Genomic DNA, 72089 nt, shown 5'->3' on the forward strand with positions numbered 1-72089 from the left:
ACTATTTGATACTGTCAGCATTGTAATATGGACCAACCATGGAATATTGTCAGCATTGTAAGATGGACTAACTATGGAATATTGTCAGCATTGTAATATGATCCAACCATGTGATACTCTTAACATTGTAATATGGTCCAACGATGGAATGCTGTCAGCATTGTAAGATGGACTAACTATGGAATGTTGTCAGCATTGTAATATGGACCCACTACAGTCCGTTTGGTATAAATGAGAACGATGAATGATTAAATAACTCGAAATAGGGAGAAGTGCACAAAACATAAATAAGACACATGGCCCTGAAACCTCTGTAACATTGTTCTATTTTCACTCTTTACCCCGAGGGGTGACAAACGGCTGGTGGAACAGCGCCGCCACATGTGCAACTCTACCTGTCTGGACGGTCGGCGCTGTTCCCACCAACCGTTTGTCACCCCTGTTCCCACCAACCGTTTGTCACCCCTCGGTTTTGGACATTGACCTTTTGCACTTCATTTGTGAAGGCATTGATATATGTACCATGCCAGCAAAAGCAATAATTCATGCAAAACGTGAATAAAGGTGTTACACATGTTTGACACAGTGTCTCTACTCTGTGCAAGGTCTAAATCTTTACTGTTAAGTGTCAATTTTATTTACATACCGCAGACGTGTTACTACAGCTGGGAACTGTCACTTATACTGCATTGTAATGGATAAAGTACTTATTACTTTAACTCCCAGAAATGAATACCGATAATCTCTAGTCCAGTGCATTGCTGAGTGTTTGAACCTAGTCCTTCTGTCAAAGGAATGTTTTTATGATCGATTCCGTCTTTGGCGTAGTTTAACTTTTTTTCAGTGAAACTTTATCACCTTTAAGCTTTGTAATGTCTGTGTTGAGAAGTGTGTTGATCTTGATGCATGTGGGTTTACATATTATGGTGTACACCCTTGGCGTGACATATGGTGGTCAACTGCAGAGACAATAAATTGTAAAGAAAATCAACTTTGAAACGTCTATTCGAGGATCTGATGCTGTACAAACTTTAGCAAGGTCTACAGGTTTTATTCCACATCAAAATGATTGATATTGGATTGTATCGAGCAAGGATTGGTCTGTTTGTTCAACCCAGAGGTACACGACAGGTGAGCCACGTCAACACCCATTACACTCGATTCACACCGAAAGTATGGCTTATTAAGATAGCGGATTCTTCAGGCGGGGTTGAGGCTTACCGTCCGGCGAATGCGATCAGCAATGAGTTGGCGGAAGCGATTCTACAGTGATAAAGAAAATCATCTTGGCATGAAACCAATAAAGCCGTCGAAACTCGAGACAAAGTACTGGAAACAAGCTCCTTACCGACCAGTAAGGTCCTTCTGGCGGAGATCATCCTCGTTTCTCCGGCCACGTGCAGCCTCGCTTCTGGTGCTCATTCTGCTTCTTCTGTACATCCTGTCAGTCCGTCCTCACATCTTTTATTGGCAGAAGCCAAGCCGGAGCATGTTTTCGCGATGTGGAGAATTTTACACTTTAAGAAGGGCCATGCATACATGGCCAGGCTGGGCACGTCGGAAGTGGAGTTGGAGTTCAACCACAACCGATAAAGCAGTAGACAAAGGACTTGGCAGTTAAAGTATTTTATGTCATTCTGTTGATTCTAACTGAGCGGACGATTACTTTGGAATCTCCAGACAGGTACTTCTGAAATCAGAGTTAGGGTGCGATCTCAAAGCGGGCATTCAGTTTGGAGATGTTGGGGTAAAGCCAGATTTTGTTCTTTGACATTATATCCCAAATGGTTTTGCATAACTTGTTCCATTTTGTATTCAAACCACCCTCATATGTTTTGGGAAAACAATAAATCAACCCTTACGCATTCTACTTTTTTGTTACGAAGGCTGACCGGCGAGCTTCTCAAGAAAAGTATTAACCAGAAGTATTACATTTGGAGTGATCAGTCCACTGTCGCGTATACAGTCTTCAGGAAGAAAGCGATTGATCATTGATCTCTCAGGTTAACAAGTTTGTTTTCATGTCTAGCGTGAAGTACGAGGATTAACTTCTGGACATTCTTAATATATGTGATCAAGGGTGATTGGTTAATCAAATTTGACATAAGCATTCTGCATACCACCACATCGATATATTCTACCCTCATGCTGAGGATTATCTTGGATTTGCATGGCGTGATACTGGTGGTGATATATGCTGTTTACAAATTCTTAGTTTTACCGTTTGGTCTGACTTCAGCTCCTTACGTATTCACTAAGGTTACACGTCAGCTAGTGAAGAAGTGGCGTGCTGATGGACACAAAATTGTTACGTTTTTGGACGATGGAATTATGTCCGGTGCTTCAGAGGATTTAGCTTTATCACAAGGTGCAGTCATTAAAACCGATCTCGTATCCTCAGGGTTTGTCCCCAAAGTAGAAGTCACTCTGGCATCCATCTCAATCCATTGAATGGTTAGGGTTTGGACTGGACACTACGTGTTTAACTATGAGCATTCCTCGGAGGAAGATAGATAAGTTGGAAACATACTATCTTGCATATATTAAGGCAACATCCTAGACGTATTGCTGTGAGATCCGTTGCGAGGTGTGGTGGGTCAGGTAGTATCTATGAAACCAGTTATCGGACCAGTAGCTCAGCTAATGACTAGGTCGTTGAGTATCGATGTAGCCAAAACGTGGTCTTGGGAGAATAAGATCTCTTTATCTCCTGGAAGTGTTGCCCAGCTGAAATTTTGGCTGAACAAAATAGATATATATGTGTCTAGATCTCTTATTGAGACGAGCTTGGTTAAGAGATTGTTTACTCAGACGCCAGTGACAGTGGTTTTGGTGGATTCAGTGTTGACGTTGATTGTGTAATTTTCCATGGGCAGTGGAATCAGGAAGAAGCAAGACAGAGTTCTACTTGGAAGGGAACTGAAGGCGGTGTATATGGTGCTCGCGAGTTTGGTTTCTTCTCTCGATCGCCGTAAGGTTAAATGGTTTACAGACAATCAAAATGTCGTCAGCATTGTAGACAAAGGCAGTATGAAGTCTCACTTGCAGTCCATAGCTATGGAGATCTTTGACGTATGTCTTAAGCATAATATAGAGAGTATTCAGTGGCTTCCCTCGTAATGGTAATTTGCAGGCAGATTACCTCAGTCGACTTGTGGACTATGATGACTGGGGTATATAGCAAGCGTTGTGTTCGGGAGTATTGACAAGTTATGGGGTCCACATCATGTGGATAGGTTTGCATCTTACTATAATGCTAAGCTGGAACAGTTTAACTCCCGCTTCAGTAACCCAGGATGTGCTGCTGTAGATGCATTCTGAGTCACATGGAGAGAGACCATGGAGTTGGATAGTACCCCCGATTTGTCTTATACCTCGAGTTTTGAAACACATGGCGGAATGTCATGCAGTGGGAACTTTAGTCGTTCCAGAGTGGAAATCAGCTTGTTTTTGGCCTTTACTTTGGAAAAATGCTGTCTTCATGCCTGAGGTTAAAGTCTTACGTGTATCCTACCTACGTTGAAAGAATCATATGTACCCAGCAGGATTAAGGGAGGATTATTTGGTGAACAAGATTTGCATTTTAATATGATTGCACTTTGTTGATTGATTTTCGTTGATTCTGTATAATTGTGTTTTGCAGATGCATTTCATTTTGATGCTTACCAGAGTGAGCTATCGTCTTTTGCCTGATAGGGGTGGCTGAACTTGCTGCTGGGTTACCACGGACCTGTTGTGTCAGTCCAGAGCTCAGTCAACTGTGAGCAAGAGTACCGTTATGGTTATGCTATCGGCATGGAAAAGGTGGGCGAAGAGTAGTAGCATGCGGTGTTACAAAGTATGTGGGACAGTATGAGCTGAGGAGAAGCAAACAAACCTATGTCTTATACTAGGTTGCGAGACATATTTTTGGAGGCTTTGACACCGTATGTTAGTGACATTAAACGGTAGTTTGCACAGTCTTCGTAGTGGACGCGCTACTGCTGCAGCTAATAACGGTATACCAGATCGTATGTTCAACGCCATGGTCGATGGCGCAGTGAAAAGAGCTAAGGACGGTTATGTTAAAGATAAACTGGAAAACAGGATCAAGGTGTCTCTGTCGCTCGGTCTCTGACTTTCTTTGTAATCTCGCCGTGCACACCTACCAGCGTGTCCCAATGTTGATCATGAATGTGTTTTGTTGTTACTGGAGTGTAACAGTGTTTTGTAGGGAGAAATTATATTTCCTACGTTTGAAGGATGAATTAGTAGGAAATTGTTTTCTCCCTAGCGGTGTGTAACGAGTTACTTGCCCGTGGGGTGGCGCTGTTAAGGATATATAAGGGTTACTTAATTTGAATTGGTCATTCTCGCTGAAAGTACACCACGGCCGCTTTATGATGGACTCCTAACGTAAAGCTTACTGTAAAGATATATATATAGATTTATTTTTTTTATATTTCCCAGTAGTTATGTATTCATAATGAAACTATGTTCATGTGTTTGCAGGTGTTGGTTACTGTCAGAGACATATTAGGTGTGCATGTTATATGGCTGCATCCCGGCTGGAGAGCCATGATAATACTCACAAGTTTGTATATTGGAATGAACTGATTTGTACATTGATGTAGTGTAGAATTGTTTGGCTGAGGAGCCGTTATAATACCTCTATTCATAATTTGAAATGACGGAGTTACAATATATTTGTATATATGTTAGGCTGAAGAGCCGTTATAATACTTCTATTCATATACTGAAATGGAGGAATTACATTATATGTGTCTGTCTATTCGTTGGCCGAAGAGCCGTCGTAATACTTCTATTCATATATTGAAATGAAGCAAATACAATGTTTATATATATTGTTAGGCTGAAGAGCCGTTCTAATACTTCTATTCATGCATCTAAGCGTATGGTGTTTTATATATGTTGCTGGCTGAAGAGCCTTTATAATAACTGACGTCGAGATATAATGACCGATATATTCATCTCTATTTGTATATCCTTTTGAGGCTGAAGAGCCATTATAATACAGTTACTTTAAAGATTGGTGTTTTACTGTTGGTTGAAGAGTCATTATACTGCTGTAACAGAGAGGAGTATTTATTAAACACGGACTCTATTTATAAGTAATGGTGATGTTATCACATTGCCCTGTTTATTTATATTATCAAAATATGAATGTTTTGTAAGGTTTATTCCAACACATGTAAGGTACCTTATATCTAAGGTGAACATAGTCTGCTGCAGACCCTCCAGTACAGGTTGCTGTTGCATACGTTGAGGGAACACGGTTCCAGAGTTTTTTTCTTCATGAAGGTTTATCTCTGGTTTTACGTGTCGGGCTTCAGCAACGGACTGCTAAGTTTAACATGTATTGTACCTAGTATGGGTGAAATATTGTCAGTGTAAACTGAATTTGAATGTGACACGGAAATAAACTCGGCCGTGCACACCTAGCAGCGTGTCCCAATGTTGATCATGAATGTGTTTTGTTGTTACTGAGTGTAACAGTGTTTTGTAGGAGAACGGATATGCCACTTCGTACATCTGTTTGTACCATATTTCTGACATTGCATCTGTTCCTATGTGTCTCCGCATCCAAATGTGGAGAAATTCTGCTCACACAATCATCAGGTAGTGTTTTTTTCAATGAGTTTGTCATCTGTAGACAAATTGTGTGACGTCACAACAGTAAACAATCTCTCATCAAAGTGTCTTGATCCTCTTAGATATTCAAGTTTTAGTACTGCTACTACATACGAAGATCAACAATTCCCAAGCGTTTTGCTGACTTCTGACATGTTATATGACTTGCCCCATCGACGAAATTTGAATAAGATAAACATACGTAGTGTGGTTTCATGTGACGTCACCATGTCTCGCTGCGACCCAGGAATGTCTTACAACATGAATCACGTGCGCTGGCTTGGGGTCGGGCCGAGTGTGTGCTGTGAGTGAGCTATCATCAGGGGCGATATCAAAAGTCATTTCCAAAATAATTATGTGTTCCAATGACGTTGAAATGGGAATCCTGAGTCCGCTGTCCATCTGGGAAGATCTCCGAATTCCTATTCATCAGTGTCAGAACTCCGCAAAGAGATGACCTCCAGTTCCCAGATAAAGGTTACGTCGGCCTCAGTTCCCAGATAGTTGATTTAAAGTTAGAATTCGCGCAGTCTAATATGAATACGACAAACTGGAGTCCGACTGTGAAATAGGCTGCAGAAGAGGTAAGCGATCAATTTGAGATTAGAATTAGAGGAGGGTTATAATACAGTAACCTGACGCTTCATCAAACTGAAACAGGCTGAGCGCGTCAAACGCTCAAGCGGATAAAGGAACTTATTACGATAAATTGAAGCTTTTAGCCAGCGTAAAGAAACCTCAATCTTATGCCAGGCGCCGCCGGAGCAGGCAGGAGAAGTGAAAACCAAAAAGCCTGCAAAGCGCTGTTTTATCAGTCAATACAAAATAGGCATGTAACCTTCAAATGATCGCGGTCAAAGTGACGTGATGGGTATTGCGTCGTCTTTACAAAAAGCGAGATGGTATGAACAGGCCGCGTGGCAATGGCAGCAAGAGCGATAATCTACATCCGACGATAAAAGGTCCCGCGCGTTACAAAAGCTAAGGGCAATACTCAAGGGCCGGTGGATTTACAGATGGCGGTGACCAGCTTCGCGAAACGTCAAGCATCAAAAGCAAATCCAGAAGTCCTTACAAGAAGAACCTGAGCTTGTCAGTTCTTTGAGAAGTGGTTACCAAAACGCCGCATTCCACGGCGCCGCCATACATCCCGCGTATGAAGAGTGGGAAATTTCTCTCGCCAGGGGAGAGTGGTATCAGGGGAGCTAGAAGCTGGAACCAGCCAAAGCCCGGACCACATTTTCACAGGGATCTTTTACACAGCCTGACAGATAATTTTTGTCTTTTCTACACTTAGTTGGAACATAAATGGAACAGTGTATGATCTAGAGACGACTAACCTTGATAGGAAACCTAAAGAGTACAAGACTTCACAAAGGAGTTTAGAGCAGCTAAACAACGTGCTAGAAAGCACTGAGAAGATTTAGATGTAATAGCTCTGATAGCAAACCGAGTCTTATACTGTAAATAACAAAATAAATATAAAGGCCATTTGTAGAAATTCAAAAGGAATAAAACCAATGCAAAAGAAACAACCTTAGAAAATTAAACGACTCTTTACATAGCCCATCCGCTTGCCATGGAGCGCAGGTCCGCTCACTCAGACAAAAAAATCAGGCCCCAGTAATCAGATATCAAAATTTTAAAGATCAGTCTTTTAAGAATAAACAATGAATCGCCAAGATTTGTAAGGAATGGCCCCGATAACTCTAACAGATGACTCCACCCTATACTCGATGGCGCGTAGACAGACAGTGAAATTTTTGAATAAATTCTAAATAATGAATCATACAAATCTTAGTACTGATGTCTTCGGTTATTCTCGATCTGGTTCTTGTGGAAATAATGGAAATGTTTCCAGAGTTCACAAATTTATCCATTTCTTACAGTAGAAATGTTTTTTAACAAAATATTCAGTGATGGCTGCTTTCCCAGAAGTCTGGTCACGCTCAATTGTTAATGCCCAAAGTTCATAAAGGGAAGATGTAAATAGCCCAGACGAAACTACAGAGGGGTATAAATCATTAATAGAGTATTTTTGAATTATAGCTTTTACATCTATTTTCTCAATAGTAGACTTACACTTTAATGGAACTGAACATGCGTCAGAATTCCCAGATAGTCAAGCATGAGGTTCAAGAAGCCTTATTCCACGCATCAGACCATAATTTTCACCATAAATGCAATTATTCAGAAATGTGAATCTAAAATTGTATGTTGCATTTGTTGATTTTAAAAGGTGTTCGACTCAGTCGATAGTTCAGAAACCTATTGTTTTGTGTTAAAATGCTGGCCTAGTAGAGGCAAAGTATTACGCCATATTACGTCGGTGGCGATGTCAGGTCGTGATTCGAGATTGGTTTGTCGGTTTAGACATTTCATTAGGTCGGTTTGGAACAAGGATGTATTTGAAGCCTTTCATGTTCTCTTTCTTCATAAACGAGTTATATAATGATATTTCGCTGCAAGGTAAACATGGTGTCCAGTTATTTCCTGACATTATTGAAATATTTATGTTACTTTTTGAAGACGATGTAATTCTAGTATCTACCTCAATTATTGGGTTACAAAACCAACTAAACATACTAGAAAGACACCGGTATTCTTCAGAATGGCATTGAAGACGAATTACATTTTCTTGTTGAATGTCCAGCCTATGATAAAATCCGCTCTGATTATCTTCGTAACTGTATTACAATAAGAAGTATTCGAATTCCCAACAATTTTGCCTGGACAGGGCAAGTCGCTAAAACGTACCGGTTGGCAGTTATTTTTGTTTTCAGTTTGTGGCCATGTTTTTCAGCACTTTTCTGAGTAGTTTGCTCCCAAAATGTGCAAAATGTGCTATATAAATAGCCTATACTACTACTAATAATAATATTTTTGTACTGTCTATAACATGGTTTAAACATATTTATTTCCAAAAGAGGAACCGGATTGGTAAACAAGCAGTATGGTGCTTATATGAATACCGCTCCGGAATACAGATATATTATAGATATAATAATCGTACGGAGAAAAACATGATATTAACAAACGATAAACAATAGCTTTCTGGAAATGTAACAATCATAAACTGTAACATGGCCGCTTTTAACGTTAGAACCATTAGTGTCGGAAAATACTTAATAGTAAGTGCAATTTCGTTTATATATTACAACTCAAATCTGCCTGACAGTACAATGAAAGAATGGATAGATTCTAATAATTCAAGATTACCTTTAGTAGATCCATGAGAGTGGCCGTATAGTATTGATTTGATGTCATATCCTTTAGTATAGAAGTGCATTTTATGTCTTATGTCAGTGTAATTAACGCACGAAAAGAAATAGTGAATTGGATCTTCGTAACAGTAGCCACAAGAACAAGAGGGATTTGAAGATATAAATCGTTGATATTTATGTGCGTTTAAATCGCTGCAACCGAGCCTGAGGCGTGAATGGATAATCTGACAGAATCTTGTTCCAAAGCTTAAATTGAAGTAATTTTGACTATTATTATTATTTGACCCATTAATCTGTTTCTTAAAACTACCCAAAGTAGCCGTTTCTCTATAATCGGTAGACAAACAATTCCACAATCTTACTGTATCTGGGAGAAATGACTTAGCATAACTTGCACTTTTACTATCGATAGTTTGGAGCTTCAAACGGTCTCGGAAAATGTAGCTTGTTGTGTCAGATACCTTAGGAGGGACGAGATCGCTCAGATATTTTGGAGTAAAATTATTAACCATCTTATAGAAAAACGTTAGTTTTTTGGATGTATCTTCGAGTACATAGTGGTTGGAAGTTTGTCTCATCATAAATTTTGTTGTGACTCGTGCCGCGAACAGCACCGCAAATAGTTCTAAGTGCATCAAGATTAAGTTTTTCCAGTGTTAGTGCTTGCTGTTTGGTACAATTGTCCCAGATGTGACAACAATAGTCGAAAATAGGTAAGATATATTGTTTGTACATTGTTTGTAAAGTTCTACGTGAGAGACGATATTTAAAACCTCTAAGACAGTTTACCATGGGTGCAACCTTTTTAGCGATACAGTTAACATGATCAGTCCAGGAACAATCGTGCTGTAAAGTAAGTCCCAAATGTTTATGGCTATTAACGTCATTAATATTACCATCCTTCATTGTTAAGTTTCGTTTTGGGCTGGGCTGAACTTTACGAGAGAATTGTATAGAATCTGTTTTATTAGGATTAAATGTAACTTGCCATTTGTCAGCCCAATCAGAAATTTTACGTAGATCATTATTAAGAGACAGAGCAGTTTCATCAGGATCATTTATTATAGCATAAAGTGATGTGTCATCTGCGAAGAGACGGATATTGCTGTTTATTCCTTCAACGATGTCGTTGATATAAACTATAAACAATAATGGTCCTAAGACAGAGCCTTGGGGAACCCTGGCTAAGATTGATCTTTGATCAGACGCGTAACCATTAATAACAACTCGCTGAACTCTATTGTCTAGATAACTCTCAAACCATTTCAACAAGTTACCCCCGATACCATAACGTCTTAGCTTATGTATAATACCTTTATGCCAGACCTTGTCAAAAGCCTTACTTACGTCACAAAATACAGCCCTAATTTCCTTACCGCTATCTAATGCACCCGCTATAAAGTCATACAGGTACGTTAGTTGATTAACCGTTGAATCGCCTGGCATGAAACCGGATTGTAAGTTTGTAAGCATTTCATTATCCCTAAAATGATTAAATACATGTTTAAAAATGCATTTTTCGAAAATCTTTGCTACACAACTTGTTAGTGCGACAGGTCGATAGTTAGAGCATTCATTTGTACTGCCTTTTTTGTGTATAGGAACAACTGATGCCTCCTTCCAGATATCAGGAAACACTGTATTCTTTAATGATAGATTAAAAACTTCAGATAAGGGAACTGCTAATTGTCTAGCATTCATTTTCAGAAATTTATTGCCAATACCATCTGGGCCTGTTGCTTTAATGATATCAACAGAGGAGAGAATATCATGGATTTCTTGCGGACTGAGTGTTAAGTCACATAATGGGTTATCTACCACCTAAACGAATTTCAGGAATATCCCTATTAGGAGCAGCTACTCATGCCTGATCTGCAAAGAAATCATTCATAATGTTTGCTATATCAGCACTATCATCATATAGTTTATCGTTTTGGATTATCGAAGGAAAAGTATTTTATATAATTCTTTAACTAAACGCCACCATGTTTTTGTACCATGTTCATTATTTATTTGTTCATCAATTTTATTCATGTACATCTTCTTTGCATTTCTTACCGCGGATATAACTTTATTTCTACTCAATCTAAAAAGTGCCCAGTCAGATGATGAGTTACGCCTTTTGCGATTTTATGATGGCGATTGCGGCGTTACGAATCAATTTACGTACCTCACTATTCATCCAGGGGCGTCCTGGGCCTTATCGTAACGATTCTTATTTGGAATATAACTATCGCATAATTTAAGAATTGCACCAGTCAAATCGCTTGCGATTCGGTTAATATTTTCAGAGGCAAAGATAGCATGCCAATCAAGAGTATATAAGGCATTTTTAATACCGTCAAAATCAGCTAGAGTATAATTATATATTTTTCTCTTGTAATTAATCGATTTTGCAATCGACTCATTAATGGTGACATATACAGGGCAATGATCCGATTTTGGTGCAGCGCCGCTCACTTCTGAAACAACAAAAATACAGATCAATTAATGTACTAGAACTGGGTGTAATCCTTGTAGGTTCAGTTATAAGTACTACGATTGTGTCCATATCAAGAACAACAGCGTTATTGATAGAATCTTCGATTAAATCCCAGTAAGCTTCTGTTTTGTCTGCCCGATAGAACGTTCCTATTAAGTAATTCCGTTTTTTACATCTTACTTTTATCCACATCGCCTCAAGCCCGGCTAAAGTTAAATTCTCCATATATTCAAAACTCATTTTACTTTTAACGTACACTGCAACACCCCCGCCCCCTGCTCTGTCTATCATTTCTGAGAGGTGAATGGAAACCCGGAATTAAAATATCATTACTACTTATACCATCATGTAACCATGTCTTATACCATCATGTAACCATGTCTCAGTAAGACACATATGACGTCGTAGGTTCCGAACTCTGCCTCAAGTATGTCAATTTTATCTTTAAGGCTACGCACATTTAAGTGTATTATGTTTATCATCGCAAATCAAGAGAATAAGAGACGCTACCAAGGTGACTTTGGCATTGTATAGGCAAAGAAGTAGTAAGAATAGATAGGAAATATTTTAAGCTTGTTGGCAGATTTGTTTTGAATATGACAAAACAAAAGAACCAACCACTTGTCTGTACTGTACAATATCAATCATTGTCGAATAAGTTAATCATTAATAGCTTGCAGGGTTCTCTTGTGAGAAAATAGAACTGATCTCAATTTCCGACATACAACTGAAAAGCAGTTTAATTGTGTATTTAAAGCTATTGATTTGTTAAGAGAAAAGGCAAACATATCTGTTTGCTAAGAAGTATATAACTTGAAGAATGTATCTCTTACAGAAATCCAAGTAGATACTAAGGTAAGAAAATCTAAATAAACGAAAAATAAAATCAGGTTACAGGTGGAATCTTTCATCTGTAACAGAAAAAGGAACAGTGGAAAATAGAACAACAAAGAACATCATCTGTTTACTGAACCTGTATGGTGACCGGTCTAAATCTCAGCTATGCATGCAGCTCAGGATGCACGAGCGTCTGTTAGGTAAGACAAAAGTGGAGGACGGATTATACCTGACAAAATATTTTTTAGAGAGAGATAGCGGTATGAGATAAGTATGCAAGGGATATTAAACAACTGTTGAAGTAAGTTACTCTTTATGAATTATGACAGCTACGCATAGAAGTAGTATAACTGGATTGAATACAGAATGACAAATTAATCCTTGGAAAGATTCATAACATTTACTCAACATAGGTTGGACTTGTGTTCACTTTGTCAGGGCGTACATACTGCCTCAAGTGCATACATACATACACACACTGACGTATATACATGATGCATACACATACATGCACACCTTCTATCTAACTGTCGCCTGAAACAAAATAAAACATGAAACGGACTCATGCTGAGCATAGATCATGTCAACGTTGCAAGCCGCTTTAAAAGCAACAATACTTATATACTACTCACACTTTGCTAAGGATCACAAAGATTCACAACTTAGTTGGCACTTAAACGTAGATATATAATTTGAAATTGTATCCATTTTAAAAAAAGAAGCTGGATGAATAATGATATGAAGAAAAGGAAGTGTTTTATTTTTGTAGCACACTCCAGTTAAAACCTTCTTGTGAAAATTCAGCACCCTTCCATGAAACGGACTCACTACATTTATATACCCAACATAGCGTCAGGAGGAATCCAAACATAGAGTCTCAATGAAACGCTTTTGGTTTATGTTCAGTCCGACTATCAAAGCGACGTATTATAAACAAAGATGATCTTCAAAGTGAAGTTATCTTTCCACATTCCCTACAAGGTCTCTTCAGCACAGAGTCTTCGGTCCGACTTGGCCCGGGCTATCAAAATTACCTTAAACATCACAGATGTATCCTCAAATGCATTTTGATCCATAGGATTTGTGTTATATCTACCTAAATACCACTTTCTAACGTCATAATACATCACTTAAGATAACAGGGTCCGTTAAAATGAGAGCTCCTTTTTCTCCATATTTCCCAACATCCTTTCACAGGGTCTCAAAGTGAACGTCTCTTTCCCACATTCCCACAGGCTCCACATCACAGGTGTTGGCCAGGGTTGTCAAACAAAACTTAAACATAGATCTATCTTCAATTGTGTTGATATTTAAAGAATAGTATTACATCTACCTAAATACCACTTTTACATAGTCTGAATGTGTAGTAATTTTAAGCGCACATGGTGCTGTAGGTAAAAGCACAGTGTTCTGTCTGACATAGCATGGCCAAGGGCTAACTAAATCAATAGCCAGTTTCGCCTGTCGTTTCACGGACAAGTATGTAATTACTGGGGCACTTAAAACATGAGAAAGTAATAACATGGGACAAGTTACCTGATTACGGTGTGGTGTATTATATTATAGTATATGATTAAAGGGTACAGAAAACAACATGAAAAGCATGCGGTTTTCCTTTACCAACAAGAGCATACCAATTGTAAACTGATCCATTTTAGGCTGGTTGTGATGACTGTGGACATTTCGTCCAGAAACAGTTATTCAAGTGATATTTGACAAATGGAAGAGAATGCCTAAAGTCAACTATATACTGCACAGCCAACCAGATGTTTTTGATGATGAACACCCGAAGAAAATAAAGATCCTGAACTTCTGGCCCAACTTGTAACAACGGAGAGGGCGGTGGGGATGAATCCTGAGTGGTTAAAAGCGTTAGCTCCGTCACGCCGAAGACCAGGTTCCAGATCCACACAGGTACAGTGATGAAAGCCCGGTACTAGTGTCCCGCCATGATGTTGGCTGGAATAATTGCTAAAGCGAGCGGTAAACCAAACTCCAGTCCAGTCGAGGTGGGCGGTTACTTAATAGTGATACTCCTTTAGATGATCCAGTCATATCCATGTGAAGCGAGGAGCAGCATTGGCAAGAGGAAAAAGCATACGGCAACCGGTATATAATGAAATACCGACAGCAATTCTCAAAATGACAGTAATGAGTACATGTATACTCTTATTAGCATAAGATATTCAACTACTGCTTTCAGCATGGGTTAACACCCACCACAGTGTGGAGACAAGGAATAATTAAGCCCATAATCAACTTGGAAGTACTGACCTACATGTACCATCAGCCTATAGAGTCATTACATATTTAATTGTGATTATTAAACCGTTCTAAATGGATGAAGAAAATAACTTGCTGGTTGATGAACAGGAGATGGGATTTAGAATAAGTCTTGATCATAAGTTGTTAATAACAGAAGAAGTGTCAGGAAGCAAAAGTACATTTTCCTGTTTTATTGGCTTGAGGGAAAGCCTTTGACAATATCAACCTTGAGATGTTTATGGTTTAAAACTTAGCAGAAAGGCTGGAGTGGCAGATTTGATGTATAAAATGGTGGTGATTTAAGGGTCATGTATAGAAGAAATGTTCGAGTGTTCAGTGTGGGTAAGAACGAATTACACGCTGGCATCCATCATTTCAACATAAATAATGTGTAGTGTTAAACAAGAACTAGCTTCCTGTCTGCCAACCCTCTTTTGCTATTGCCGCTGGAAGTGACGTGGCGAAGATATTAATGCTGGTATATGGAGTAGACACCAACAACCTATCGCTTAAGCGTTAGCCGCGGATGACGGCTGCGTTACTTGGCTCCAAGAATTGAAGAAGTTCCCTACAATAGATGCTGGATAAAATGCATGAAAGTTGGGGCCAAAAATAAAAGATTGCAGATCGAGAGATTCAGGAAAAAAGTAAAGTTCTTCGTTTTCAGAGGAAATAGAAATGTTAATATCACGCCTAGTTCCAAGTTTTCAAAATGTCGACCTCTGGACATTCATGAAACAGATAAATACAAATATGTGGGAAGTTAGTTTAATGACTATTTGGACATGAAAGTTACTGTTAAAGAATTTGCCACGTCTGCTAGCAGGGCCCTGTCATGCATCCAGTCTAAGTGTATGTTACATTTAAGGAAGATAGATCACCAGAGATATATCTTTGATGCTCAATCTCGAGATAGAAAAGAAAAGTGTTAGCTAAATTCCGATGCGGCACTCAACCTCTCACCATAGAAACCGGATGCTATAAAGCAGACCTGTAACCCCACTGGACGAGCGCCACTGTCCGTTCTGTGATGTGATCGAGGACGAAACACATTTTCTTTACGACCATATCAGATATGAACTTTTGAAAGATAATCATATCAGGTTTTGCCATTTGGCAGAAGGATCTAGAAAGTTAGCTTGACACCCTCTATATTTATTACAATTGCGCGTTAGGCGAGGGCACCCTCCTGAGTGTCGAAAGAAAAATGATCGTTTGAACACGAAATATGACATCCTCATCAGCAGACACACTTTGTTTTGTTGTCAGGTCTTAGATATATAGTGATTTTAGGTCTTCATTCACAGTTTAGGCTTTAATGCTTCGGTAATTTTTCAGTTATCGTCGAAATATCAATCTGTACATTTTATATGGAGTTATTCACGTTTAGCAAACAAACTGTCCATTGCGTTGTGATTTTACTCGTCCAGGAGTGAGTTTGGGCAAGTCTGTCGTACGAGGTTATTGCAACCTTCAAGAACCTGTGACGTTTCTTCTTATTACAATGAACAACTCTCTCGAGCTTATAATATTTTGCATATCCTCCATTAGCAATATTCCAGCAACATCACGGCGGGGACACCAGAAATGGGCTTCACACATTGTACCCGTGTGGGGATTCGAACCCGGGTCTTCGGCGTGACGAGCCAACGCTTTAACCACTAGGCTACCCCACCGCCCCTTTAAATAATAAAAACAAGCATAAATTGAGGGAATGAATATGTGACTGTCACCCTGGGACGTTCAATAAATATTTTTGTCTAACTTAAGTTTAAAACAAAAATAAACTTAGAAATTGATGCTTATTATTGGGGAGATGTATCAGTGCAGCTGATATTCAATCATAGTGGGCGTATAAACAAAGGAAAAAGGTTGAAAGAGTTTACCATTGAATAAAAGTCGGGTAATCTTAACCTTTATAAAACAACAAACTGTTACTTATAAACATAGTCTGTCTCACAGTCCCTGAACCACATTATTTTCCCTACCCAAGCCCTCTCTGCAGTGTTAAAGCCCTAAAAGAGCAAGTCTAGATTTCCTCAGGTTCTGGTCTCCCTGAGGCTCCTTTTCAATTTAAAGGGGCTGGTTTGTTACTATCAAAATTATAAATATTCAGAGACTAAGCATTAGTTTACTTATAAACACACAGTTGTGTTTTACTGCAAAAAGAAATCGATGAAGCTTTACTGTTGCCTAGTAATGTAATTTCTTCTCAGCACCTAAGCCCCGTATTGGCTGCTTCATTATCAGAATAGGTATTCCGCCCAGAACTTTCTGTAGCACTTAGGTATGTGGAAGTTTCGGCATGTAGAACGTAGGGCGGGAGCCCTAGGGAACCGAACTTCATATCCCGCCTAATTCCTGCGGCGTTTGATTACATGGCACATTAATTAATACACACAACAAACCTTTCAATGAGAATCTGAACCTTATAGGTATCAACTAACTTTAAGTGTAATCTCTATCGGAAGTTATTTTGAAATAATTATAATTAGATCATATGACAAATATGAATAATGTTGTGGTAATAACAATAATTTTGACTTCTTATGCTCACACCCCTGTGAATATCCTGGAAACAATCATAATCATAGAAATATTCATCACATAATTTAATTTGTAAATTAATATCGTGCAAACTTCGCTGCTGAGTTGTTTTTTTCTAAATAAAGAACAATAAAAGGTTGCAGTAGTTGTGCTAGTACAAAAATGTACAACTGTAATTTTTGTCATCAAAAGTAGTTTTGTTTAGATTTGTTTATTTTTTATTTCTGGGTATTAGCTCTGTTTTTTTAACATTTTATAGTTTCTGCTTCCAATGACATGAAAATCAACAAATTTTCATTTTAGAGATGACTTTATGGATGATCAACTTCTTTATTTACATTTTAAATTGTCATCTTTTCTAAAGTTTCAATTTAACAGATATGTCTTGTGAGTAATTTATTCTTTTATGCTAAATTCATGATCATAAATTGCGCGTTTCAAACGTGAAGCTTAAAAGCGTAAGTATTTTAGGCGACATTTAATATTGGTGGAACTACTTGTTGCTATGGGTACCGCGTCGTGATTCACTAAAACATTCAAACTATGCCTTGTGTTCATGAAAAATGTAAAATATACTGTATACATATGTTTAGGGAGGACGACATGCATAGTATTAACTTGCTTGCATGATGTTTCAAACTACGCCAATCATAGCTCCGGGTTTTGTTTGCACTATTTCTTACCGCGGATTGTTCGTAGTCCGTAGCAGCGCATGTAAACAACTATACATGGTCACGGGAGCACTGTCAGAAGTCGACGGAAAACTAAACCAGCAAAATGTCTAGACCAGCAGGGACGCTTATCACCACCCACAATGCCAACTACATATCTCCCAGATTTATGCCCGGGTAATGTTTACTATAGATCGTGTGTGTGAAATTGCTGTGTTAAATTAGTTCACATTGCTACCAGCCTACCAGTGACGTTTTGGCATCATGCCCATGGCACTGGTCAAGAATGTATTCCTTCAAAGACTAGATCTAATTCATTTAAATTTTATATGTAGGTATTGTCTAACCTGAGAATTAGTGTTTTTGTTTTTTCTGTGAGATGTGACGATTCGGTAATGGGTATAGTCACCGTTCATATCCCGTGATTTTAGATGAACTTCAGATGCATAGATTACCTCCCCTTTTGTACATTAGACATCTCAGATTTAACATGACAGTGTTTCTATTGCCACACTATGGGAATTGATTACACAATGCCATTTAGAAAGTGGTCGAATGCAACATATGCTATATTTGGGATTACACTTTCTCAGTAAAGTACAAATTCTAGTACTTGTTTGGGTTGAGTCCATCCAGCAGGGATTCGAACCCACACCCTCATAGTCAGGCACCAAATCGGCAGCACACAAAGTCAGCCGCCTAACCCGCTCAGCCACCGCAATTTCCACAAACATGGCGATGTGGTGCCTGAATCTGAGGGTGTGGGTTCGGAATCTTGGATGGGACTCAACTCAAAAAAGTACTAGAATTTGTACATTACTAAGAAAGTGTAATCCCAAATATAACATATGTTGCATTTGACCACTTTCTAAATGGCATTGTGTAATCATAGCTTTCGGCCGTGGGAGCCGTGCCAATTTACACTTATCAGAGTGGTACACAAAGTCCGCAGTCTAGACTACCAGTTGTCCATCTTCCATTTTTGCGGTGGCTGAGCGGGTTAGGTGGCTGACTTTGTGTGCTGGAGATTTGGTGCTTGACTCTGAGGATGTGGGTTCGAATCCCGGATGGGACTCAACCCCAAAAGTACTAGAATTTGTACTTTACTAAGAAAGCGTAATTCCAAATAAAACGTATGTTGCAGTAGTTAACTTTGTCATGATGAGAATTTTTTTTTACACACATGAAATATGTAAGAGTCAGTAATTACTTCATCAGTTTAGCATTATACAAGAATTAAAGTTTCCTTTGAAACACCGATATATGATTTGTGGTCACTGTCATTCTTCGTTGAACAATATTGTATTGGGGTAGTACCCCAGGTGTGTTTGTCATTAACAGATTTTGTTAAATTTTAGTAAAACAACTTAGATGGATGTATTTTCCTGATTAAGTGTATTTTGTGGGTGGAAAGAAGTGACGAATACTAGAAGTTAGATTTGGTTTAGTGAATAACATATTCGATTAACCATTTAATGTTGTTGCAGGTATCGAGGTCACTGCCCCACCACCAAGTTTGACTATGGTGAGACCTATGGCAATGCAACAGCTAAATACTTCCAGGACTACAGGTACGAGTGTCACATGTCTTACTGTTTCACTGTAGACAAACAATACTAAACACTCTCATAATTAACTGTTCGATCCATACCTCATCTATTTAGTCTCTAAAAGATTCTTCATAACATCATGAAAGTAAAACATCTGGAAAATTCTGACAGGTTTATATGTTGTAGTGATTTGGATAGGGGTCTGCATTGTGTCTTAATTTGAAGGCAGATCATATTAACAATATATAAACAATTATATATTACGCAACTTGCAACTTTGTGTCACAATAACTGGTTTATTTAGCTTATTTGTTTAATGCAACCATGTTGTACTTGTAGGTCTGAGGTGTTAAGGAGCTCAGCTGACCCCTACTGCAGAGGAGGGCAGTTCCCCACGTACTACACACACAACCCTGACCTAGTGATTGGGAACCGCAGTCGCAACCAAGACAGATGGCTTACAGCACCCAAATATCAGCTGTCAAACATTGACCATGACAGGCGTGAAGAGCTGTACAAGTTTGACCAGGTATGGAGAATGACCAATTAGTATGGATAACATAAAATCTATCACAGACTTGCCAACTATGAAAAAACCTATGTCACTTTAATGATAGCATAGATTTATGATAATATGGATAGACCAGGTCCTTTTATAGAGGAAGGTCGGTCACGGGTTTGATTCCCAGCTGCGTAACACAAAATGGCCTTAAAAGATGGTACATATGTTGTTGATTTGCCTGGTGCTCAACACAAAGTCGGTTCAACTCAAAGTCGGTGTAAAGTGTCCAAGTCAGGTTACCATGTTGAACCTCGGCATGGTGTTTCACTGAGCTAGCACTATGGAACCAGGACTAGGCCAGACTAGTACAAGTAGCCAAGTATGCATGCATGTCACTATAAAAAGCAATAAACTAGGACAGTTCAGCGTCAAACTCTTTATCATCTCACCATAGCTGAAACCCATGTAGGACAATGGATTTGTGTGGTTGTTAAAGCAGTAACTCCTGATACTGAGGATCCATGTTTAATCCCCATCACCTGCAACATGTGAAGACAATTACTGGTGGAATAACACCTAAAGTGGCAGAAAACCCAAATCTCACTCTCACCTGTGCAAATAAAACATGCAAATATAATAGCATCTTATTTTGTATATACCTGAAAAGTAAACCTGAAAACATAAATAACTGTGCTATCAATATGCATTATTTTACAGAATTTATGACCATGATATGATGTTTATTTTTTATTGTTGTTAATTTTACTGATGATATTATTGGTATTTGTTATTGTTTCACAAATTCTGCCTGCAGCTGGCTCAGTCTCACCGTGAACACTACACAGACAAGTCCGGGACCAGGAAGAGTGTGGACTACTTCAAGCTGCCTGTCAGTGCTGAGGACCAGTTTAAGAAAAATGCAATGTTGTAAGTATGGGTGTACATTGTAGTCGCTGCTTGTCATCTATAGCTGTCACCTGTCATGTGCTTGTCGCTTACCTTCATGTACTCCTCCATTCCTTCTGTGTACTAATCATTTGAAAAAGACATGATGATTTGATCTATTTATGAAATAAAAAAGCACCAGGATTTTGAACATTATGTAGTTTGAGTCCAGAAAATAACGTTTTATCAAAATTTATGTAAATTAGAATTGTAATCATACAAATGTTTCGATTCAAATATAATCATGCTAAAACTTGTTTTAAATACGTTCTCTGTGACACAAATTGTTGCAGATTTTTTAATGTAACATATCATTATGCTGAATTTTTTACTTCTGTCTTTCAAACATGAATATATTACTGTCATGTGAAGAGTGTTTGCTGATATAACAGTGCTGTAGAACTAAAATTATTCAAATTATGGATCACTGTACATGGGGACAAAACTGTACAAAATCAACATCACTTGCAATATTGATGTACGCATGTGTGCTGCAAATCAACAGTAGGACAGGTTGTTGTGCTTGCATCTTTCATTGATTCTAGAATCAGTTATGTGTCTTTTTAGTGCTATATTCTTGCATGCCATTCCCACAAACCTGCTGCTATACATCCTCTGATTGTCTTGGTAGTGGTTTTCACTGTGCTTGATGACATGTTCGCAGAGTTCAGTTGTTGGTATTTGCCAGATGTTTCATTCAAGCCTGTTTCGTAAGGATTACTTTGAACTTCAGTTTAAGAAATGCCATCTTTAACTTGCATGTCTGAAATATCTGGCAGAGACTTTATAAGCTTTGTGATGAGCACCTGATACTAATCTGGCTTTTTAGATAAATCTTCTTATTCATTTAGTTACGACTATTCTGTTCAGAACTGAAGGAATTTAGACGTTCTTAGATATGTACACATCAACTTTTGTACTATATTTTCCTATAATTTTATGTCTCGATAGAAAAAATGTTCTCACTTTTTTCTTTGCTAATTATACTCTTAGGTTTTTTTCATTACAATGGTTCATTTCTTTGTCATCTTGTATTAATTCAGTCATCTCAAAATGGATTTAGAGACATTTGTCAGTTTTCCCACAAAGATATCACAGAGCAAAACTAGTATTAGTATGAAGAAATGGACCAAGTACTGTAACATCCTTTGCTGTAGTCCTGGTGCTCTGATGAAGCTGGGTGTATTCTCCCTTGTAGAGTCTCAAATAGTGCATGTCTTCTAGAAATTTGAATCTGTATGTACACCCATACAATATGTAATCAGCAAAATAATAATCTTGTGAATACAAATCCAGTTTCTTAAATGAAAATCTTTATCTAAAAGAACAGACAATAAAGTTATCTAAATATCAATTACAGCTAATTTGATACTAACCATATAAAGCATTTGTTGGCACTTGAGTGACTTGCAGTGTTCACGATATGGTGATGTCATCAGTTTGTGTGTGTGGTGATAAGTTCCCAGTGTGCACTGCCATGCTGACTGCTTCTCGCTAATGGAACATCTTGAGAGCACTTCAGGTAAGGTTACATTCTATTGATGATTTGTTATCCATTGCCTTACCATTGTGTCAGGCATTCCACCATCCTATCATGGCCATGTGGACGATTTAGAGAATAACCTTCAAGATTTAATTATTTTTGTTCCATGTATATTAAGGTGAGGTAAAATGGGGTTTAACATTGTACTTAAGATTATTTCGCTCATATGACAACATGCATGCGTGTGTATGTGTGGCTGCTTGTACAAGCCCAGATTTATGCTGGTTTTATAGTGCTAGCTCACTGAGATACCATGCCGCAGTTAAGCTTAAATACCCCACTCAGACACATCATACTGACTCTGATCCGACCAGTCCTTGTTGTACCCATTAACGCCGAGCGCCAGGCAGGGACTAACAAGTACCATATTTTTAATGTCTTTTGGTATGACCTGGATCGGGATCAAACCCACTCGACATTCCACTCCCCGGCTTAACGCTTCTAACCACTACCCACCTCTGTTTTATTAAGGACAGTTTAGCATTAATTATCATAGATCATAAGGGGATATGATCCATAATTCCTTGTTGCTTGAGGCTGTTCATTATGTTCTCTGTGAACATGTGAAACAATTATGCTTTCCTGGATCAGGTCATGCTGAAGTGGGGAATAGTGTCATAGAATCATTCGTGACATAAACAATGTCATCTCCAGTTACTTGTGACAATACATTACTATGACAAGTTACTATTGACAGCATCACACAAATACTGGCAACAATGGGCAGTGTCATCTCCAGTTACTTGTGACAATACATTACTCTGACAAGTTACTGTTGACAGCATCACACAAGATACTGGCAACAATTAAACAATGGCAGTTACTAGCAGCATGAAGAAGATTGTGAATTACTGAAAATGATTGACTGCAGTGGTTTTCATACCACTATGGCTGATAAATGTCATATGTTTCACTTAAAGGTCTGAAGATTAAGCTAACACTAGTAACAGTGATGAGGATGCTCTCATATTCCCTCCTTATATTAAATTTTAATCTAAAATCCCAATGTCTTGTATTCACGTGTTCAGGATATCTATATAAGAATTATTAAGGATTCATTGCAGAAATTCTGTGAATGAATAAATTCAAGAATTATTTTCTTTAACATTGTTGATTTGCAGCCAGATTAATGTAGAATTTCTTGGCAAATTGACATGGTAATGTTCTAAGAGTCTTTTTGTATTTCCTGGCTCTTGTCAAGTGCATTCAGTTTGCTCAATGTGTTGCACAGGAGTAACAACTGACTCGTTTGCTCAGTGTCATCATTCTTGGCCTTGTACACAAATCCTCAAACTAGTGATGTATCCAAGTCTGAATTTATATTGAATGTTTGTCAGGTTCAAATGTGGATGCAAGAAAATATTTTAAAATACATGAGGATGTTAAGTTATTGGTCTTTGTTTGTTTGAAGGGTTGGTCTTACTGCCATTTAGGATTTAAACTTCTGTGATTTGAGGTAGTCTAATTACTGTAGATTAGATACAACTTATTTATACATTTGAAACTTCATGCATCAGTGTCATAGAATAAACATCAAACCTATGTTTCTCCTCTTCATTAATCCTGGTTCTGTAGAATAAAAAATCCCAATCTATAGGTTTTGAAGATTCCACAATGTATATAAATTATGCTTTAATATTCTACTTATTTATCTACATTTTTCTCTTATATATTTGTAAGGTTTATAATTAATTATCAATATCAATTTTGTGAACAAAAACAGAAAAATGCTACACCTAACCATTGTTTGGATGATTGCCTCTCACAGAGGAAAGGGTACATGTTCCTTTTGGACCATACAGTAGAGTACAGGACTGAGATATTTTAGTGAAACCACAAGCAGGTTAGGATTCTCACAAACCAAGGATTATAAATGGGGCAAATCTCCGATTCTGCCTCGCCCTTGGTATTCATCCCTGTGAAATTGCAGCACCTCAGACAACTCTGCCACTAGTGAGACTCTCTGATGGCAAAGTATTGAGTGATTATAGGATTCTGGCACCTCAAAGGCATGCAACTCTGCACTGTAAATTGTGGCACCATTCATGTGCAGAACTAAATGTTGATGAGATTTGTTGAAAATGTCAGGGGGTCCTCTCGATATTGTACAAGACAGTTTATCTACCGATTGTAAGTCCCCTTCCATGCATGAATGACATGCCCTGTATCTCTGTCATAACAACCTGTATTCAGTGCAGTGTCTCCCAGATGGATGTCAAGCAAAAGGTTCGTGGGTTTGGTTTAATAAGGTACATTATGTTGAAATACAAGTTAGTACATAGTAAAACAAACCTAGCTCAGGACCAAATGTGGGAACACATTTTCTTTCAGCATGTACAGGCGATGGAGAAGATGAATTAAAGTGTCAAGTCTGCATCTTTGGTAACTCTAGTCAGTTGTTCATGATAGTGTAGGGGATTGAGTGGGTAGCCTAGTGGTTAAAGCGTCTGCCATCGTCATGCCGAAGACCGGGTTTGAATCCCCACATGGGCACAATGTGTGAAGCCCATTTCTGGTGTCCCCACCGTGATATTTGCTGGAATATTGCTAAAAGCGGTGAGAGCCATACTCTCTCACTCACTCATGATAGTGTCCTGGTGTACCCCGCTGTGATATTGCTGGAATGTTGCTCAAAGCGGAGTAAAAACAAAACACTCACTCAATCTGAGTGTATGCATCTGTCAGTTGTTCATGATAGTTGATGCATCTGTCAGTTGTTCATGATAGTTGATGCATCTGTTGGATGCCACATCTCCCCTAGAATATGTGACAATGGAATTCACTGGTCTCATGTACACTCAAATATTCTGAAGAAACTTCAAGCCCACTTTTATAAGAAATAACCTGAACCTTTATGTTGGATGAAAGAACACCTGGGATTGTGGGATAATAAACATTATGAGATTTGTTTTATAAGCATGGATCACATTCTTTTGTTTAAAAAAACCGTTTGGTTTAAATTAGAACAAATTAAAAGAAAAGCTCCATTTGTGGAAACAAATGCATTATTTTATCTATTCGGGACTTCGAAGCACAGCACGATGTTCCATGAAATTTATTTGAACTCTTCATATGATAACACAAAATGTGAAACAGAATAAGTTTGTAGACCCACTGCTGTGTATATGGAAAAAACACATTGAGAAATCATGTACTGATACAGAATATAAAGATTGTGATTTTTACTGGTTAAACTTCAGTGAACTGATTCATTGGTGAATTGTTGTATCTTATAAGGGATTTGTCTGTATATATGTGTGTATGTTATACACCTGTATATAAAAACTGTGTCTTTGTTGTTTCAGCATGCTTCTGTCCACTGGTCACTCGGATCAAATCAGTTTACCTCACATAGAGCATGTAGCACGACGGGGGCCCCTCATCCGTCGCGTCGCCCTCAACTCTTCCCAGCGAGACAGGGAGATGAGGGATGTGTACTTCGAGAGTCGCTAACTGTAGCTTCCACACAATGTTGTTATCTACATATTTCCTATTGGACACTACTTTCTTTAAGTTTTTATAAAATGCAAAACCAAAATTTCGAGACCATACAGCAAGTGGAACATTAGTCTGTTTGATTGTTTTGTTTTCTCATGGAAGTCAGTATTAATGGTTGTGATATATAACTTGAAATTCTATCAGGTTTTGAATGTTTTGTTACTCCCATTTCTTGTAGTTATGTTTTCTATTTCAACACTGCATGAACAAACAAGTTTAAGTTCTTAGGCATTTTGTTTTCGGCCCAAGAATGTGTGTTTAGTGTCAGAATTGGATAATGTTTGTTAACTACAAAGTGACATAGGTTACCGTATGTCTTTCCATATAAACTGAGAACTAGTTTTGTGACACTTTTATATATAATCATTTTGATCTCCATGATTTAGAAATGTTTTTTTGTAATAACTTATATATTGTTGTGTACTTTTATATGAAGTTTACAAGCTCATTTTATTTCTGTCCATCACTACGGATAAACATGAGGATGTATGGTGGCATGTCTTTGATAGGATACCTTTATATTGTGCAGAATTACTGCATTACTTTGTTAAGTTCCAGTCAGTTTTCTTTTGGGTTTGTCCTCTTCTTTTCATAAAGAAATTCCTGCTGGATATGTGTTTTTTGTAAATAACTAAAAGTGATATTGTACAATATGATATTTGTTATGTTTTTCAGCTGTGTCATTTAATCATGTTGTGCAAGATCATCATTCAGTAAAACCATGAGTTGCATATGACAGCATTAAACAGTGTTGAAAAGTCCATGTTCTTTCTTATTATTTGCATCTGGTGTACACAAAAACTGCATTTAAGATTAAATGCCCTAATAAGTAACGTGCGTCCATTTGTGTGTGCATGCGTGTGTGTGCATGAGTGCTCACATCGTAAAGACGACAAAATGGATGAGGTGGTTAAGTTTCATGACTTGGGGTCATGCATTCATGCCCACTTGCATGAATTGATGCTCAAGGTGGCACACATTGAAATGTCTAACCCTGACTCACTTATATTCAGACTGTGATACATCTGGAGTATTGTTGCATGTGGTGTTAAATAACAAACAGGGATTTGTTTAGAGTCAGAATCATGGTATGAATCAAATTGTTGACTTAACCTGTTGCCATGTGAGCAACTTTGGCTATTCTTGTAATAGTTAGGATTGTCACATACACTCTCACTATAAAACAGCTTGTTCTGCTTGACCTGAGCTACTCTACATATGCATGACCCGGGAGGTCAAACAACACAAATGGCAGGTTGAGTTGACTTAATTAAATAAGGGAGCAGAGAATGTTAAATGGCCATGTTGACGATCAACTGACGAAGGTACACCTCTCCACAATAATGGACCCAACCAGTTGTGACACGGTCACGCAATGCATTAGTATTCACTTGATCAGGTCAAGCTGAACAACCTGTAAGTTTGCATTCAAAACTTTGGTCAGGTATAGTTAAATACGATTAAAAAATTCCCATTAATCTTAAAGTTGAATGTTAAGAAATGCTGGAATCGTGTCAAAAAGAGATATCTCACTGTAGCTCAGACACCTTCAATCTAGTCGTATTCAGCCTCATTGCAATCATGATCTAAAGGCAGGAAAACCTAAAGGCAGGAAAACCAACTTAAAATAAAATCCCAAGTCAAGGTAATATTCCTTCTAAATATTAAACGTATTTTACTACTGGCAATTTTATGATATGTATATGGAGGGAAAAACAATCCCAAAAAATTTTTCTTGTAAGTTTACTTTTTGGCCAATAAAAACATTAGGATTTTATTATTTGTGCGGGGAAGATTAATTATTATTTTTTATTATTATTCTTGAAAAAATATGACCGGCAGACTCGTAAAACAAGAAATGAAATTGGTCTGGCCTAAAGAAGAATATTGCTAAGTGGCGTAATACCATACTCACTCCCAATTGTTGGTTCTGTAACTGGAGGCCATGAGGTTGAAAATGCATGCAATGTATGTAATATGAGTACACAATCAATTATTTCCCAGCTGTCTCATTGTATTAGCCAGCTGTAAGCCTTCTCACAGCTCTGTGTTTGTGGTGAATAAGGTATCAACCTTGATACACCTGTTTGGAATTCTTTTACAGCAGTGTGTGAAATAAGCCAAAAATCCAGCCAGACATCAGGGCTGCTAACTTCAAAATGTTACCAGCCCCAAAATGGATTTAACTGTGACCAAACACCAAGACATGGTGAATTTTACTTAGATCTATGGAACATTTAACATATTTACCAGACCATCGGGCTGGCTAGCTGTAAATTTGGACCGTCCGTCAGAAATCTAGCCCATCTCGGGTGGTCGGATGGGCCTTATTTCATACACTGTTTACAGCATTATCAATCTAGTGAATAATACAGTTTTCATGTCATAGTGGATAAAGAAACTAGATCTCTTTCTTAAGCAGCCTTCATCCAATTCTTGTTTGTCAGCAGCTCTTGTATAGAAACAGAACAAAGAGGATGTAAAAGAATATATATATTTATTTAAAAGTAGAAAGTTCAGACAGGTTTTACCAGCAACCCCTATAAAATATTGCATAATCAGAGTAGAATTGTGTTCTCCTCCTTAAAACAACAGCATGAGCCAACATGAATTAATTCCAGCATTTACAGGTCGACATCTTGTACCACTTTCAACAACAAAATTAACAGAGGCAAGCTTGGATAATAACTCCAAGGATTCCGATAAACCATCTTAGCACAATGATAACCATAACCCATTGTCAATGATGGAAGTGAAGATTCTTTGTGGAACAGTGCCCTGATCTTAGCACAACAATTAGTGTGAGACAATGTTAGAGCAGGAGTGAAGATTCTTATGTGGAATGGGCTCTAGTTTCAGCACAAAATCAGTGAAAGTCTGTGACAGTATGGGAGTTGCAATCATCTTAGCACTAAGATAGAATTATCCAAACCTGGTAAGGCAAAGCCCATTTGTACAAACAATCTTAGTGATAGAAGACAGTTGTACTCCTATACCTTAACATGGACATGAATCAGTACTGAGTACTCTGTGCTAGTGGGCATACAATGCCACCAATACCATGCTGCTATATTTCAATTGTAATTCTCATGAACAATAAATATCACCAGTCCCTGGGCTGCTGGGTCGGGTTTGCTACAATTATGTTTTTTTGCAGAGTGGTCCTATCAGCAGCTGTGACTTACATTACAAATGTTTTACATCAACATGAAGTTATCTCGATCAACATGCCACCACAGTGTTACACACAGAGGATTGTTCAGGAAGCTGATTCACCATGTAACATGGACCACAACATTCTCTTCATTTGTTCATTGGATTTGTATGAATTTTGGTAAAAGATGGTAAAATAAACTTAACCTGCGATTCACTGTACGCTTTTTCAAACCCTTACTGAAGCGGATTATGGCTTTCATAATTGTTTTCACTTTATGGAAAATGAAGTTGTTGATCATCAGTAGTCAATTAGGATAACAAAAGAAAAACTATGAAACCTCAGTAACTTAACAGCCTCTTGTTAAGCCCAGTGTGCTTAGCATTGGGATCATAATTGTATGGTCTGAGAAAAATCTCTTTTTGATGAGAAGAATATGTAGAAATGGAGGTAATAGATGTCAATGTATACGAAGATAACATACACACAAAATGTATTTTGTGCTATCAAGGTTAAAATCTGGAATATTCATCGGAACATAAACACATACTTCACACATCAGGATGATTGTCACTCCTGCTAATGGTAAATAATACTATTTTAAAATATACACACTCAAAATATATATATTTCAGTTACATGAGGAAGAGAATATATGGTCCAAATAAAAACTACCTTTTCAAAATAGATTTTTAATTTGTACCAACATATACTTATGAACCTGTTTTCGTATCCATTGTATTACCGAAAATATGTTATATATGCACAACCATTTAAATGTCAAACTTGATACAAACATGTCTGAATACCTGTTTACAAATAATACTCTTGTTCTGTAATACACAACAGGTAACCATGGTAACATACACTCAAGGCAAACTTTTTTCATTACTTGCTTCACTTGGTTCATCATGCTGATGCCACTATAGTGTTAACTTGCCCACACATTACTTGTTGATGCCACTATAATGTTAACTTGCCCACACATTACTTGTATGCTGATGCCACTATAATGTTAACTTGCCCACACATTACTTGTATGCTGATGCCACTATAATGTTAACTTGCCCACACATTACTTGTATGCTGATGCCACTATAATGTTAACTTTGCCCACATTACTTGTATGCTGATGCCACTATAATAATGTTAACTTACTTGCCCACTATAATGTTAACTTGCCCACACATTGTATGCTGATGCCACTATAATGTTAACTTGCCCACACATTACTTGTATGCTGATGCCACTATAATGTTAACTTGCCCACACATTATTTGTACTTTAAATAAAACATGACACATTCTGACTTAATAAACATGATTTTGTAAACATGGGCTAGGTATGTCCCATGTAAATTATCTGTAGCCCTTACATACAAAATATTGAACCAGAAAAGAAGACAAAAGTCTGTGTTTGAAGAAATATTGTCTACAGTATCCTACAACTAGTAACTGAAACATCAACAACTAAGCCAAATGCTACATTTCTGCCTAATTTATTTTATCCTGAGTTTTGTATCCAAGCAATGAAGAAAGTTTTGCCTAAAATGATATCACATAACGAAGTCAACAGAAACAACATCACAAATGTCTGTGAATGGAACTCGGATCCAACACAACTACATTATATGTACATATACACAGTAATCATGGTGATCTTTCTGACCAACAGAACCTGCAGCAGCAATGTGGCCATTTAAACCATTTTCAATAAATTCATAATTTATCATGGTATCACAATTGGGAACACACAATAGAATATATACAATCTCACGGAGTGTGTGCCATCTGAAATGTAGATGATATTTTCCATTCTCCGCAGTCTGCTTATTAAAGCAGCAGCAATGTGTTATATTGCTGGTATCAGTTGCATGAAACAAAACAGTAACATCCAATGTCATTCACAATATTATAAAAACAGCTAAAAGTGACAAGGTGCATATGACAAAAACAATTTTTTTGATTGTTTTTTGCCCCATATAAACTTCATAAATTGCCAAAAATAAAATACTTTTAGTATTTAAAAGGAAAATTATTTTGACGAGTTATTTTTATTTTTTATTTTTTCCCCTCCTGCCTTTAGGTTTTCTGAGGCCAATAAGCCATAAAACAAGAAATAAAATTGGTCTGGCCTTATGGTAATATTTGTACAAAGTGAAACTTGGTCAACTCAGAATCACTGGAATCACTGGAAATGTGTTGTCATCCACAGTTTGATGTCAGCCCACAACCAGTAGTGCCGATAATATCTTGAATGATTTTTATCACATAAAATCATACATGCTTAACAGCATGAGTAAACAAAGATTCACTGTTTTTCCAATGCACAGTCATATCCCATATTTTAAACATTAAAATTTTACGTCTGTCTGACAGACTTCTTAGCCACAGACAGAACCAGCAGCCTTAGCCATTGATGGAAACATGAGTAATCTCCAAGAAAATACGCTGCTAAAACAAAAGTAACATAATCGACCAACATGTACCATATTTGTTAAAATAAAACCAGGTATCGAAAGTTAAAATTCTTTTCAGAGATCAAGCAGTAGTGAATAATTTCATTCCAACTATTTTTCTTTAAATCAGGAATAAACATCCAGCTGTCTGTATTTTTCAAAACACTGTTTACAATACACAAAACATTACTCTCTGACAAGTCTACAAGTTGGTTAGAGGGTGCTGATTGGAGCTCAATAACACAGCAAATGTGGTACATAGTTTGACCTCTTCATATCTAAGGATGGCAACACTGCTAAAACTATCATAATATTCACAGACGTGATCACAGTTTAAAAATATATTAATCATTTCCAACAAGAACAATTTAATTAAAATCAAATAAGAAAACAATATTTTTCAGATCGAAAGTGACAGCGTCTGTCATGAAGATGACAGGAGACTGATTTCTTGAGCATGCTGAGGCTTATACCCCTTAACTTGACATCTGGATGGGACTTCTTGTGTAGGGAGAGATCTGATCTGTCTCAACCTCTTTACAAACGGATTCTGAAGGAGCTGAAGCACAGAAAGAGTTAGATTAAATATCCCTGTATCTTAACTGACTGACTGACTGAGTTTGGTTTTACGCTGCTTTTAGCAATATTCCAGCAACATCATGGCGCGGGACACCAGAAATGGGCTTCACAGATTGTACCCATGTGGGGATTCGAACCCGGGTCTTCAGCGTGACGAGCCAACGCTGTAACCACTAGGCTACCCCACCGCCCCCTGTATCTTAACAACATGCAGACCATGATTAAGTAAGAAAATTAAGTATTAAATGATGTTATTGTATATTACTATAAATAAATGCATCAAACATTTTGGGTGTATATTTCACCATCAAGTGTTACAAGATTTTGACAACAGGGCCATCCTAGAACCGTCCTTTGGACAGTAATGCAGATATCCAGGGATAATATAGCAGATTGTATGAAGGCTAAAACTTACTTGACAAAGTCTGGAGCCTTGGATATAACATGTTCAAACTCAGCAAATGACAGAGAATCATCATCGTCAAGATCTGCCTCTTCAAGGATCTGAAACCCAGATGATCAGATGTTTAAAGCCACGTCGAGGCGCATTTCAGTTACATTATAAGAGAAAGGAGTTCCTGTACTATCCAAGATACCTCTACCACAGATACATGTCATGTGCCACAGATACATGTCATGCACCACAGATACATGTCATGCACCACAGATACATGTCATGCACCACAGATACACATCATGCACCACAGATACATGTCATCCACCACAGATACATGTCATGCACCACAGATACACATCATGCACCACAGATACATGTCATCCACCACAGATACATGTCATGTACCACAGATACATGTCATGTCCACCACTGATACATGTCATGCACCACAGATACATGTCATGCACCACAGATTATTATGTCATGCACCACAGATACACGTCATGCACCACAGACACATGTCATCCACCACCGATACACGTCATGTAAGCACTGATTACACGTCACGCCCACAGATACACATCGCCATGCATCACAGACACATGTCAAGGCACCACTGATACATGTCATATACCACTGATACATGTCATGTCCACTGTTACACAGACCACGGAATCACGTCATGTACCACTGATACACGTCATATACCACTGATACATGTCATGTCACCACAGATACATGTCATGCACCACAGATACACGTCATGTACCACTGATACATGTCATGTCACCAAAGATACACGTCATGCACCAAAGATACACGTCATGTACCACTGATACATGTCATGCACCACAGATACATGTCATGCATCACAGATACACATGTACCACTGATACATGTCATGTACCACAGATACATGTCATGCACCACAGATACATGTCATGCACCACAGATACATGCCATGCACCAGATACACGTCATGCACCACGATACATCGCCAACACCAGATACAAGTCATACAACAGATACATGTCATGTATCATAGATATACGTCATGTACCAAAGATACACATCATGTACCAAAGGTACATGTCATGCACCACAGATACATTGCAACACTGGTACATGTCATGCACCACTGATACACGTCATGCACCACTGATACATGTCATGTACCACAGATACATGTCATGTACAAAAGATACATGTTATGTACCACAGAGACACGTCATGTACCACAGATATCCTAGTCATGTACCACAGATACATGTCATGTACCACAGATATCCTAGTCATGTACCACAGATACATGTCATGTACCACAGATACATGTCATGTACCACAGATATCCTAGTCATGTACCACAGATACATGTCATGTACCACAGATACATGTCATGTACCACAGATATCCTAGTCATGTACCATGGATACACGTCATGTACCAGAGATATCCTTGTCGTGTACGTCAGATACACGTCATGTACCACAGATATCCAAGTCATGTACCACAGATACAAGCCATGCACCACAGATACATGTCATCTACCACAGATATCCTAGTCATGTACCACAGATACAAGCCATGTACCACAGATACACGTCATGTACCACAGATACAAGCCATGCACCACAGATACAAGCCATGCACCACAGAAACAAGGCATGTATACACGTCATGTACCACAGATACACGTCATGCACCACAGATACACGTCATGCACCACAGATACACGTCATACACCACAGATACAAGCCATGCACCACAGATACAAGCCATGCACCACAGATACAAGCCATGCACCACAGATACACGTCATATACCACAGATACACGTCATGCACCACAGATACACGTCATGCACCACAGATACATGTCATGCACCACAGATACACGTCATGTACCACAGATACAAGCCATGCACCACAGATACACGTCATGTACCACAGATACAAGTCATGCACCACAGATACACGTCATGCACCACAGATACACGTCATGCACCACAGATACACGTCATGCACCACAGATACACGCCATGCACCACAAATACACGTCATGCACCACAGATACATCGCCATGCAATCACAGATACATGTCATGCACCACTGATACACGTCCATGCACCACAGATACCGTCGTGTTGCACCAATACAAATACACGTTTCATGCACTTCACAGATACACGCCATGCACCACAAATACACGCCATGCACCACTGATACACGCCATGCACCACTGATACACGTCCATGCACCACAGATACACGTATTATACCACAGATACATGCACCACAGATACACGTCATGTACCACAGATACACATGCACCACAGATACACGCCATAATATACCACAGATACAAGCCATGTACCACAGATACAAACACCATGCACCACAGATACATGATACCATGCCACCACAGATACACGCCATGTACCACAGACAAAGCCATGTACCACAGATACACGTCATGCACCACAGATACACGCCATGCACCACAGATACAACGTCATGCACCACAGATACACCATGTACCACAGATACCGTTTCATGCACCACAGATACGCCATGCACCACAGATACCGTCATCATGCACCACAGATACAAGCCATGCACCACAGATACAAGCCATGTACCACAGATACACGCCATGTACCACAGATACAAGTCATGCACCACAGATACAAAGTCATGCACCACAGATACATTGTCATGCACCACAGATACACGTCATGCACCACAGATACACGTCATGCACCACAGATACACGTCATGCACCACAGATACACGTCATGCACCACAGATACACGTCATGCACCACAGATACACGTCATGTACCACAGATACAAGCCATGCACCACAGATACAAGCCATGCACCACAGATACAAGCCAAACCACAGATACACGGCATATACCACAGATACACGGCATGTACCACAGATACACGTCATGCACCACAGATACATCGCCATGCACCACAGATACACGTCATGTACCACAGATACACGTCATATACCACAGATACAAGCCATGCACCACAGATACACGTCATGCACCACAGATACATGTCATGTACCACAGATACACGTCATGCACCACAGATACACGTCATGTACCACAGATACACGTCATGCACCACAGATACAACGTCATGCACCACAGATACAAGTCATGCACCACAGATACACGTCATGCACCACAGATACAAGCCATGTACCACAGATACACGCCATGCACAACAGATACATGTCATGTACCACAGATACAAGCCATGCACCACAGATACACGTCATGCACCACAGATACACGTCATGCACCACAGATACACGTCATGTACCACAGATACACAGGTCATGTACCACAGATACACGTCATGTACCACAGATACATGTCATGTACCACAGATACATGTCATGTACCACAGATACATGTCATGTACCACAGATACACGTCATGTACCACAGATACACAGGTCATGTACCACAGATACACGTCATGTACCACAGATAAACGTCATGTACCACAGATATATGTCATGTACCACAGATACATGTCATGTACCACAGATACACGTCATGTACCACAGATACACGTCATGTACCACAGATACACAGGTCATGTACCACAGATACATGTCATGTACCACAGATACACGTCATGTACCACAGATACACGTCATGTACCACAGATACACGTCATGTACCACAGATACACTTCATGTACCACAGATACATGTCATGTACCACAGATATCCTAGTCATGCACCACAGAAACACGTCATGTACCACAGATATCCTAGTCATGTACCACAGATACACGTCATGCACCACAAGTATTCTAGCTGTGCACCACAGATATACCAGTCACGTATGAGTTCTCATAGAATCTGTCCTTATCATAAGATAGACCTTCTAGTTTGGAAACCATGGTAACCAGACTCACATTATCTATGAGCTGTTGCATGTCCTCATCAGACAGCTTCTGATCAGGGTTCTGGAAACTTGTCAGGTGGTCAACAACCTGACGCAGGTCTGCACTTGATAACATGTCGTCCTCATCAAAATCTGAAAAAGAAACACCATCATGAGCCTAATTGGGTTTTACTTTGTCAGTTAGGGACACGCAGAGCATGTTACATGAAAAATGATAGACAAGTCCATGTCTAAGCAGGTTGAAGGTGATACTTTACAGCTAACAGACAACCTTCTGGACTCACAGACAGATGGGAGCTATGTACAATCTATCACTGCCACAATACACAAACATCATACCATAGTCAGACATTGTTACAGACTGAGAGAGTCAAGTTGACTTGACTGATGGTGGTCACTGGTGTCCTAGACCACGTTAGCAGGTGCCCTTAAAATGTATGTACACAGTACAGGGTGCAAAACTAACAAAAATATTAGACATTCCACCTTGAAACATTATCTTACCATATATTCTGAAGGCATATTCAACCTTGACATTCTTGGGTGCATTATCTGAGAAGACTGACATCATATCCAGGAAGTCTTCAAATGTCATATTGCCCTGGCCGTCTGATGAAAACACCTGGCAGATGCGCTCTCCAAAAGGGTTCACCTGTAGATACAGACATGGTTAGGTGTTTCATACATGTCATACAAACTTGATTCTGAATCTTGTGGACACATTATGATAACAGCTCTTCGTGTGAAAAGGTGAGTCAGGCTATAGCAGCAAGACAGGTGGGGAGAAATGTATGCATGCAGGTGCTGCATGGACTGGTTTAACAGTGATCAGTAGAGGACTTAACGTGTACACAAGACGGTCCCCCGTTTGGCGTACAAGTGACTACCTGAGAGGGAGGTCACTCATTTGCATGACTGCCTGATCACAGAGAGGGAGATTCTGCATGTCACACAAAAACGTGTCTAAAAGTGTTATTTAGGAAAATAATTAAAGAAAATTTGCTACAGCCATTGATAGTTGTTCAAGTTATTGATTGACATGAATGAAAACATAAAAAGAAAACAATTAAATAATCAAATTTTGACCAAAATGTGCAAAATTTATAAATAATAAATTTGACGATATTTAACAGCAAACAGTGATAGCCCTCTTTCACAAGACACCCTACTCACCTTCAGTTCAGGAAGCTCCAGTACCTTGCCCTTTGTGAGTTTGCAGTTCCTGTCAGTATCTACAGAAGTGCTGTCTAAATTATAAAATCTCTTGTAGACACTGAAACAAATACAACATTTCTGTTACCATGGTAATGACTCGTAAACAATAAACAACAATAGGATTATCAGCATGATTACAACCATGCCAGGCTTTGTGAGCTGGCCAAAAATACTTTATTGACACAGCTCAAAGGCTTAAAAACTGTTGGTGAAACCCAAGACTTCTGAGATTCATACTCATAAACAGCAGATCTTGAAAAGCTAAGGGACACAATTCTGGACAGCAAACTGAGATGCCCAGGTTAGTTGTGTCATGTTCAGTGAATGGGCTTCTCAACCAGCCCTTAATTACTGTAGAAGATAAGGAAAGTGAAGTTTCCATTTCACCACATCTTTACGGGGGATATTGTCAACAAATGAATGACTGTCAGGAAATAACATGCGAAGACATGGTCCAGATGACTTTCTGACAAATCCTTCTGTCAAAATTGTCATATTTCCTGAGTACTGTGGATATGTGCATAAATTGGCGGTAACGGTGAAATGGAATTTCCTTTTAATACTTTTACTTTGTAATGATTTGAAACACACAAAAATATCATGAATATGTTCACCTCTTTTTTTAGTGCTAACACTACACTCACAAATATCCAAACATCAGAGCAGCTTGTATTTAGCCAGGAGCCAGACAGTCCAGAGAACAATATTGAAAGCAACGATCAACACGGTCAGGGTACACTGACACTCGATCAACATAGAACCAGCATAGGCTGCTAGGGACCTTTCCTAACCAGGAATTCCTTCGGGGAGAATCAAAACACTTACTGTAAAATTTCCTTCTTGGTGAGATAGGTTAAAGTCTGAAAAAAAAATACAAACATGTTTAATTATTTCTAAATTATGTTGTATTTCTTGGGTTGAATATAAATGATACATTATTGAATCGGTATTTGACATAGGTATGAGTAAAAAAAAGGGAGTATATTCAGGTTCTACTGAAAGTTTTAAAAGACCTTTTAACACTGCTAGTATTACATATTCGAATTGTTTTAAAGACATTGACACATTAAAACAACTCCACAAAGGTACTTAAAATATGTCTTGTTCTAAACTGTATCACAGCTCTTCAATTTGTTCATTTCACAAAATACAATCAAAATTCAAACTTCTTTCTTTACCATGACTTCCAAGTTCCATATATTCTTTTTACCTAAGAACACATCATAGAACTACAATCAACTTGAAATATATTACTTCATTATTTATTTTTTTATTTAAACAACATATATATACATTTCCCTAATACTTGTACTATTTTGGAAGCCAAAATTTGCATGGTACAGTCCATACTGTTACCATATTATAAATATGGCCAGTTTCCGTAACTGTATGGCAAAATGTAGGAAATGAATTATCAGTTTCAAGAATTGGTATGGCCAATTTCATGAATGTACATATGCATATTTTACTGACTGGGTAATCTCACATTAAATTTCATCACTTCATAGTTCTTCAACATGTTAAGTTTTTCAATGAACATATCCGTATCTATACTATTTTAGTAAAAAGCTGTTTAAATTCTAGGTAAGCTAATGTTCATAAGAATTCTGATAGAGCTTCATAACACCCAATGGATGATATTCTATATTTTTTACTCAAAACAGTTTACCTGTTTGTCATGTTATATCTCGTATGAAATAGGTTAAACATGTAAAAGTTCTGTTTATATTCATTTAGTAATTATGGTAATATAAATTCATTAAGAATTACTGCAAGAGCATAAATATGTGTTTTGTTTTCTCCTTACATCCAATTTCTAAATCTGGTGAATGGCATAAAAGAATATGGCACTATCAGGGAGATGTTTTCACCATCAGGGGTTTGAGTTCACTTCTAACACAAATATTCAGTCACAGTAACTTAAGTCTGAGTTTTGACTTAAATTCATTCGGATACTTACTCACATTTGAGAATCATGCGCATTTCCAAACAGAATGAACTGAATCATCGATATTAAACTCAAACATAGTAGACAATTTGAGTTTGGTGAATAGAATACTTAAGTTGTTTGGGCTTTTTTATTAAAAAACTGCAGCTGAGTTCAAAATTCAACTGTTTCATATTGTCACACTTAGTTTGAAATTTGAGTAAAAACTTAAGTTTGTTTTGAGAAATCAGGGCCAGAGCCACAAACATATGGAGACCAGCAGCCAGCAATCAACCGTGATCAAGGAATCTATGTACCATGTGCTTGGGACTCACTTATCTTATACATAAGCCCTCTGTTTGTATCACCGATGTTTATCCCAACCTCACCAGCCCACTGGCCTCATGTTTGTGTTGTATATCCACTGGCATCCCTTCCTCATGTTTGTACTATAGCACTGTATCACTGGCCTCCTCGTGTTTGTGTCTTCCATCTGATACTCTATACCATTTATCTACCATTTACCTGATGAAGTAGGAAGCATACACTCTAAAAAGTCATGTATTCTCAATTAAGAAGTTGACATCCATAAATCTTGCTTTTCTTATAAACTTCTAAATAGAAACATTCAAAACGGTTTAATATAATATTGTCTGATAACAATGGTTTGAGGTACATGTATTTTAAACATTTATTAATAATGATATCAAAGTATTAACATTATTCTCTGATCTGCAACATGTACATTGGGATGATTGACATTTTTCAAAAATTAGTCTGACCTACCTCTAACACCAGAAAGTGGAAAAAAGTAATCATGGTTTCTGAAAAGCATTGTTTCTATTGCTGTGCCAAATTCTGACTTCCATGACTATAGGCATAGGACACAATGATTAGGATGATGAATTCAAAGTCATGAAAAAAATGAGTGAAATGGAGTGTGTTAAGTTTTTTCGCCACATTTAACAATATCACGGTGGGGACACCAGAAATGGGCTTCACACATTGCACGCATGGAGTGAATATCGGTCGTCGCTATTTTACACCCTCTCAGATGACATGGTGCGGGACTGACTTTATCGACTTGTACACCCTGGTTGCATCTCGCGTATTACTCAAAGTGACTGTCATTGTAGGTGCGCGCCGAAAATACATGTGCGCCAGCGAGGACCGTATGTAAACAACGGAAGAGACAAGCACATGTGACAGGTTTCATTGGATAGAATAGTGAAAGATGTTTAAGTTTGATGTTGTTTAAAGCACATCCATACATTAAATAAAACTGACCGCAATTTTAGGTATTGTCATGAGTAATCTATTTTTCCAAATGCGCATATCTCAGATCAACGCCTTAGTGGTGATGCGACCATCTATGTATGCAGTTTTCACACTTTCCACGCTGGGGTGACATGTATTTTGACAGTTTTGGGCGATTTTTCAGAATATTTTGGTAAGAGATGGAAAGGTATAGTCTGCGTATGAAATGTAGACGGACATCTCAGCATTTCAGAAAAAAATACAGTGAGTGTTAGTTCAACGCCTATGCGGTGATGCGGCCGCTGTTTCCAACACACCTACGCGCACATTCGACCATGGCAGGCCTATATAAATATCATTGTGCGCGCTGGGGTGACATTTCTCCACGCTGGGGTTACATGTATTTTGGCAGTTTTGGGCGATTTTTCAGAATATTTTGGTAAGAGATGGAAAGGTATGGTCTGCATATGAAATGTAGACGGACATCTCAGCATTTCAGAAAAAAATACAGTGAGTGTTAGTTCAACGCCTATGCGGTGATGCGGCCGCTGTTTCCAACACACCTACGCGCACATTCGACCACGGCAGTCCTATATAAATATCATTGTGCGCGCTGGGGTGACATGTATTTTGACAGTTTTGGGCGATTTTTCAGAATATTTTGGTAAGAGATGGAAAGGTATAGTCTGCGTATGAAATGTAGACGGACATCTCAGCATTTCAGAAAAAAATACAGTGAGTGTTAGTTCAACGCCTATGCGGTGATACGGCCGCTGTTTCCAACACACCTACGCGCACATTCGACCACGGCAGGCCTATATAAATATCATTGTGCGCGCTGGGGTGACATGACTCCACCACGCCAGGTTTAACCAAGTTACAGTTAGTCAGTAGCCAGGTTACAGTCATTATGTGACCAAGTTACAGTTAGTCAGTAGCCAAGTTACATTCAATATGTAACCAAGTTACAGTTGGTCAGTAGCAAAGTCACATTCAATATGTAACCAAGTTACATCAGTAGTTACAGTCAACATGTAACCAAGTTACAGTTGATCAGTCATTAGCCAGGTTACAGTCGACCTGTAACAAAGTTAGCAGTTAGTCTACATGTAACCAAGTTTCAGTCAGCATGTAACCAAGTTACAGTTAGTCAGTAGCCAGGTTACAGTCAACATGTTACCAAGTTAGTCAGTAAGTTACAGCCAACATGTTACCAAGTTAGTCAGTAGCCAGGTTACAGTCTATCGAATGTAACCAAGTTTCATGTATTCAGCAGTCAGTCAGTAGCCAGGTTACAGTCACCATGTATCCAAGTTAGTCAGTAATGTGTAACAGGTTACAGTTAGTCAACATGTTACCAAATTAGTCAGTAACCAGCCAGGTTACATGTAAACATGTTACCAGTTAGTCAGTAGCCAGGTTACAGTCAACATGTAACCAAGTTACAGTCAGTCAGGTAGCCAGGTTACAGTCATTATGTGACCAAGTTACAGTTAGTCATCAGTAGCCAAGTTGCATTCAATTTCAGTAACCAGGTTACAGTTATTACAGTAGCCAGGTTACAGTCGACCTTATTAGTCAAACAGCCAACATGTTACAGTTAGCCAGGTTACAGTCTACATGTAACCAAGTTTCAGTCAGCATGTAACCAAGTTACAGTTAGTCAGTAGCCAGGTTACAGTCAACATGTTACCAAATTAGTCAGTAGCCAGGTTACAGCCAACATGTTACCAAGTTAGTCAGTAGCCAGGTTACAGCCAACATGTTACCAAGTTAGTCAGTAGCCAGGTTACAGTCACCATGTATCGAATTAATAGTCAGTCAGTAGCCAGGTTAGTCAACATGTATCCAATTAAGAGTCAGTCAGTAGCCAGGTTACAGTCAACATGTAACCAAGTTACAGTTGGTCAGTAGCCAAGTTACATTCAATATGTAACCAAGTTACAGTCAGTCAGTAGCCAGGTTACAGTCATTATGTGACCAAGTTACAGTTAATCAGTAGCCAAGTTGCATTCAATTTGTAACCAAGTTACAGTTATTCAGTAGCCAGGTTACAGTCGACCTTATTACAAAGTTAGTCAGTAGCCAGGTTACAGTCTACATGTAACCAAGTTTCAGTCAGCATGTAACCAAGTTACAGTTAGTCAGTAGCCAGGTTACAGTCAACATGTTACCAAATTAGTCAGTAGCCAGGTTACAGCCAACATGTTACCAACTTAGTCAGTAGCCAGGTTACAGCCAACATGTTACCAAGTTAGTCAGTAGCCAGGTTACAGTCACCATGTATCGAATTAATAGTCAGTCAGTAGCCAGGTTAGTCAACATGTATCCAATTAACAGTCAGTCAGTAGCCAGGTTACAGTCAACATGTAAGCCAAGTTACAGTTGGTCAGTAGCCAAGTTACATTCAATATGTAACCAAGTTACAGTCAGTCAGTAGCCAGGTTACAGTCATTATGTGACCAAGTTACAGTTAGTCAGTAGCCAAGTTACATTCAATATGTAACCAAGTTACAGTTAATCAGTAGCCAAGTTGCATTCAATTTGTAACCAAGTTACAGTTAGTCAGTAGCCAGGTTATAGTCAACATGTAACCAAGTTACATTTAGTCAGTAGCCAGGTTACATTCAATATGTAACCAAATTACAGTTAGTCAGTAGCCAAGTTGCATTCAATATGTAACCAAGTTACAGTTAGTCAGTAGCCAGGTTAGAGCCAACATGTTACGAAGTTAGTCAGTAGCCAAGTTACAGTCAGCATGTAATCAAGTTACAGTCGGTAGCCAGGTTACATTCAACATGCAACCAAGTTACAGTCAGTAGCCAGGTTACAGTCAACATGTAACCTAGTTACCGTTAGTCAGTAGCCAGGTTACAGTCAACATGTAACCAAGTTACAGTTAGTAGACATCCCGGATGTTGACAAGTTGGATGAGTCCATTTTGCATTCAATAATGACTGGAATAAGTTAGGCCTACGGTATTTGTTCCTGTTCGATGGAATATTTGCCGTATGTGCGGAATTTTTATTCGTGTCATCCATTCTCAATTTCACGGCATTTATTCCGAACGGGAACATTTACTACTCGGAACTAAATCATGTTTACACACGGATGCCCCCGCTGCTGTAGGAAGAGTTTACACATTCAGGGTCCCATTGAAGTACTTGAAAACACTAAAAACAATGTGTTGAGGGGTTAGATAACACAGTTTATTATCATATAAAGATCAATAATTTAACAAAATTCACAAACAAGTTCAATAAACATCTATGCAACTATGAGATGCACACCTTTGGAGTCCCAATGAAACACACGTATAAGCTCTATCACTTCTGAGGAGCAGTTTTTGTGGAGAAGTGGATAGACTTCATCCCCTTTTTCATTATGATCAGAGAGAAATTGAACAAACTTTATCTAAGTGCAAATGTCTCTAAACATACAAAAAAATTATAAAATACAAAATAAAATATGAGATGCACACCTTTAGAGACTCTATAAAAGACATATGTAAGCTAAATGAGTTTTATTATATAGAACAAACTTTATGGATAACAACTTCTTCAGATTCTTGTACCGTTGTCAAGCATGCTTTGTCAAGCAAAGTTTGTTCTATATTGTACTTCCCAACTTCTAAAATGCCACTGAAAGAAGTTAAATGAGTTTTGTGCAGTGGGTTTTGAGGAGAAGTGGATAAAGTACACCCCCTGTTGTATGGGACGAACAGGATGAATAGAACCAAATTCAACTTAGTTCAAACATCTATAGAAGTGACAAAATTAAGAAATTGAAAGAACAAGGTATGAGATGCACACCTTAAGAGTCCCTACGAAAGACATTTATAAGTTCATTGAATCCTGTTAAGCAGTTTTTGTGGAGAAGTGGATCGACTTCATCCCCTATAACACTATCATCATTGAGAAATTCAACAAAATGTACTTAAGTTAAAATGTCTCCAAACATACAAAAAAACCCTATAAAATACAAAATCAAAATATGAGATGCACACCTTTAGAGACTCTATAAGGCACATGTGTGATCTAAATGAATTCCAAAAAGTAGTTTTTGAGGAGAGGAGGATAACGTACACCCCTGTTGGATGGAACGAACAGGATGAATAGAACCAAATTCAACTAAGTTCAAACATCTATAGAAGTGAACAAATCAAGAAATTGAAAGAACAAGGTATGAGATGCACCTTTAGAGTTCAAATGAAACGCACGTAGAATCTCAATCAATTCTGCTGAGCAGCGTTTGTGGAGAAGTGGATAGACTTCATCCCTTATAACACTATCATCATTGAGAAATTCAACAAAATGTACTTAAGTTAAAATGTCTCCAAACATACAAAAAAAATATGAAAAACAAAACAAAATATGAGATGCACACCTTTAGAGACTCTATAAGGCACATGTGTGATCTAAATGAATTCCAAAAAGTAGTTTTTGAGGAGAGGAGGATAACGTACACCCCTGTTGGATGGAACGAACAGGCTGAATAGAACAAATTTCAATTAAGATCAAACATTTGTAAAAGTGACAAAATTAAGAAATTGCATAAAAAAATATGAAATGCACACCTTAAGAGTCCCTACGAAAGACATTTATAAGTTCATTGAATCCTGTTAAGCAGTTTTTGTGGAGAAGTGGATCGACTTCGTCCCCTATAACACTATCATCATTGAGAAATTCAACAAAATGTACTTAAGTTAAGATGTCTCCAAACATACAAAAAAACTTTATAAAATACAAAATCAAAATATGAGATGCACACCTTTAGAGACTCTATAAGGCACATGTGTGATCTAAATGAGTTTTAAGCAGTGTTTTTTTAGAAGTGGATAAAGTACACCCCCTGTTGTATGGGACGAACAGGATGAATAGAACCAAATTCAACTAAGTTCAAACATCTATAGAAGTGACAAAATTAAGAAATTGAAAGAACAAGGTATGAGATGCACCTTTAGAGTTCAAATGAAACGCACGTAGAATCTCAATCAATTCTGTTGAGCAGCGTTTGTGGAGAAGTGGATAGACTTCATCCCCTATAACACTATCATCATTGAGAAATTCAACAAAATGTACTTAAGTTAAAATGTCTCCAAACATACAATTTTTTTTATAAAATACAAAAACAAAATATGAGATGCACACCTTTAGAGACTCTATAAAAGACATATGTAAGCTAAATGAGTTTTGTGCAGTGGGTTTTGAGGAGAAGTGGATAAAGTACACCCCCTGTTGTATGGGACGAACAGGATGAATAGAACCAAATTCAACTTAGTTCAAACATCTATAGAAGTGACAAAATTAAGAAATTGAAAGAACAAGGTATGAGATGCACACCTTTAGAGTCCCTACGAAAGACATTTATGAATGAATGAATGAATGTCTTTATTTCCTCCAAAAGTATATTCGAAGATTACATAAACAAACATCAGTTCAGTTACATATATCTACATATGATATGTACAAAGCACGGATATTTACAACAATGATAGTTCAGAAAGTATACATCAAGGAATTCTTTAAAGAATAGATATAGTTTGAAAAATGTAGTATGATCGTTTGCCATGCTGTTTCATGAAGGCTAGGGATGTGAAGTTTTGCACCACAAAACAGTACAAGGGCATCTTCATCATCAAGCATTTCAATTAAGACATATAATTCTACGTCCAGTAGGTCAAGTAGCGTCATATAAAAGTTATTTCTTTGGTTCATTACAGATTCACAATGCAAAATGATGTGGGCATCGTGGTCATAGCAGTACTTATTACAAAGCATACATTCTTTTGAGAATTTGGCTTTAGAACCGACTAGTACAGCAAGTTGTATATTGTCTTTATATTCTGGGTACAGATACATTAGAGTGTAAAGTCTATGTAGACTCAGTGTTTGATGGATTACAGCATATCTGGACATATGTTCTCTAATGGAGAGTCTCAATTTCCATTGAGCCTCTTCATAAGAGAAGACAGAGCTTATAACTATTTTGCGCCAAACTGTCTTTGACGGAAAAATACCAGTTTGCACGTAAGTTGATACATAATCCAGTAGGTTATTACTTCCGTGCTATACATAACAGAGTGTTGCAAATACTCGTAAGAGTCCCTACGAAAGACATTTATAAGTTCATTGAATCCTGTTAAGCAGTTTTTGTGGAGAAGTGGATCGACTTCATCCCCTATAACACTATCATCATTGAGAAATTCAACAAAATGTACTTAAGTTAAAATGTCTCCAAACATACAAAAAAAATTATAAAATACAAAATCAAAATATGAGATGCACACCTTTAGAGACTCTATAAGGCACATGTGTGATCTAAATGAGTTTTGTGCAGTGGTTTTGTAGAAGTGGATAAAGTACACCCCCTGTTGTATGGGACGAACAGGATGAATAGAACCAAATTCAACTAAGTTCAAACATCTATAGAAGTGAACAAATCAAGAAATTGAAAGAACAAGGTATGAGATGCACCTTTAGAGTTCAAATGAAACGCACGTAGAATCTCAATCAATTCTGTTGAGCAGCGTTTGTGGAGAAGTGGATAGACTTCATCCCTTATAACACTATCATCAATGAGAAATTCAACAAAATGTACTTAAGTTAAAATGTCTCCAAACATACAAAAAAAATATGAAAAACAAAACAAAATATGAGATGCACACCTTTAGAGACTCTATAAGGCACATGTATGATCTAAATGAATTTTAAAAAGTAGTTTTTGAGGAGATGTGCATAATAATAAATAGAAACATCAGCTGAAAACAGTTTATCTGTAGGCATGTGATAATGCTTGGGCAAATGACCTTTTCAGCTGATATTTCCCTTTATCATTAAGGTGTAATCCGTCCGAACAATATAAATAGTGCTTTGGTTCACCTGTTCCAAAATATAAAAAATCTTTTAGATGTTCGCACATTCTTACATCCGAGAACAGTGCACACATGCCTTATTATATCATTCGCACGGATTACCACCCCCCGTGTTTTGCTGAAATCCCTGGTGCGTGGAATGATATCACAACATATTATCACAGCACCAGGGTTCAGCGATTTTATAGACTTTATTAAATTGAAATATTGAGCTTGAAAATGATCAGCATTAAATGATAAAATATTGTTTGTTCCTACATGTAACAAAATGGCTTGATAATTTCTGAGACACATATTGTCTAATAATATTGTCTGTAAAGTGGCTCCAGGATGGGCAATTATTTCGCAGTTGGGAATTCCTCTAATTCCCCGGGAGAGGGAATCCCCAAGGATAAGTCTCTGACCTGAAATATAAAGCAAATATATATGCACGGCAAGTGAATTTCTCTAAAAGACCAATTTGGGATGCTCGTTAAAATAATGAATTACTTTTAACACCCAGTTGTTGGATATTGCAATGTAACACAAAAACTTAACACTGTTCTATTTACGACTGGTTAACTTACCGTTTTTGTGTTTGTTGTCAGTTTGTCGCGACCTGTTTGTCCGATGGGCGGAGGTTCGGATCTGGCTTGGAACTGAGGTTATAAAAGCTCTATATTAAGTTATGAAAACAATACATACATACATATGTATACATACATACATACATACATACATACATACATACATACATACATACATACATACATACATACATACATACATACATACATACATACATACATACATACATACATACATACATACATACATACATACATACATACATACATACATACAAAACATACATACATACAAACATACAAACATACATACATACATACAAACATACATACACACACACACACACACACATACATACATACGTACATACGTTGCATTTTCGCTCAAGGCCCAAAATCCCAAGTGTGGAAAGCTATGCAGATGGATCGGGTGAAGTATCAAATAAAGCAGCATCAACGCAGAAAGACTTAAGAAAACAATTTGGTATCCAATGCTATCCTAGGATTTCTACATCATATTGATGTCTATGTAATTTTAAAATGACACAGTTAGTCTTGTGTGACAGCTGACGCTAAGAATTGTCAAGACAATATGTAATAACTGCCAAGTACATGTATGATATAAATAAGATGGAAGTACCTATTGTGTCTTGGGGCCTGCATATGCCCAGAACAATCTTCTTTATCACTTGTACTGAAGTTTGTGGGCGCACTGCAAATATAAATGACAGGCATTCATCATTGCACAAGGACATCAACACAAGGACATATTACCCGATACTTTAGAGGGATTACTAAGTACATCGAAATTTCGATTTTTAACTATCTACATCAGGAGCGGTCATTGTGTGACTTTTGAAATGGAAGAAACATAAGTGTGTTACCTCCATGATGGTCCTTAAGCTTTTTGACCGGCGGCTCATCTGAAATCATCAAACATATTCTGTAAAAATGTTCAAAATGTTGACAATTATACATATATATATAGAAATTGGATGTACTGTAATATGTACTGAAATATTGTAAACATACATGTGTCATTAGATGATTTATACAGCACATTCATACATGCATCTTTAAGTGAAAATGGTCTAAATGCAATAGTAGCAACACACACAAAGAATGCCACCAAAAACCGTTAGATACCTACTCCAATTCTGGAAAGTACCCGGTGATTAAATATATAGATCTTGCATTAGTTTTTAATCTTGACAGATGTGGAAGTAACCAGATTTTTAGTATTACACTACAAGACGAATTCAAGACGTTTTATTCATACTTACTATGCAAATCGGCGTCTAGTTCCTGAACTTCAGATAAAGGCACTGGAAGAACTGTAATGAGAGATATTAGTGTTATATGAGCAGGTACACATTGTCACAATTATGGGATGAATTGCCTTGCTTTGGTAAGCTCGCATCAGGGGGATATATAATTTTATTTTATTTTGAAGATCGATAAGCTCGCTACCGGCTATGACATGCAAACAAAATAGCGTCTGCCTCTCAACTGGATTTGTAAAATCAGTGAAACACATTCTGACAAGCTTAAAACAGCTGTAAAAATGGTTAACGATGTTTCAGTTGAGTATGCAAACGACTCAATGTATAAAATACTTTACTTAAAGCAGTGAAAGTCGGTAAAAAAAATAAGCACATAGTGAACTCAACAACAGGTAATCGAACGGCTATCGAACTCCGTGTACTGCACGCGTCATATTATGACGTCATACGTTTGTTAGTGATGCAGTTTTTCGGCGGAGAGTTTGATGGTTACCGTGGCAGCGGGTAATATTTTTTTCCAATTCTCACCCTCCTGGGTGGGGGTAACACGGAAACTTGTTAAAGCGTCATTGACCAATGAAATTAAAGTTAAACATGCCTTCATACATGAAGGTAAGATAATGGGGTGAACTGTAATATGTGTTAAAATATTGTAACTGAAATATTCACCCAAGTCCTTCAAGATGACGTTCCTGGTGTCCTGAGTGTTAGGAATGACTGAAATGTTGGAAGCAGACGCCGTACAGTAAAAGATAAATTTGTCATGAAATGATTTAAATGCAAATTAAAACAAGTATCTTGAAGTGAAAATAGTTTAAATGCAATAGACAATAGTAGTAACAAAAAGAACAATAGTACCACCACAAATGTTTGAAAGCTACTCCAATTCTGGAAATTACTGACAGGTAAAGTGTTGTCATCACGTGAACTGAGGTTGTGCTGGCGACCAGATGACTTTCGGACGAACAATGTTTCTGTGTAATGTTTTGTACATTACAAATATTATTTCTGTATACATACGGAGTGTTTTTTTTAAGCTAGGCACATATGTTGTCGAACAGTCAAAAGCATATATAACTATATGTACATATATCTATATCTAAACATAATATATCTGTATGTGTATATGTGTACATACCGGTATATCTGAGAAGCAGTGTGTTCGACTCTTTGAACATGTGGAACTTTAGTATTTGTTGTCGTTAACAATGATGTTAACGTGGTAATATATATATGTATATGGGATGTACTGTAATATGTACTAAAATATTGTAAACATACATGTGTCATTAGATGATTTATACAGCACATTCATACATGCATCATTAAGTGAAAATGGTCTAAATGCAATAGTAGCAACACAAAGAATGCCACCAAAAACCGTTAGATACCTACTCCAATTCTGGAAAGTACCCGGTGATTAAATATATAGATCTTGCATTAGTTTTTTAATCTTGACAGATGTGGAAGTAACCAGATTTTTAGTATTACACTACAAGACGAATTCAATACGTTTTATTCATACTTACTATGCAAATCGGTGTCTAGTTCCTGAACTTCAGATGAAGGCAGTGGAAGAACTGTAATGACAGATATTAGTGTTATATGAGCAGGTACACATTGCCACAATTATGGGATGAATTCCCATGCTTTGGTAAGCTCGTATCAAAGCAGAACTGCGGAATCTCTTCAAAATGTCCTCTTTTGGAATTATCGTGCTTGTTCATTATTAGCATCAAATGTAGTGTTGTTGCATTGTCCGGGTTTCGTTCGTATTTGTGCGTGCTTCCAAAATGTATACATTACGTTATCATGATGAATGAATGACCTCAGGGATCGATATCAGTAACAATTACAAAGGCGCATACATACGCCTATTTAATGAGGGGCGAGGTCTGTGGGTTAAAAGAACGTCAATTATCTGAGGGTTGATGCATTACGTACTGTAATATGTACTAAAATATTGTAAACATACATGTGTCATTAGATGATTTATACAGCACATTCATACATGCATCATTAAGTGAAAATGGTCTAAATGCAATAGTAGCAACACAAACAATGCCACCAAAAACCGTTAGATACCTACTCCAATTCTGGAAAGTACCCGGTGATTGAATAAATAGATCTTGCATTAGTTTTTAATCTTGACAGATGTGGAAGTAACCAGATTATTAGTATTACACTACAAGACGTTTTATTCATACTTACTATGCAAATCGGTGTCTAGTTCCTGAACTTCAGATGAAGGCAGTGGAAGTACTGTAATGACAGATATTAGTGTTATATGAGCAGGTACACATTGCCACAATTATGGGATGAATTCCCATGCTTTGGTAAGCTCGTATCAAGGCAGAACTGCGGAATCTCTTCAAAATGTCCTCTTTTGGAATTATCGTGCTTGTTCATTATTAGCATCAAATGTAGTGTTGTTGCATTGTCCGGGTTTCGTTCGTATTTGTGCGTGCTTCCAAAATGTATACATTACGTTATCATGATGAATGAATGACCTCAGGGATCGATATCAGTAACAATTACAAAGGCGCATACATACGCCTATTTAATGAGGGGCGAGGTCTGTGGGTTAAAAGAACGTCAATTATCTGAGGGTTGATGCATTACGTACTGTAATATGTACTAAAATATTGTAAACATACATGTGTCATTAGATGATTTATACAGCACATTCATACATGCATCATTAAGTGAAAATGGTCTAAATGCAATAGTAGCAACACAAAGAATGCCACCAAAAACCGTTAGATACCTACTCCAATTCTGGAAAGTACCCGGTGATTAAATATATAGATCTTGCATTAGTTTTTAATCTTGACAGATGTGGAAGTAACCAGATTTTTAGTATTACACTACAAGACGAATTCAATACGTTTTATTCATACTTACTATGCAAATCGGTGTCTAGTTCCTGAACTTCAGATGAAGGCAGTGGAAGAACTGTAATGACAGATATTAGTGTTATATGAGCAGGTACACATTGCCACAATTATGGGATGAATTCCCATGCTTTGGTAAGCTCGTATCAAAGCAGAACTGCGGAATCTCTTCAAAATGTCCTCTTTTGGAATTATCGTGCTTGTTCATTATTAGCATCAAATGTAGTGTTGTTGCATTGTCCGGGTTTCGTTCGTATTTGTGCGTGCTTCCAAAATGTATACATTACGTTATCATGATGAATGAATGACCTCAGGGATCGATATCAGTAACAATTACAAAGGCGCATACATACGCCTATTTAATGAGGGGCGAGGTCTGTGGGTTAAAAGAACGTCAATTATCTGAGGGTTGATGCATTACGTACTGTAATATGTACTAAAATATTGTAAACATACATGTGTCATTAGATGATTTATACAGCACATTCATACATGCATCATTAAGTGAAAATGGTCTAAATGCAATAGTAGCAACACAAAGAATGCCACCAAAAACCGTTAGATACCCACTCCAATTCTGGAAAGTACCCGGTGATTGAATAAATAGATCTTGCATTAGTTTTTAATCTTGACAGATGTGGAAGTAACCAGATTATTAGTATTACACTACAAGACGTTTTATTCATACTTACTATGCAAATCGGTGTCTAGTTCCTGAACTTCAGATGAAGGCAGTGGAAGAACTGTAATGACAGATATTAGTGTTATATGAGCAGGTACACATTGCCACAATTATGGGATGAATTCCCATGCTTTGGTAAGCTCGTATCAAAGCAGAACTGCGGAATCTCTTCAAAATGTCCTCTTTTGGAATTATCGTGCTTGTTCATTATTAGCATCAAATGTAGTGTTGTTGCATTGTCCGGGTTTCGTTCGTATTTGTGTGTGCTTCCAAAATGTATACATTACGTTATCATGATGAATGAATGACCTCAGGGATCGATATCAGTAACAATTACAAAGGCGCATACATACACCTATTTAATGAGGGGCGAGGTCTGTGGGTTAAAAGAACGTCGATTATCTGAGGGTTGATGCATTACGTATATAAGCATCAAACATATATGGAAAAAATATCATTGTGAAATATGTTCTTGACGTACAAAGTACTCTAAACGTACTCTAGTTTGGTTTGGCTAAGTTGTTGTTTAACGCCACACTCAGCAATATCAAGCTATACGTCGGCGGAAAAGCATTGGTGGGCGGATTCTGTTTAACGCCGGAGTACACAGTGATGCCACATACGTTAATACAGCATTTAGTTCTGTACCGTGTCACAAAGTAAACATATAATATAAGTCATGATGTGAGATACAGAAAAACATACACTTTGCAACCATTACTGGCTTACGAGACACGACAAAATATATAATGTATATGTATATGAGACTATTTTATAAAAATCACACGTAAAACGAATTACCCACACATTTGGCAAAGCTTAAAACAATATAATTCACAATACCAGTACAGTGAGGAGAAATACATTGTAGTTAATACATTTGTATCGTTATGAATCACATTTTTTGTGACCGTTATAACATTAAATTAAACTATATACCTTTCCCTGAGTAGAAGGACCAGGCTTGTGTAAGCTCATCAACTGTCGAGGTGCTCCCAAACTTGTGGCAGCCGTCACTACGCGAGGGAACAAATTCTCCTATGCTGTGTAGTTTAACACTACCATCGTCAAGGGTTATCTGCAAAAGTTGTGATTTCATGCTACATATGTTTATAATGTTATGTGAAAGGTGGTAGTGAAGTGTCATCGGGTGTGATATAACTGACCCTATCGCCTCAACCGTTGAATTTCTGAAATCTTCCATTTCATACTCTACAAAAACTGGACACAGTGTCACTCCCTTTTCCCTCATTAAATGTGCAAATACTTCCACTTTCACTAAACGCAATAGCAGTTAGAATCCCGGTTATCACAGACTGATTTGTCACTGACAGACTTAAAAGTTACAAGTCCAATATCGCTTACTGCTACGAAAAACAAGATTACACTTGGAGGAAAGGTAAACAAGAACCATTCCATTGCATATCCAATCAAAATTGAATAGCCATTACAAACCGTTACATATTCCATATTTCAGCTAAACTAAAATTTCCCTACACTGTACGGCAATATCATTATTTTGATTCAGTGTACTTTGTTTATCACAGATTATGACTTTATTAGAAGTCACATTGGTATCTTTGAATTGGTATCTCAGAAAATTGTGCTTTGGGCCCAACATTATTAAATGGAAAAACATATTGATGCAAAATGCTTCTTCCTGCGTAATCCAAAACGGTCATCTCTCCTCTTTCTTTTCTAATGATGTAGACAAGGAGACCAAGTTTCTCCGTATCTATTCATTCTGGTAGCTGAGATCCTCGGTATCATGATGAGGGATAATATGGTAAATCAGTGGTATAAAACTGGATAATGAGGAATGTAATGGAGATGATACTCAATTATACTTAGACGGTTCTGAAGAAAGTTTGAAAACAACTTTAGAAAATTTACAAAAAAATTACAGCATGTCTGGACTTAAGATTCATGCGGAGAAAACTAAACCAATTTGGATAGGCTCTAAAATTGGAAGCTAAGTATTACTGTGCCCGGAAAATAGTTAAGACTGGCAGGAAAATGACTTTAACATTCTTGGCATATATATCAATCCTAATTTGGAAAAATTATGGGTAATTAATACTAGAAAAAGACTAGAAACAATTAATAGAATTCTTGCAAGTTGGAAAAAGAGGAAACTAACACTACAAGGGAAAATTACAGTTTTGAAAACATTAGCACTATCAAAATCCAAGTATGTTTCTATTCAAAGAGATATTTATTCTTGGAGCACACATTGATAAACATCTAATGGTTGACAATCCATTTTGGAGTGAAGTTTTAGCTATATCGAGTAACTATTACAAACAACAACATGTAGTTAATATTAATCAAGTAGAAGAAATATTGACTGAACCTTTGTGGATGAATCACCAGTGTAGAAATAGTAATCTTTATATTAAAAATTGGTTCGATGGAGGTATTCATATAATAGGAGACATTTGGGGAGAAAATGTTTTTTTTGTCTTTCAATGAATTAAAAAACAATTATCGCATTATAGGAACTGTTTTTTGAGTACAATAAACTTATTTTGAATATTCCAAAAACCTGGAAAACCACTCTTTCCTCTCATGCAATTAACACTCAAAACCTCTCATTAAACTCAACTCTTCAAGATTTGCTTACTAAAAAGAAAGGTGGTAGGAATTATTATGACAAAATGATAGCTTGTAACACTCTCCCCAAGGTGTGTCATAAATGGCAGAAAGAACTGGACAGAGATATTTCATGGAATACTGTTTTTACAAAATATAGAAATTGTACCAAGGATGTGAAACTCTTAGATAGCGTAATGAAGACGTTTTTTTAAAGACATTTAAAAGTTGGACGAACATGAATACATGACACTTTTATGGATGAATGTTATCCGTTTACTAATAATATAAAGCTATCCAACATGTGTCTCCGAATAATTCTTCCTTAAAGTTGTATTTTTTAATGACTCTCTCTTTTCAGATTTATTAAAATTAACATGTTTCTATCAACGTGTTTTAAGACAAAATTAAAAAGTTATGTGCGCTTACTCCTCCGGTGAATGCTATGCTTTACAATATCATCTCCCTATCAAAATCTGTTAAATAACACTGTGAGTACGAGCAATTGATCAACTTTACCTTCACCACATTATTGTCGGCAGTCTTCTCCATGTCCATTACTTGTCCTCTACAGCCCTTCTTCGTATACAAACACAACTTGTTGCAGCTCACTTCTACCAACCACCACGGGGAAAAGATAGGTGCCATAGCAGCAGTAGTTCGAATGTACTCAATTGGAAATGAACGTCTGATAAGCGAATGAAGCAGTGATAAAAACAAAGGCTTATGGGGATATATATTGGTAACAAAGCTTGCCAGCGATTGGCTTACTCATTTGAAAGGCGGAGCCTTAGTGCCCTGTACACGTACTCAAGCTCCTTTACTGGTGAATCTTGGGATACTGTAATGACTTCAATCAATTACGTAATGAAACATACAAACATACATACATATCATAAGAATACATAGATTCCGAAAAGGTTCCTTTAACTACTGTATAAAAGGTTTCACATCCAAAAACTAACTGACACATTTTCATGAATGTAGGTTAGGACTATCCACGGAACAACCAGTACTTTTGTAGATGTGTAGCAATGTTAAAGCACTTTCGTCTAATCATGTACAACATCCCTACAAAGGAAGCATACTACTACTGCACTACTGTGGTTTTTGTTTCTGTTTCTACGTGTATTCGAGGTTACTCCACATGGGAACTTAGGCAACTGTGCTGTGGAGACGTGATTGCTAGTCATTAAGTTACCCACTCATTTCACAGCCACACATAAACATGTTTAAAGCCAGGTTAGATATCATATTTTTTACACTGAAAAAAATGAAAACAAAATCAATGCTTGATAAAAATGATCATGTTAAAGAATGTGTATAATCATTAACGGAATATACATGTAATTTAATTAGAAAATGTTTATGACGGAATGCATATCCTGGTCTGGCAAATGTCAGACTTGTCTCCTAAAAATGTATGTCATTGGTACGGAGTGGATTCTCATTGAATTTGAATACTGATTGAGATAGATGGGGAGTTCATTATGCTAAGGACGTATCTATTGAATGTCAGATTTACTGTGTTAGGCGAGGGAACGTGGGTGTCAATGTATATACTCAACATGACCAACACCCGATGTTCAATGCACACAAGTTTCTAAAGGAATAATCATTAGCCTATTTTAATAATTGATAGATTATATGAAATACGAACAAGTTCCCCCTCTAAAAGACCGATGTGGTGTACTTTATGCTTATCTATAATTGCCAACTATCCGGATAGAATTAATATACTTACGCGGTATCATTCAGTACAGCCCTGAGAAAACTAACGCGGCTGCATGGAAGGCAGAGGTCCTGAGACAGAGGGACTTTCTTAGGTTATTAAATGGTTTATTGAACACAGTGGTCTCAGGATACTCTTATGAGGCACAAACTATGTGCAGATATTCAAATTTACGAACAATCCATATATGCAAGGGGTGAAATTGTACGAAACGCATTTTATTTTGCCATGGTTTACTGGATTATGAACGATTGAGTCCTGGCGGTTACATTGTGTAGGTTGCACATTTGAGGTGTCGATACTGCTGTTATACATCGATCTTAAACATGAAAAAGCTATTTTCTCAGATAAGTGCAAAACAGGGAAGCTGAAAGTTAATAAACCAAGGTTGCAATATTTTCTAGTTGAAGTTGGTAAAATTTCCCTTATTCAAACTTTTCACGAAGTTATTTTGGTGGTAAAAGAATATATTTATCTTGGTATTTAGTTTAAGAATAATGGATGTTTTGTAAATGCATTAAGAGATTACATGCTCAAGCACCAAGAGCCGCGTATACAGTACTAAGAAAAGAGTGTTACAGGTGTTTATAAATCACATGGTACACGACAAGCTTGGCTGATATCCGCTAAATATTTCTAAAAAATATAATGTAAAATACGCCCTCTCCCATGTAGTACCCTGAAGTCCACCTTTCCTGACTTGAAGTTTAGCCTATGTACAGCAATAGGAAATATCCTACGGGGTACGGGCTTATATTATGTGGATATCTCAAAATATCGTTTCTCCAGATGTTTAAAAAAGGACTGTCAAAAGGGTTCTTATTGCTCTGGTTTATCAATTCGGACTGCAACAGTAATCTTCTTATATATCTTAATAACCATTACTGTTGCAGTCCGAATTGATAAAACTAATGAATACGAACCCTTTTGACAGCAGTTTTTAAAAATATTTGGAGTTACAATATTTTGATTGTATATATATATATATAGTATAATCGTAGTTATTTTCGCGCTTTTAGCGCATAAAGATTGTGCGTAAATAATCGTATCAAGCGAAATATTAATGGTCAAGTCATGACAAATACTCAAGTGGGGACAAGATGCAATTTATAAACAACAAACACTACTTTATGATTTCTATGTTTAATTATCGTAAGTACTATAGAATACACTCTTACTGAGTTCGTTGTCAGTTGATCTCGCATATGGGACTGGTGTTGTCATGTTGACACAAGTATAATCCCACCTCTCTCTCTGATTGTTTTAGTAAACACAATTCAACTGTGGCGGCTAGCTTTGATAATTGAATGTCTATCTGTTGTGATACCATCACTCAGGCGTTTGAAATGCGCGAAGAAACAACAGTAGTTTTTAAAATATTTGGGGTTACAATATTTTGATTGTATATATATACTAGTAGTCGTGTGTCATTGTAGTGTCTACACGTAAGTTGTTTTTTTTCTAGCTGTAATTATACACAGTTGCAATTTCATATCCTCATATACTTAGCTGAACAGTACAAACTGGAGGACATGTTAGATTGTCTTCCTGGTCATGAATAATTAGCAGGGATGGTAATATGCGATGACAATGTGTTTACACTGGTCCAGGATGAGCAAACATGGCGAGAAGGACCCATGGCCACCTACAGCGAGTTGTAGGGAAAAGAAAATATCATAAGTGCTTGGTTATCTGATTTGTCAACTAATACGATCTTATCTTTACAAACTGATGAGGGAGACCCCCTGTCTCCCCCCAAACACGTGGCGGTTACGCGTTAATACCCTCTCAGTGCCAGAAGATGGCTTAACGTGCATCGTGACACTTTCCGCATAGCCCGGGTTGATGGTCTTCACCTGGCAATAGTCATCTGGAAGCAATTAACAATTGTCTTACTTGTCACTGTTTATTATCCGAAAGCATCAACCTACAAAATCAGCAATGTGACGTGTGGTTAGAATACATTTTTTCACCCACATATTCTATGTAACAAATTTATATTTCTGAAACTAACATTTAATCTACGAGTTTACACCGAACTAAAGATCTCCCATAAAAAAATCGAATCTGGTTAACAATACATGTATTAAGAATTTCTAATCATAGATTACCCATCGAAACGGGACGATGGTTTAATATTTATCTGGAAATCAGAACATGTACCATTTGTAAAAATAATGTTATGTGTGACTAAAAACAAGTTATTTTATAATGTACACATCTTAATGTTGAACGTAAGAAGATACTTCCATCTTATTTTTGCAACAACCCACATATGGACAAATTTATCCTACTTATGAAATTAGATTATACCCCACTCCTATTGAAACTTTCACTGTTTACTAAAACTGTTCTTAGTCATTTCTAAATCAGTATACCTACTCATATGTTATTGTATTGTAAACGGTTGTATGTTCTCTATCTATATATGTATAATTTACGAGAATAAAATTCTGTTCTGTTCTGTTTAGTAAGAAATAATGAAATTTGACACGTACGTACATATTGTATCACATTTGTTGTTGTTATTCATCCGGTTCATATCGTAAATTATCTGTGTGTTCTCTTTGTCCTTGGGAGTGGGAGTCAAGTAAGCCTAATGCGCATGCGTAATATATGCATATTCATATGTGTAGTAACATATTGGTACAATGATTCATATCTGTGGGGACAATATAGAAGTTCTCAAATTCATTGCATGATGTAGATACATTGATACATTTCTAATAATGCTTTCATGTTTATTTGACATTAGGTAAATAAACTGGTCTATAGAAATCGTCCCGACATCGATATATTGTTTTCTAATGTGTGAAAGTGATCGGCAACCCAAAAGAAAATGGTATTCATCCTCTATATCTCCCGATTTACATTATTTACACAGTCTGTTTTTTCGCTCGATACCGTTCATCCTACCAATTTCTATTTCTAGTGAGAGTGTTCCGCAACGAAAGTTTGCCAAAATACTCCTGAATTTATTTACTAGTATTTGTATTGAATTGAAATACTCTTCAGTTTCAAATTTATACTTAAACAATTTGTATCCATGCAGTTTAGATGTACTATTTATTGATTTAAAACCACTCTTATATGAATACATATTTCATTCTTTGTTTGAATTCCTGGAGAAATAAGCCTATGTTTTGCACCCCTTGATTTACCCATACATACATAAATCCATTAGAGCATAAAATGTTTCTCACCTTGGTAACCCAGTTTACTTTTCCGTTAGTATCATAAAGAAGTGATATTCTGTAACATTTTTTGGCATATCTATGGTCAGGCATCCTGTTTATTTTAAGCCAGAATTTAATGACTCTTACTAAAGTGTTAACAAATAGAGGGATGCGGCCACATTCACCAAGGACAGCATAATATGGTGTCTTAACTGCCAGTTGTAAATATCTCTTACAAGCTGTTAACTGAATTCTTTCTAATTCATAATCGTATTGCTTATGTACCCAGATTTCACATCCGTTGGTATCAAAAATATGGAAGAATATCTTGCTATTTATAGTGCAGTTCATATTCAATGTCTGTAGAACACTATTTAGAGCTCGCTTCCCTTCCTGGGCTCTTCTACTAATAGCGTATTTCCATGATAACTGAGGAGTGAAATATATACCAAGGTATTTATAATTATTCACAACTTTTAACTCGACTCCTTCAAAGTTCCATTTCTCATTTGTACCTAACACATCTCCCTTTATGAATACCATTATATTTAATTTTGCCATATTAACTTTCAATCCAAATTCGATCGAAAATGAAGAAAGAATGTTTAACTGTTTTTGGAGGTCCTTACCCACATTAGAAAACAGCACAGTGTCGTGAGCAAAAGAAGTAAATATATATGTACAAGATCCGGCATTAGTTGTAGCCCACAGCAGTCTGAACATTCAATACTAGTTGCTAATTCGTTTATGTATATTGAAAATATCAAAGGGCTCATAATGCATCCCTGTTTTAAACCGACATGACATTTGAAGAATTCTGAATACGTGCTGTTATTTCTTACACAAGCAGAGACATCATTATACAGATTATGTATTATTTGAAATAACTTGCCTTTTATTCCGATGCGATTGAATGATTTCCACAGTTTTGGTGTCCTTACCGTATCAAAAGCCTTCTTAAAGTCTATGATCGCTGCATATAATTTCCCTCTTTTCTTCGTTATTTGTTTCTCTATCAATGCACTCAAAATAAATATGTTGTCAATAGTAGAGTACTCATGTCTAAATCCACCTTGTGATTCAACAATTTTATCAAATATCTCTGTTCACATTCTTAGTCGGATACATATGATTGAAGTAAATATTTTATTAAATATGCTTAAAAGTGATATCCCTCGATAGCTGTTTGGATCATTGACGGTCGACTCTTATGTAATGGAATAATAATAGACTTCGACCATTCATATAATATGCATCCCATGTCAAAAGTCTTGTTGAATAACTTACGGAGAGTTGGGGTTAAGACACCAGCACCATGCATGAAAAAATCAGCAATTAATTTATCATGACCATCTTACTTATTCCTCTTCAAACCATTGAGGACCCGTGAAGATCCGGGGTAGAATAGGTCTTCAGCAACCCATTCTTGTCATAAAAGGCGACTGCTTGTCGTAAAAGGCGACAAACGGGATCGGGTGGTCAGGCTCGCTGACTTGGTTGACACATGTCATCGGTTCCTAATTGCGCAGATCGATGCTCATGCTGTTGATAACTGGATTGTCTGGTCCAGACTCGATTATTTACAGACCGCCGCCATATAGCTGGAATATTACTGAGTGCGGCGTAAAACTCAACTCACTCACTCACTCACTCAAACCATTGATAGCTTTAGTTATTTCTGCCTCAGTTATTTCATTGTTTAAAATCATATTCGAAACTTCCTCAATATCATTATAATCACTACTATCGTCCGTCTCCAGTGGAGTGGAAGTATTCTCGATTCCATCATTGAACAATTTACAAAAGTGTTCCTTCCATGTATCTATGGATATGTTACTTTTATGTGTGGTAGTTTTTCGACTGTTTAATATGTCCTTTACTGTTTTCCAGAAACGATTTGGCTCATTAAGACTTTCCATCAAGTTATCCATGGATGCTGTGTCCTTCTGGATTTGCTTTTGTTGGCAAATGGATCTAAAAAAAAATTTACTGTCTAAATACCTGCTTAAATCATTATCATCATGCGTTCTCCTAAACTTCTTAAGATTAGCATATTTTTGCCTCTTGGCTTTATGGCAATCGTTATCAAACCCAACAGGTTGTTTAACCACTCTCTTTTGTGTCCGCCGTTTCATTAACTGGGCAGAATTTAGAATTAAATCATTCAATGAACCAACAGCTTGGTTAATATTCACATCTCTAATATTTTCTAGAATAGCTCCTCCATAGATTTCAACATTTTCACTTAATGATTGTATAAAAATATCTTTAGCTGATACACACCATCTATATTTATACAACTCCGGGGCTACACATGGATCACCAACCTCACTGGCAGATCCCTCTGATGCTAACGTTAAAGACAGAGGGAGGTGGTCAGATTCTGTTCGTTCATCGATAGTAAAATCTGCAATGCTATCAAACATATTTGGGGAAACAATAAAATAACCAATAACACCTTTTCCAATATGCGATATAAACGTATACCCTCCAGTTGTCTTATCACTTCCAGCTCTACCATTTACAACATGTAAGTCATTGCTAATGCACAATTTCACAAGATAACGCCCATAGTTATTCAGTGTGTCGTAAACGGTCACTCTTGGTATATCAAATAGTTTTCCATAATAGCTGGGTATATGCTTGTCATCAAACTATATAATCGTTTTCATTTCCCAAACGGGCATTAAAATCCCCGCATAATATTATTTCACAATTTTGGTATCGATTGCTGAGTTCCAACACTTCTTGATCTAGTTCCTCATACCCTCCATACCGACCTCCTGGTACATTAAATGCAGGTGATGATTGAGGCGGTATGTAAATTCCACCTAAGATAACATCACGATTCATAGGAAATACTTCCTTTGAAATTTTAAAGAACATTTAAAAGAGTGGGAGTGAAAATGATACCCTAGTTGTTGTGACATCTGTTTACAAACTATAGGTTTTAAATGTTTTATATTCATTCATGGGTTTCCTGGTGCTGAATGTTTTTGACCGTAACTGACACAACATTATCATCGCGAGTTAAAAATGCTGTTAAGCTCCATCCTGAAAATGTGACAAAAACTGGTTCTTTTATGAAGATATATCTATCACTAGGGGTGCTGTTCACTTCACGAGTAGCTGTCAGCTTCTTGCGTGATTGTATAATATCAACCTAAACTGCATTGGTTCTTTCCTGTTGCTTGATCTAACCGCAATGTCACGTGATGGCAAACTGATGCACTTGGCCAATGGGCTACTGTAACAAAAGATTCATATTCGGGGCCACAATATCTGCCTCATTATACCGCATGAAGGACAACAAATCTAGACCCTGACAAGTTCACCTATCAGGTCAGTTTCATCTGAGACTTTCAGCGAGAACCACATTCATAGTTTGAGCTGATCCTTACACCATTATCTGAAGATGGAACACGAGTAAGTGAATTCTACTTTAGATTTCTAAATAGGCGTCACATAAAAGATGAATTTTGTAATGTAAAATGTATCCAAATATATAAAATGTTAGTAAGAATGTTCATCAATTCATTTCTATAAACCTTACAACCTGCATTTACCTTTGTGTCATTTTTTAAAGGCTAGCAATGATTAAAAGGAACATTGAATTCATACACTTATCTGCATCGTTGATAATATGGAAATATTGTTGCAGGTTCGAATATACCCAGGAGTTTGAGAATAACGAAAGTGTTGTGCTTGCCAAAGCCAACTTTTGTAGCGCTACTGGATACAGCTTCAAGAACAAAAAAACTAAGAAGCACTACGGTCAGAATTGTGAGTAAGCAAAATGTCCATATTGTCAGTTTGGCAAAGTTGATTTTTTAATTATAAGGTGTAAAGAAGGCATGTGACTCCTTTCCGTGATTTAGGTACAGGTTCGTCATTTCTTTAAAAGTTTTGATTGTGTGTCAATACATATTTATTGCTTAAAAAATACATTCGTATTATACAGATATACCGACGATATCAGATATCCCACTGATTCTGCTGAATGGCAAGGATAAACATCTGAAGCCCAAAGATGATTCCCTTTTTGTTATTGTATCATCGCAGACATGGGATTGTAAATACGGCGAAGGACGCAAACAAAATAATAAGGTAATGTACCATATCTCTATAACAGAAAGGTGTGGCATTGTTCTAAGTTAGTTATAATCCGTTTGTAAATAATGAAGTATTTATTCTATGCTACTTATTTTATTGACACATATGGACCAATCATTTTTAAAGTAACTATCACTTACAAAAAGGATGGAATATATTTTCACCTCATATCACGTCGACGGGATATATAGATTTTCAGAAAAGATAAACCTTTTCAAAGCAGTGTGAAAGATATGGGGAGAGTAGTTGCCAGTTCTTGAATGACGAAAAGATTATTTTACACACGATTTGCTTGATTGCATATAATTTTGCTGGTATTGTTGAGGATATGTACCTCAAGTGACCGTTAATTTTAGTCTTAAGAATAATATGTCCGAGTGGTTGGTTGTGTAAACGGAGAAATGAATTCGGGTATCAATAGTGTCAATATACGTCATGTGAAGATGCACCGTATGTGCCCATATGAAAACACATAATACCCGTGCATTGTGTGTATGTAAAGTACTGTTATTCAACGGTTACGACTTGTCATAATTGCAGGAGGCTGAACCACTGGCAGAGCACCAGTATGCCAGGAAACCTGCTAGACAGCGTCTATTCACCATACCAAACCTGCATTGTGGCGCAAAACTGCACATCAGAGAGGCGCTGTGTTTTCCATATGAAAAGGTGATACTGCAATGTTAATGTAGATGAACACAGTCGCCTTAGGAATGTTTCAGCTGCCTATATTTTCAGCTTGTTCATGATACCATACCATAACATATTACACTGTTATAGATACAGGATGCCTTTTAGAAACTGGTAAAATGAAAAAATAAATCAGATTTTGGATTACGTTTTCTCGTAAAAGTACCTTTTGGGGTTGAGTAGCATCCATGTATCGAACCCTCACTCTAAAGCGAGGCATCTAATCAATGATACAGGAACAAAAAATGGAAATCTGAAGACTGGTAGTTCAGATCACGTACTTTGTGTAAACCTCACATGCCAGATATAACATGCTATGCGTTTACACGTCTATCACCAGCAAATGAATGCCAGATATGTTTAGTAGACGGCATCTGTTAAATAGATCAGGCACAAGTGACACATATACATCAAAGACAATGTTTGAAGTGGCTCTCAGGTTGATTAAAGATCAATGACCTAATTTAGACAATCTCTACAATAATTTATTTCTGTGTGGGAGCGAGAGGAATACATAGGTACAGTGATTGTACCTAGCGATACAATTGAGAAATGGCAAAAAAGCACTTAAAATCGTGTTCAGGCATTATTTTCATCACAGTGTACAATAAATTCCTCTTGATGTATGGTGATAACAGATTCAATGTAAAAATGTACTTCAACAAAGAATAAGCTATGTTGGCTAAGATGTTATAATGAATGAAACTGCATAATGAGAACATATCCAGCGAACATGTCTACGACCTGAAGGATGAAATGACTTGTGAAAGTCCATTCTGTTGTACCTGTCAACGGATATTTGTTGACGTCGGAACAAATGGACTGGTAATCTTGATCAAAGAACCTCTTCAGTTTTGAATTGTTGTATGTACTTGAAATGGCGTCATATGTAGACGGCAAAGGCTGAACATCCCTCATATTTTGCATTTTGCAAACGGTTTTATCATATACAGGCTGAAAAAGATGAAGGGAGGAAAAGACGTAAATACATAGCTGAATTGAAGAAAGCAATGACAGAAGGAAGACTAGCAGAATATCACTTTGATCGACGCTTTATTGTTTCATTTCCGAGACCCGAAGACCATTCAGAGCACCCCACTGGCAAGGTATAGTACAATGTCATCTGGGTGTTGTGTACCTATAATAAAAAACTGAGGCATCAAAGACAGGATGCGAATATTAAGTCGCGAGAAATTACTACATCGTTTCAGACTATTATTTTCGAACAACAGTTGTAACTATCTTAAAGGGACAACCAGCTTTAGTTCATGGTAACCGTAGTTCGTTATATGCATTTCTACAGAACGTTTCAATAAGTGGCTGTGGCCCAAAACAGCTGATCAAATCTCTGACCGACAAATGTCCGTTTCATTCGACATACTTATGTTCATGTGTGTATTCATATGTGAACGAGAAGGTATTTATAAGCTATAGTGCTCTTTAGTTATAGCTTTTGTGCGTGGCGATATTAGTGTTTCTGTTTCGATGTATATTTAGGGTTTGTTAGAGCTTTATTTCTTAAACGCACGAAGTATGAGCGGATCCTTGTAACTGGTCTCTCTCCATAACTCTATATTGCAGGAGAGTGGTGGCACAAACAGAGTTGACAAACTCGTGATTGACAAAATACACGAGGTTGTGGAAACAGGTGAAACGCGACCCAGAGAAGTTGGAGCAAGGGTAGAGGAATTTATAAAAGAGTTTATGCCGTCACAACCAAGTTCCACGAATCGCCAGTTCAGCCCAACCAAGAAGGATTTATATAACCACATTCAGACAGCTGTACGTAACAACAGGTAATGACGTATACTGTTGTGTATACATATATGCAAAATACGCTGCACAGATTTCTGTGTTGCGGTATCCCATTTCAAAGAGAAATTGAACTACTACAACTTAAACTAACATTCCATTTCAAAAAGTTGTTTTCTAGTAGTTCATTTCACACAAGTGATTCATAATCAAACCATTTTTTGGTTCACATTGTACGACATTAGCAATGACATGACCTCTTATCTAATACATTAATGATAATTCAAGAAACATGGACGTTATCATTTGAAAACTCACTCAACAAGTCGTTGTATTCAGGTCCATACACAATTTCAGGAATTCTGAAGAAGAACAAGGAATCATCTCAGACTTACTTGAACAACTGAAAAGAGACGACACAGACTCACGTCTAGACAGCTGCTGGTTTCGACCAAAGAAGTGAGGCAGTATTCGCTTGAAAATAATTATGCTAATGTCGGGTGAAGAAAACCCTAATTCATAACCCGTTTAAACAAATACCCATGCTCTTTTAAACATACCTGTGAAACTGTTGACATCCGCAAAGGTATTGTGCTCATTGCTTCCTAGTTTATGAATGTTGCGTTTCAGCAAAACTTTTGGATGCGATAAGTTCATACCAATGCTCCTTGCGTGCACGGAACAGTACTGGTTGATTTATTTGAAAAAGTATCAAGATTGAAACTGATAATATCACGCAGGATTTGTAATCGTGTTAAACAAGTCACCACTGGTGTATATCCACATCCTACTCATACAGTGGCGGTCAAGTTGCACAGTGGTTAAAATGTTGGCTCGTCACAACCTTATGCCAACGTATGGTGTCACTCACCATTTCAAATATTGTTAACATCACTCAGTACAGAAATTTCTCATTAACATGACAATGTACTGAAACCTCATATTGTTAAATGGATTTTGGTATCGCTACTTCAATCTTAAATTCCAATGCGCAATAATAAAACCAGTCCCATGCACCCTTTGTTAAAATGACCTATGTAAAGTACTTTGTTTAAAAAAGGATATTTGCTATTTCAGTGATACCACAGGCGACACCTTCTTACTTGTTATGTCAACACAGTGGCAAAAGAAAATGCTTGAACAGTTTGGCAGTGCTGTTTTATTGGATGCAACCTACAAGACTAACAAGTACAACCTTCCTCTGTATCAACTGGCAGTACGTACAAACTCTGTGTACGTTCCCGTGGGTTTCATTGTGACGGAAGATCAGACCACGGATAGTCTTCAGGAGGGGATGGAGAAATTTGCTTCCTTTCACAAGGAGTGGAAGCCTGAAGTATTCATAATTGATGACGACCAGAGGGAAAAAAACGTCATAAAGAAGATTTTTCCAGGTAATTATTGTTTTTTAATAATACACATAATCTCCATCATTCTCTAAGAATTACAGAAGGATTTGTCTACTTTGTCACCAACCCACTCCTACTAAAACCTTTTTAACAAAAGAGAATAGAATTTCATGATGGAGAAATAATTTCAGACAGGATATTTCTGTTTCCAGAAAGCAGTTTTTACATCTGCCATTTCCATGTGAAGCAGGCTTGGAAAAGATGGCTACAGAGGATACCATCAAAGACAGATCAGGAGGCAATGATGTCAGAGTATGTGTCGTGCTGCATTATGTGTAACAGAGAAATTATATCAAACATGAATAATCTCAAAACACATCATAACAGCTGTAATATCTACACAGAAAAAGTGGACTTATCCATAGAAAAACATGAGAATATTTTTTTATTTAAACGTAATTTAATAACAAAAACATGAAACTTGATTGGTAAAGTGAATTACATGTTAATACTGCCCGAGGACACATAATTTATCATATACTTTAAACATAATTTGTATCGAAATGCATGCAAAGCTCGATGTGTGTATGAATGGAATACATTTGCTTTGTATATACATCAAATCATTACTAATTAGAAACTTGCCAGATTTTTATATGCAATTTTGAACAGAACGTAATATTTAGAATTAATTTCTTTTAATCAAATACAAATTTCTGTACAGCCTGGTTCATATGGAAGATTAAGATAGATTGTAAACATAAAGAACAAATACTGAACAGAAATGATGTACACAAAACAAGTTTTATTATCCAAAATATATCAAACACTGATCTGTGTTAACATCGCTGCAGCTAAGAATGAAGCAATGTATATCTCAGCATATGTTGGTAACTGTGCTTCCATGTGTCAAGTTCGGGAATGTTGTAATGGTATTCCAGAAATGTGTTATAGCTGATATACATGTACCTGCTTATGCTTTGTTTTAAACCTCACATTTTGAAGAATAGCTGTGTTAAGAATACACCTACTGATATATTTTGTAAAATATTATAAGTTTTCTATCGTTAGTTCCCTTTATAATGACATACAATTTGTTTCATTGTAAATATTCTGACGGTTCATACCAAGACAACACCACATATAGTCCAATCATATAGACTGTTCTTTAGGTGACTTATCTAATACGACACAGTAATCATAAATTAATGATAAATATATAAATGGAAAAAATGATCACTTGTACCTATTTTCAAAGATTTTTCAGGATGAATGAGATTAAGAACTTTTTAGATTTAAGCATACTTTTATCTTTAGGTACAGCCTTTAGTTTCCTCACATATGTATTGCCATTGTTTGTGTTCCTAACTGTTTGCAGATTAACGTCTATGGATATTACATTGTTTTTATTGGTTTTATCCAGCTTGTCCAACATAATGTCCTGCCTGGAAGAGTCTGACTATGGCAGTCAAGTTCAGGAACTGAGAGCTCATTGGGGGCACTATACAAACTTCATGGAGTATATGGACAACTTCTGGCTGTGCTCACCTAAGGTACCGGTATATTATAATCACATGCACTGTAATGTAATCAAGTGATACAAAATAGGTTTGGGGCTGTAACATGATTCTAAATGTTCTCTCCACAATGAAGTGTTTCAGTCACAGAATGGTGTTCATGTTGTATTTTTTATATCAATATCTTGCACAATAAATGTCGAATTCTTCTGTACGGACATAATAACATGAACACATGAAACTGCTTGTATATGGCACTATTTATGAACATTACAATTCCAGCCATGGGCCATGGCGTTCAGACCTTTGACCAACATGTGGGACTGACAACAAACAATGGAGTGGAGGCTCCATTCTCTGTTTTAAAAGTGAGCAGAAACATTCTACAGACATGAGCATAACAGGGCTGATTGCAATTCTGATGAAACATCACAAGAGCAGACAACAGAGGTAATTCAGAAGTTTTGTTTAATTGGATAATGTTAAACTGTAAGCTTGAAATGAAATGTTTGCTCACAATAAATCCTACACCAGACGTGCAGGTTTCATTCTTTTGGCATTGTTATATGCTGAGTTGAACATATTAGCAGTGGGTGGCCAGAAATTTATTTTATCTTTGTTCTTTTTCTTAACATAGCTAAGTCATTGTTCATAGTTGTCTAAAATTCAGAAGAATTTCAGTGAGACTCCCTTCCCATTCCTAATACTCCTTACAACCTTCAACTGAGCACAATTTGAAAGAATAAACCCTTAAACAGTACAAACCTGCAAATAGTGGATACTGAAATACAACCCTTCCTTCAAAGGATATCAGATTAATTGTCATAAACTTACAGTTGAATGGATATCACAAAAATCAGAATAAGATCATAGGAAAAGTAAAATTTTCTTTGGGTATTGATAAATATACAACCTTGAGATATATTCTGGAAATAACAATTATCATTGCAGTTACTATGAAAAAAGAACAACAGAATGAAGATGGCATTGAAGGATTCTGTCCCCGAGTTCTTGACTGGGAGAGGGTGGACATGCTTTGACCACTGTAAAAGGAGACTGAATGAGGTGATGCAGACAGAATCCATCCACAAAGGTGAATCAAATTACCAAGTGAACAATTACAATGTTGTTCTTAATAGGGGTACCAAAGATCTCTGTTCATGCCATGACTTTAGAAAGACATTTTTCCCATGTAAGCATATTCTGGCCACATTATATCAAAACAACCTACCATGGGAAGCCTTACCCAAAGCAATACAGAGACACCCCAATGTTACAAGTCAGCAAGGATTGCAGGACCTCATTGCCAACAGGTATTAATGTCAAGTTTCCAAAAGTCTCATCAGAAGATTGTCTATCACCTAGCAACATGAATGGTGCAGAGTCAAGTGGCACATCACTGAAGGCTCATACAGATGATATTGACACTGCCCAAGGGAAACAAACAAGTGTGAGGTTGCTGTGTGAGCTGAGGGATCTGCTGACAAGGTGCAACTGTCCGGAAACAGTGAGATAGAGGCCAACCAGTCCCTAGAAAAGATAAAGAAAACTGTTCAAAACAGAAACTGTTTTAGGAAAAGGATAAACACACAGACAGATGCCAAGAACAGCTTTAAATTTCCCTGAAGTCCAATGCACACAGAAGGTATATCCTCAACAAGAAGAAACATATACACTGTAAGTATTGTGAGTAAACAAAATACTGAATGATTATTCACATATGAGAAAAGTAACATAAAAGAGTATATCTAAATCTGCATTAATGATTAAAAGAAGTATGTATTGCTTCTAGGAGAAATTAAATGTGCAAATAATTAACTGTTACAGTTTTACTTGCAGGCAGGGCAAAATGGCTTCCAGTATTTCTAGAAAAGCTGTCAATAAGGTAACCCTTTAGAAGAATATGCAAAAAATGTAAATACAAACACAATAAAGAGACACAAAAACAAATACTTTAGTTTCCAGCTGAAGATTACAACAAGCTTTATAATTTTCTGGTACTAAACTGATACTATATAGGCTTACTAGAATTATGTTGATCATTGACCACTTGAACTTCTAAGCAATATTGGACCACTTGCAGGAGCTGGGAAAATCTGCATTTGATCAACCTGATATGGCAAGTGTCATGGTAAGTTTAAAGAAAGAAAAACAAAACATATATCAATTATATCAATCTTAGCACAGTGTCATATTGTTTGTAGAATATAATTATTATAGATATGTTCAGTACATTTAATTAAAATGTTTTCAT

General features: G+C 37.2%; 2 protein-coding genes across 2 annotated transcripts; one reads left to right on the forward strand and one right to left on the reverse strand.

Moving 5' to 3' along the window:
- The first annotated feature begins 17695 nt into the window (after nt 1-17695).
- On the forward strand, nt 17696-26456 carry LOC124291947 (protein FAM166C A-like). Its single transcript, XM_046729030.1, has 5 exons — nt 17696-17834; nt 19145-19228; nt 19547-19736; nt 20524-20636; nt 25503-26456. Exons 1-5 carry the CDS (start codon nt 17764-17766, stop codon nt 25648-25650), a joined length of 606 nt encoding a protein of 201 aa, XP_046584986.1. The 5' UTR covers nt 17696-17763; the 3' UTR covers nt 25651-26456.
- Nucleotides 26457-30363: 3907 nt separating this feature from the next.
- LOC124291948 (calcium and integrin-binding protein 1-like) lies at nt 30364-38327 on the reverse strand. The gene is made up of 6 exons (XM_046729031.1): nt 38257-38327; nt 37390-37489; nt 36721-36868; nt 36227-36348; nt 32302-32390; nt 30364-31866 (listed from the first exon to the last, which is right to left on the reverse strand). Exons 1-6 carry the CDS (start codon nt 38310-38312, stop codon nt 31845-31847), a joined length of 537 nt encoding a protein of 178 aa, XP_046584987.1. The 5' UTR covers nt 38313-38327; the 3' UTR covers nt 30364-31844.
- Between the last annotated feature and the right edge of the window lie 33762 nt (nt 38328-72089).

This window comes from Haliotis rubra, unplaced genomic scaffold (assembly GCF_003918875.1).
Source record: "Haliotis rubra isolate DU_JTF1 unplaced genomic scaffold, ASM391887v1 Scf502, whole genome shotgun sequence".
NCBI classification, from domain to species: domain Eukaryota; kingdom Metazoa; phylum Mollusca; class Gastropoda; order Lepetellida; family Haliotidae; genus Haliotis; species Haliotis rubra.

Coding starts and splice junctions, on each gene's coding strand:
- LOC124291947 (XM_046729030.1), top strand. CDS start 17,764: ATGTCTAGACCAGCAGGGACGCTTATCACCACCCACAATGCCAACTAC. Junction 17,835..19,144: donor TCTCCCAGATTTATGCCCGG/GTAATGTTTACT, acceptor ATGTTGTTGCAG/GTATCGAGGTCACTGCCCCA. Junction 19,229..19,546: donor AAATACTTCCAGGACTACAG/GTACGAGTGTCA, acceptor TTGTACTTGTAG/GTCTGAGGTGTTAAGGAGCT.
- LOC124291948 (XM_046729031.1), bottom strand. CDS start 38,312: ATGTTTGTATTTTTTTTTCAGACTTTAACCTATCTCACCAAGAAGGAA. Junction 37,490..38,256: donor ACCAAGAAGGAAATTTTACA/GTAAGTGTTTTG, acceptor TATTTGTTTCAG/TGTCTACAAGAGATTTTATA. Junction 31,867..32,301: donor AAGGCTCCAGACTTTGTCAA/GTAAGTTTTAGC, acceptor TCTGTGCTTCAG/CTCCTTCAGAATCCGTTTGT.